The sequence below is a fragment of the Salmo salar genome, chromosome ssa06 (genome assembly GCF_905237065.1).
Source record: "Salmo salar chromosome ssa06, Ssal_v3.1, whole genome shotgun sequence".
Lineage (NCBI taxonomy): Eukaryota > Metazoa > Chordata > Actinopteri > Salmoniformes > Salmonidae > Salmo > Salmo salar.
The window spans coordinates 68,420,054-68,483,298 of record NC_059447.1 but is presented as its reverse complement, the minus strand read 5'-3'; the positions used below and the strand labels follow the sequence as shown (position 1 = coordinate 68,483,298).

Here is a 63,245-nt window from a genome sequence, read left to right as displayed (position 1 = left end):
GTGTTGTTACACGTGGTCTGCCACTGTGAGGACGATCATCTGTCCGTCCTGTCTCCCTTTAGCGCTGTCTTAGGCGTCTCACAGTACGGACATTGCAATTTAGTGCCCTGGACACATCTGCAGTCCTCATGCCTCCTTGCAGCATGCCTAAGGCACGTTCATGCAGATGAGCAGGGACCCTGGGCATCTTTCTTTTGGTGTTTTTCAGAGTCAGTAGAAAGGCCTCTTTAGTGTCCTACGTTTTCCGTTCCACAGGTGCATGTTCATTATTTGTTTATGGTTCATTGAACAAGCATGGGAAACAGTGTTTAAACCCTTTACAATTAAGATCTGTGAAGTTATTTGGATTTTTACAAATTATCTTTGAAAGACAGGGTCCTGAAAAAGGGACGTTTATTTTTTTCTGAGTTTAGTCTAGGCTACAGTAGGCTACAAAATAAACCTTCCAGTGACACTGACTCACCCAGTGTTGAAGATGAAGTATAGGCTGCTCACCGGTGATGGCCGGTGCACTCGTGACAATATCTCAAGATAAGCTACTTTGAAAATCAGTGCTGTTCACTCAGAATCACTCAAAATTGTTAGCTTCTACAGACAGACTAGTGTCCTCTTTTCTGCAGTAGGCATTTGCTTGCCAAACAGTAGGCCTACGTTTTTCTCAAGATTGTATTTTGAAATTTGTGAAAGGCAAACTGACAGCCACAACCAACCATAGAAATATAATCAATCCATAGATGGCATTTCCCATTCAAGTCAGGATTGGCAGCCATTGCTAGTGTACACATTAGTTTAACAGTCAAAGTGCCAGGGTTAGAGGTTCTAAAATTCTATGGATTATATCTCTGGCCACAACGCAACAAGCTGTTCTATATTTGGTGCACGTGCTGCCCAAATTGCAGCCTTCCTAACAGTAAGTGTTTGTGATAAACATAATCCACCTCAATTTTTTTAGAAGCTATTGATCCTCTGTAGCTAAATTAGGCTCTCTGGTGTAGTATTTTATGCTATACATTATGCTCTCTGACGTTCAGACAGGAGTAATATAATATACTGTAGCCTAATTTTGGCCAAATTATTTCATGCAGCACCCCCAGCACCCCTATTTCCCGTGGCTATGCGCCCATGGAATGGAATTGTGTCTGTCTCAGGAGTTAAACTGTTTTAGCGAATAGTGAGTGTTTTGGTAACTGTGAAAGAACCCCAATTGGGAAAAGCATTTGCTGAGGTGTTGTACGGACGTTGTGTGGGAGTACCACTGGGTATATCTTTCATACTCATCTGTAAACAAATGTATCTAGGGGGTTGTAGACCTATTTGAGTGATTTTATGGCACTGCCTTACAAACAGAGTGTGGGTGCTCACAAAACATTTACACGGCTTCCCTAAGGGTTCCAACCATAATTCCAAGCAAAACTATGTCTCCACACACCATTATCCTACCTCAAATGATTCGCTAGGGACATCTCTATGTGCTGATTTACACTCAAATAGACCTTTTTCTTTTTTACTTATTTGACTGAACCTTCCTCTGGTTCTGATTTGCATAGCAGCTGCCGGATGACAGAGCTGAATCAGTATTCACTTCACAGTAAATCAGACTTAGCCTTTATGGAAAGAGGGCAACAGCAGCATACCTATCCTGTACATTTTGTAAATATTTGTAAAAATGAATCCATTTTTATGGCATTTTTCCCTACAAACTTTCTGTTTTAAGAATGAACAATTAATATAGCTAATTAATATCATCAAAATGTACCACAGAGTTTCAAGACTGAGGCTGGCAAGTCGTTTGTTTGGCTAGCTAGCTAATGTTAGCTGGCTGGCAATTGTTTTGATTCGAATGCCAGCCAGTGTCTGGAGGTTGAGGATGGAGAGAAGCTCGAAAGCAAGACAGCTGAGGTGTGCAGTGATGAAGATCGTAGGGAGGACTAAGTTACAAGGCTACTCTGGGACCGAGTAGGGGACCAAAAGACACTTGAACAGCTTCTACCAAGCCATAAGACTGCTGGACAGTTAGTCAAATGGCTACTCAGACTATTTACATTGGCCTCCTTTATTATTTATTTATGTATTTATGTTAATTGTTTTGCACAGACTCCCTTGCACTGGCTCTACGCACACTCACTAGATACTACACTGACACTCCAACACACATACACATACACACACACACACTACATACACTCACACACAAAAAACACACACACATGCATATTGACGCCACACACACACACTCACACAGACATACTTTCACACTCTTCACATACGCTGCTGCTACTCTCTTTATTATATATCCTGATTGCCTAGTCACTTTTACCAATACCCACATGTACATACTGTATTACCTCAATACCTCAACTACCTCGTACCCCTGCACATTGACTCGGTACTGGTATACTCCTTATTGCTTTTAGGCTCTCTGGTCTCTGGCTCTCTTTTTACTTAGCAAATATTTGTCTTACTTTTTTTAGCTCTGCATTGTTGGGAATGGGCTCGTACATAAACATTTCACTGTTAATCTACACCTGTTGTATTCAGCGCACGTGACCAATAACATTTTATTTGAATTTGATCTGTGTACTATTTAATTATTATTGGAATGTGGTGTGCTTTCTGGCACCACGTGACTGCCATAGATTCACCCAAGTGGGTTTTCATTTTGGTAGCAGTGAAGCACTAGCTACGGTATCTAGCTACACCAACTGCGGAGTCCATGAACTGCAACGCCGCCTGGTGTCAGAGGAATACCTAGATGAATTCTCACAAGGCACCCAGATCTGCGCCCCCTGTATCTCCGTCTTTTCTTCATGTGAATGACGGGGATTTGGGCCTGGTCTGGGAGAAACAGTATATCCTTTGCGTCAGACTCATTAAAGAAACAATCTTCATCCAGTTCGAGGTGAGTAGTCACTGTTCTGATATCCAGAAACTAGTTTTAGTTATAAGAGCAGAAACAGAAACATTATGTACAAAATAAGTTACAAACATTGCGAAAAAACACACAAAATAGCAGAATTGGTTAGGAGCCAAAACCATGATTGCTCCGATTGATTGTGCCACTTCAAGTTTCAGCACCAAGTTACTTGAATCTGGCTTATTGTGACGTCAATACCTCTGATAAATACATCATGGGCAAGAAACATATTGTTTTATTAAATTCAATAATAGTGGTAGCAAGCTATCAAAGTTGACCTCCGGTCCTTCTTCTCATCTTCATGCTCTCCTTCTTAAACTGAACAGAACATATAGGCTAGTCCGCGAGTGCAATACTGCATTTTTGAGACTAGGCCTAATCAGAAAGTATTTATTTACACCATCCCAGCAGCGCAAAAGACTCAGGAAGGATGTACATTTTCTTAGAAATATAACTTTGCTCTTGAGCATGCACTTCATATAGGCTATGGATCATTTGATTGAGACCACACTAAATAGACTATAGGCGCACTTCATACTGTGCGCTCAGCGGATAATCAGAGATGAGGGGCAGCATCAGGCACACATCGATACACACACAACATTAAGAAGATCCTTCCTAAGATTGAGTTGCATCTCCCCTTTTGCCCTCAGCACAGCCTCAATTCGTCAGGACATGGACTCCACAAGGAGTCGAAAGCGTTCCACAGGGATGCTGGCCCATGTTGACTCTAATGCTTCTCACAGTTGTGTCAAGTTGGCTGGATGTCCTTTGAGTGATTGACCATTCTTGATACACTTTGGAAACTGTTGAGTGTGAAAAACCCAGCAGCATTGCAGTTCTTGACACAAACCTGTGCACCCTGTTCAAAGGCACTTCAATCTTTTGTCTTGTCCATTCACTCTTTGAATGGCACACATACACAATCCATGTCTCAATTGTTTCAAGGCTTAAGAATCATTCTTTAACCTGTCCCCCCCCCCCCTTTCTACATTGATTTTAAGTGGATTTAACAAGTGACATCAATAAGGGATCATAGCTTTCACCTGGATTCACCTGGTCAGTCTATGTCATGGAAAGATCAGGTGTTCTTAATGTTTTTTCTACACTCAGTGTTTAGCCTAATAAGCAACTAATTCTAAAACACTGAGAAATATTGACATTTCATCAATTACAAATTACATGAACCTCCCCTGGACTAGATTTTAAAAATCTAAACCCTCACCCTGACAGAAATGCAAAAAGCATGACCCTCCCCAATTTTCCTCCAGGTCCCAATGATGTACATTTCAAACCATGCCTTACAGAAGGGAAGAATGCTGTTTTCTTCTTCCTCCTCCTCAAAAGCCTGCCATAACAGAGCTCTACCTCTCTGCGACTTCAATTCAAAATCAGTAGTGGTAGAAAACCTCTAAATCGGATCACATTCATAAGTGCGTTGAAATCCGTAGCACAGTGAGTGAGGAAAGCAGGTTTCCCTGGGGTGAAACAGACTGTCAGTAAGACATATAACAAGGACAGAAATATGCTTATTAAGTCGATTTAAGCCACACGGGATACCTTTATCAGGATGTGAAACAGTCGTTAAAATACTCTTCACAAAAAGTCAGGATCCATACAGATTTATTTTATCTAGCTTATTATTTCTTTAACCTTTATTGAACCAGGCGAGTCAGTTAACAACAAATTCTTATTTACAATGACAGCCTGGCAGATACACACAAAGGAAAAACAATAGTAACAAACACTGAAAGCTGTCGTTGGCAGCTTATCAAAAATATTATTTATCATAATAGTATTATTGTCAATGACAATGTGTACGGCCCTTGGACCAATCATATCAATCATTCAGCGCCTTTTTAATCCAATAGAAAACAGATGTACTTCAGGCCACCATCACAGATTAGGCATAGCCCCAGGAGATTGATTTGTTGTTTTTGTATTTCCTTCCTGATAAGAGTTGTTTGTCGTGAGTGGACTGATGACTTAAAAGAGCTTTAGTCAATCTAACAGACACTGTAATGATGTTTGAATAATACATAGTACATCACGCCATACAAAACCTGCTGTCGGTTCTAAATTACATTACAGGACTCAGACATTGAGGACACACTGTGCTGTGCTGAGAGCAGATAGTGTTCCTTCCTATTCAGCCCCCTAGTGTTGACATGTTGTACTACAACACCTGTTCTCTATGTATATTTAGGGCTCATTATATTTATTTGAAAGTGAAACACATACATTTAGTATTCTTCACAGACAGTATATGCTACAAGGCATAGACACTAACACAGTAAATGCAATGACAATGCCATCCTGAGTTACACAGTACAAGGAGTGTCAAGGGTTGTTTCTTTTGGGCACAACACACACATACAGCTTTCAGTGAGCACATGTCAAGTTAAGATGTCAAGTTAAGACAGCATGAGTGGCTGTTCTTATTCACACATTTGACTTCATACCTCAGTGTTGTACAGTATCTTTTACCAGAGGGTTCTGTGAAGCCAGCATGGTGAAATTAGAGCCTTATTACAAAGTAGTCAGAACCTATCCATGTGTATCTATGGCTCTGGTAACGGGAACATCGAGGTCACCAATAAGTAATCTGGTCTGGATCCACCTATCAGTGAGCCCCGGTGTGACCTCTGAACTCTGACCCTCTTGGACTGTTTCTGGTTCAGGTTCTGGTTCTGGTTGGAGTCAGAAGTTTTTGTCCCAGCCCGAGAACTCCTCGTCGGCCTTAGCCTGGTCGAAGGGGAAGCGGTCAAAGTTGATGTAGCACGGACCCTGGAGGAAACGGGGAAGAGCTCAGATCAGTGGCTGTCTGGGAAGGACGTTGACACTGGATATGACACAGTGACTAATTGGCAACTACTTACCACTCAATCCGTACCTTGCACTTGTATTTGATCTTTATAAAGTGTGAAAAGCTGTTGCACGGAAATTGTGTTCACTAAAAAAGCAACAGCTGTTGCAGAGAAATTTGGTTTGACTCGTTGCGGGGTGGTGTTATGTCGATGCATCAGAACCTCTCGCAGCAGGTTTTATCGCAGTGGTGGGGAACTTCGTTATAGACCACAAACTGTAAACTAATCATTTACCATTTGTAAACTACTTATCAACCCGTTTATAAATCCTTAGAAGTATACCTTAAATGTAAAGAGTTACCTATTGAGCTTCACATAGATTTAAAAAAAAAGATGTGTGCTGAGGCTAGACTGACCTTGTGTATGAGTCTGATTGTAGGAGCCTCCACCTGGCCCACGCGAAGCTTGTGCCAATTCATACTACTAAACCACCTGGAGGGGAATACAGCAAAGGGGGATGAATCCTCATAAAAGAAAGGTGACTGACAGAAAAAGTTACTGTACAGTGTATAGTACAACATTTACAACAGTTCCAACACCAACAAACCCACACCAGACGGTTGGATCCTCATGGTTACCTGTGATGGCGGACATCTTTGATCCCATTCTTGGTGTTTCCCAGCCTCTGACCCGGCCGAGGTCTGTGGGCCACAACACAACACAAACCATCAATAACCAATCAAAACAAGTATGAAAAAGAGTTATAACGTCACACTATATCCTGCACCTAACACATCATCTCTAACCTGCACAGTTTACTGATGAGGGACTTGGCCCCCTCGCCCATGTAAGGGGGGAACTTGAGCAACCCATCCAAAATTTTAGGGTAGATCTTTGCGGGCTCGGAACTGGAAAATGGGGGGCTGAAAGGCAAAACAGTCCTTTGGTAAAACAGTATTTTAGATAATCCGGTGTGTGTTTGTTGGTGTTGGAACTGTTGTAAATGTTGTACTATACACTATACAGTAAATAATTCTGTCAGTCACCTTTCTTGTTGACTGAAATATCAAGCTGCTTTAACCCTTTCCGTGCTGATCTGTACAGTACCTCCCCACCAGCAGCTCATAGACCAGGATGCCCAGGGACCAGAAGTCAGCAGCGAAGTCGTGTCCCTGGTTCTGGATGATCTCTGGGGCCATGTACTCAGGAGTACCACAGAATGAGTAGGTCTTATCACCGTGAACTAACTCCTTAGCAAAACCAAAGTCCACCTACAAGTAAAAACACACACATTCAAACATGCACGAATACACACACAGAGAGTTATCTGAATGCATGAACTCTTTAGCATCGCAAGCGATTGAAGAGTTGAAGCAATGAAAGAGGGAGAGCCTGATATTATTATTAACATATCACCCACCAGTTTGACGTAGCCCTTGGCATCCAGCATCAGATTCTCAGGCTTGAGGTCTCTGTACATGATGTCCTTCTTATGGAGGTAGGCATAGGCCTCTACTACACAGGCAGTGCAGAACACAGCAATTGGCTCATCGAAGCGACCACTGCCAAACACAGAGACAAAGCAGATAAATCTTCAACCTCAGTTGTGTATATCTGAATTTATACCACGGGGGGTTCTAATACTGGATGCTGATTGGTTAAAACCGCATTCCAGACGGTGTCTATTCCACAAGTTACCACCGGCTAAATCTATGACTTTAAAATGCCTATTTACTCTTCCATCTGACTGCGCAATCCACTGTCTCATCAGCTCAGCCAGGCAATTTATAAACTTGATTTCCACTATAAAAAGTGTTTAGACATTATCTCACATTTCTTTTCGACTAACATTTAGTTTTCAACAGCGGAGATTTGTATAAACCTTGCTGTTTGTCTCTCTGACATTTGCAACATTGTTTCCATATTAAAATTCAATCTCCAGCTGTCCCATAGTAATGAACATGTCGGGAGAAGGAACGAGACAGACAGGCAGGCAGCGTTTCTAGGCCAGTGGAAATCATGAATAAGCTGGCATCATATTTATGGATATATACAAAGAAATGTCAATTGAAAAAAGGTAAAACGAAATGAAGGGCAGCTAGTTTGCAGTCTTTCCAGCTTCAGTTTGAAGTGATTGTGTTAGCGGTGTTGTTGGCTAGCTTCTCTGAACAACAGTTTCCTGATGAGAGAGCACATTTTCTATGCCAGGCAAAATCGCGCCTCATTAACTTATTGTTATGTATGTATCCAAATAAATGTCACTAGAAAACTGCTTAAACAAATGCAAAGGCAGCTACTGTTGTTATTCTGGCTGCACTGTTTGACGTTGTAGGCTAGCTAGCAAGCAAGGGATAACAACGTTGCCAGCCAGTATGGCAATGGAACATTTAGAACAAATGACTAGGTCACATCCATAGATATAGAACAAACAGACTGAACGACTGGGTCGCATCCATAGATATAGATCTAAAAGACTGAACTACTGGGTCACGTCTCTGGCAACCGAACCGATAGAACGAACGACGAGCCGGGTTGTGTAGCAACCATAGATTTGTGTCGGGACTATATCTTGTGGAAGGATGAAATAGTATGAATAAATTCATCAAAATAAAGTTTTAATGAAAATATGTCAATCATTATTTGAATACGTTGGTAACCCGCTGTATAAAAGTGATGCCCTTGAAGCCAGTGTTTGGAGGATATATTGGCCGGCCCTCGACTTTGTCTCGGGCCTAACAACACCCATGCCGATAAATCCTCCAAAACTCCAGCTTTTCGGGCATGATCACTTAAAAGTAGACTTAGTCAGCAATGTTTCCTCACACTTCTTTGAGCTTGGTCCAGATCTCCCCTCCTGCACAGAACTCCATAATCATGTAGATGTAGCGAGTGTCTTTGAAGGCATAATGTAGCCTGAACAGTGAGAGAGAGATAACACAGGGTTAAATATGGTACAGCATCCACAGTCCTCCTGGACCTTGAGGGCCACAGCAGTGTCTGATGGTTTTCCCTTCTCCCTTGGTACTTTAGTGATTAATGAATACCATCGATTGATAAGGGGACAAAGAGGGTTAACATGTTAACTTAGATGATGATGGTTGGACATTAAAGGTTAGAGGTCAGGGGTCATCTACCCCCACAGTCTTAATGAATACCATCAATTGACAAGGGGACAAAGAGGGTTAAAGTGTTATTGTAGATGATGATGGTTGAAGGTTAAGGGGATACCTAGTCAGTTGCACAACTGAATGCATTCAACCGAAATGTGTTTTCCACATTTAACCCAACCCCTCTGAATTAAAGAGGTGCAGTGGGCTGCCTTAATCAACATTATCGGTGCAGTTGTTGTTGGGGGTTAACTGCCTTGCTCAACGGCAGAACGGCAGATTTGTCCACGTTGCCGGCTCAGGGATTCGAAAGAGCAATCTTAACCGCTAGGCTACAGTACCTGCCACCTAGCCCCACAGTCACCTGACGATGAAGTCACTCTGGATGGCTTTGAGGATCCTCTTCTCAAACAGGACGTGCTCCTCCTGTTGCTTAGCAACAATGTGCTTCTTACTAACCCGCTTCATGGCAAAGTACTTCCCATGGTGCAGCGTGGTCACCTGGGGAAAACAACAAAAACAACAAAAACAGTTATAAACTTTGGATCTAAAATGAGCCATTTCACTTTGAATTTGGCTTTCAAGCACCTTAAAGGGGACAGTAAACTTTCATCAGTTAGTTTCAGCCACTAACTATCCCTATAAATAGCCAAACACTACAACAACACCAAACACATGTACCAGTTCAACGCGACCAAATCCTCCCACTCCGAGGGTGACAGGTTCTCCCTGGTAGCGCCCCTCCTGGTACAGCACAGGGATCAGGTCCTTCAGCCTCAGAGAGGAACTAGGACTGGACTTCTCTGGAGCATCTGGCTCCTCCAGGAACTCAGAGCTGATGGTGGACCACAGACTACAGTTAGACTGCTTGACTAGAGTGGTAAATATAGAACTAAAAGGACTAGAGTGTCTTTGTACTCACTCATCATGGAGCTCCAGGTGTTCAATGGGGATCGTCTCCTCAAACACCCTGGAGGGGGAACATAACAGACCATCAATCATTCCATAAACTAACCGATCAAGAAATCAAATTTGAATTGCTCAGACTCACTCCTTATCGATGGAGAAGCAGGTAACAGGGCCCAGAGCAGTGCAGGTTGCAGTCCTCTGGATCTCACTGTAGGTTATATACAGATCCACACATAATGAGCAGCCACACTAGCTAATACTGCACACCAAGGCCCTTTTATTGTACAACAGCAAGTTACTTTATAGCTTTACTGTAGGTACTAATGTATCCATGGTTACCGTATGAGGGCCAATTCCCCGAAATGCTCCCCTTTGCCCATCCTGCGAATCTGTTTCTGCTGCCTGTTCACCTTTTTAGTCACCTGGACCTGAGGGCAGACACACGCACACCCACTCGTTTTTGTCCTCAAGGCCAGATTCATTTGATAAGCAATTCAGCACCAGTATGACATTGAAAAGAGAGCTGTGCAAATAAAGTTAAACTGACACAGACGGGTCAAAAGGTTGAGTTTGTCAATAAACAGATCGGTTGGTAAGCACAGGTTTTGTAGACGCCAATCCTCCACTAGCGTAGTTAGTTGTTGTTCCCTATGATCATCAAACAAAGGATGTACAGAGACAGAGTGTTTTGGATCACAGTAGCCACCAAACATGTCCCCGTTACTGTACCTCTCCTTTAAGGATGATGTAGAATGTGTTGCCCTCTGCACCCTCACGCACAATGACGTCATTGTTCTGGTACTTCACCTGAAAGAAACAACACATTTTATATGGGATTTGTATGTTAATGCTCTGGGAAAACGATCTAGCATGGGAGAGGTGTGTAAAATGGCTGAGCACAAACCTCCTCCATGGAGTCAATGATCTTAGAGAGCTGAACGTCATTCAGGGTGTTCAGAGTCCGAGACCTGATAGGTAAGCATATAAGAGCAGAATTAGCAGTGTGCATGTGTGTGTGACCAAGAGAGTGTATGTAAGTCATGAGATTAAGTGTGTAAACTCACGTCTTCAAGAAGCCCATTATCTGCTCACGTTTCTTCTTGGACTTGTTGGTCATGATGGTTCTGTACGTCTGTCTCTCCATACACCACAGACTCACCACTGTCTTAGCTACGATGGGGAGTGAGGCGGACAATTTATTCATAACAACGAGCAATATTAATTTCAGCGCACACGCACAGTACAGACAGTAGGAAGGTACACGTAGTTAGTTATTGTGTACCACTCAATAGCCAAGTTCTATAGCATCTCACCTTTGACTGTGGCAGTGCGTTTGCAGTTATACAGAATAGCCAACTCTCCAAAGACATCCCCACAGGTCAGGGTTCGAAGGTTACGACCTGCTTGACTGACATAGAGCTCACCCTCTGAATGTGGAGAAGGAGGGGAGAAGGGGGACATTGAGGGGTGAGGGGTTTGAGGGGTGAGGGTTATTGTTTAATTGGGAATAATAAGCAGACATACAGTAGCAACACCGAGCAATGTTTTAGAGAAATTCACACATACCTGCAACGATGTACATACTGTCTCCTTCACTACCCTCCTTGATGACATCATTTCCTGGTTTGAAGTCGATAGCCACCAGGAGCTCCACCATCATGGTGATCTGCTCATCATCAAGGCGACTCAGGAAGTCGTTCTTCTGGATGGCCATGACGATCAGACTTGTCTCACTGCGGAAGGAGGCATCACACCACCATACAGTACTGGTGTCACATAACTCATGCATAGCCCTAGCCAATCATGCATAGCCCTAGCCAATCACCTGACGGTCTTCTTGACTTTGGTCTTCATGATCTCCAGCTGCTCCTCTGGGATTGGCTCAGGGGCCATGACAGCTGCTCGGCTCTTCCTGACCTCCGGTTCCCCTTCATTACTGCTCCTCTGAGCAGGGAACTCTGGGATATATAGACACGGCATACAGGAAATTAGGGTTAATATACATGATGTTCTATGGTTAGTGATCTGACACAAAATGGCTGCCATTCGTCACCCAGGGGGTTGCCATAGTTATGTGAATCCCCTTACCCAGGTCATGGTAATGACTGTGAAGGTCCTGCAGCAACTTCTCCTTCTCCTGCAGTCTTCTCTCTGGAGGTGACAGGAGAGCATTGTATTGGTTGGGAAAAATGTGTTTTAAGTCATGGTTGATTTCATGGCTGCAGTCTTTGTTGTGGTCAATCATGTTCATATGGTCTTGATCTAAGTTATGTTTGAGGTCATGGTAGTCATGGTCGTGATCGTACCTAGGTCCTTGTTGTGGTTCTGCAGCTCCTGGTTGATCAGGGTCTGTTTCTCCAGCTGCTGGCTCAGCTCCTCTACCTGGCCCTCCATGGCTGAAGGGAGGGGTGGAGGCATGTGAGAGGAGTCACAGGAAGGTAAACACATGAACATGAAAGCATACACATGAAATATAAGCACATTTGCACATTCATTCACACTCATAAAAGCTGCACAAAACATGCATGCACACACAAACAGTATGCCCAGTATCTGTCATTAAATTGGCACACAGTCAGTTCTTAGCGAGAGGTCTACACTGTGATCATGAATAATGGACACTAATGATGGGCTGCCAGCTAGGGGCACTGTGAATACTGTACCACCCTGGGAAGACATTTCATATAGAACCTGTTACCACTAACCCAAGCCTTGGTGGTTATTTATTGATGGTCACTACCACCTGCCAGTATTTTGTGACTCTATAATATATGTACCTCTGGTAGACTCACAGGTCAGACAATTGTTTTGGGAATCGAAGCTATCTTTAGTGTGTGTGCGCAGGCATGAATTTAAACTGGTGCATGTCTTAAAAACACATCCACTCTCTCATGGTAGCACAAAATGTTTGTGTTTTCTTGAACGTGTGTGTCTGTGCATATACATGTAGCAAACCCCTCCAATGTCAATAATCTCACTGGGCCTGGGGACACAGATCCTTGCATGTGCATGAGCATACAGGCGCGCACACACACGCACACACACACACACACGCACACACACACACACACACACACACACACACACACACACACACACACACACACACACACACACACACACACACACCTGTGAAGAAGAAATACTACCCAACTGATGTTTCCATTGACCAGTTTACAATAGCACTGATTGTGAGGGGCTTCACCATTTTGATTTCGTGGTCATTTAAAAACTGTTTTGGTCTCTGTTGACAGAGCATACATTAACATCCATGCAAACAAAGCACAAGGTTAGCCTAGCAATTAGCCTAGCACACACATCCACATCAATACAAACTGAGCCAGGGTTAGCCTAGCGCTCTCACTTCACGTGACCCCAATTACCTTTCCTTCACCCTGAACATTGGACAGGGCAGAGATTAGGCGTGGTGTTACAGATTGTAAAGTCACCCAGCAAACAACTAACAACAATATAGGAGATAAAGAGAATACATTTTCCACTCTGTAATTAAAGACAAAACTATTTCATTTCTAAATAGAATTGGTTAAATGTAAAATGCATGTCAGTTATGTTGCAACAAACTACTTGCTGATTTTCACTTCAGGCTCTTCTTACCCATGACAATTAAGGTAAGGCAATTGTCAATAATATAGCTTTCTAGGAGTACAGCCATTCTACAAAAACACTCAAATGGGACAGATTGGGATAATGACCTCCAATACCTGGGTTAACCATTGAGAAATGATTACCTCACATAAAAATCTACTGGCCCCCAAGCCAGTCACTACAATCACAACTCGGCCCATTAAAATGAAATGCATGTTACTGCAACTGAGCTCTGATTTAGCTCCTTCAGGTCTCATTTTGTGTCAAAGACATTGATTCTACAAGGGAAAAGACTTCGGTCAGACTCACCTGTAGGCTGTGTAGAGAGGTGGGGTAGGAAGGAGCGTGAGTCTGTGTAGTTGCTACAGTTCCTACATGGATCTTCATATGAGGCTCAGGACCTTCCTCCAGCACTCCGTAAATCCACTGATACGGTAAAGTATTGTAGGTCCTGTATCAGGTTGTCTCCATCTGAAGGGGTAACTTGATCCAAATGCTCCTAGGCCCCATGCAGAGTCCACTCATTTGTACAGACACAAACACACTACATTTACCTAATCCTGTATTTTTCCTCTCCCTCACTCCCCTCTTTCTGACCTCACCTAGGTCCCTCTATGCCTCTACTCTTACTGCTCTCTCTCTCTCTCTCTCTCTCTCTGTCTCTCTCTCTTTCCCTCTCTCTCTCCCGCTCTCTCTCCTTTTCTTCCTCTCCCTCTCTCTCCTTATCCGTCTGCTCGACAGCTCCAGAGTGTTGGATCATTAACCAAACCCCCGAGGCTCCTCCTATTACACCAGGTAGAGGAAGACGGGGGAACTGAGGAAGAGGAGGAAGAGGAGGAGTGATGGGTGGGGGGGTTGTTTGAGAGGGCAGAGACTCAGGAAGGTGGATGTAAAGAGAGCCAGGGAAAAAGAAGAGATGGAGGTGGGAAATTAGGGAGGGCAGAGGAGTGTGGAACAGGGGGATGAAGGAGTGGTAGGAGAAAGGGATACTGCTCATACTCCTTCAAAACACCCATGAATACACAGGTCTTGACACAGGGGAAGGGAGAGCGGTTCCCACATGAAAGAAATACTATAGTATACTATGGAATAAATACTATAGTAATTAGTGTAGTGTTTTTTTGGACTTTACTGTAGTATACTGTAGTATTTACAGGTAACTATAGTATAAATACTGTAGTTAAAGAAAACTGTAGTACTGTATACGATAATCAAATCAAATCAAAGTATATTTGTCACATGCTCCGAATACAACAGGTTTACACCTTAGAGTGAAATGCTTACTTACAGGCCCTAACCAACAGTGTGATTTTTAAGTAAAAATATGCAAATAGTCCGGGTAGCCATTTGATTACTTGTTCAGGAGTCTTATGGCTTGGGAGTAAAAACCGTTGAGAAGCCTTTTGGTCCTAGACTTGGCGCTCTGGTACCGCTTGCCATGCGGTAGTAGCATAGCTCAGTTGGTAGAGCATGGTGTTTGCAATGCCAGGGTTGTGGGTTCAATTCCCACGGGGGGCCAGCACAGGGAGAAAAATTATGAAATGAAATGTATGCATTCACTACTGTAAGTTGCTCTGGATAAGAGCGTATGCTAAATGACTAAAATGTCAAATGTAACATTCTATGGCTGGGTTTTTTTTTTTTAGGGCCTTCCTCTGACACCGCCTGGTGTAGAGGTCCAGGATGACAGGCAGCTTAGCCCCAGTGATGTACTGGGCCGTACGCATTACCCTCTGTAGTGCCTTGCGGTCGGAGGCCGAGCAGTTGCCATACCAGGCAGTGATGCAACCAGTCAGGATGCTCTTGATGTTGCAGCTGTAGAACCTTTTGAGGATCTGAGGACCCATGCCAACTCTTTTTAGTTTTCTGAGGGGGAATAGGCTTTGTCGTGCCCTCTTCACGACTGTCTTGGTGTGTTTGGACCATGATAGTTTGTTGGTGATATGGACACCAAGGATCTTGAAGCTCTCAACATGCTCCATTACAGCCCCGTCGATGAGAATGGGGGCATGCTCGGTCTTCCTTTTCTTGTAGTCCACAATCATCTCCTTTGTCTTGTTTATGTTGAGGCATAGGTTATTATTCTGGCACCCCCGGCCAGGTCTCTGACCTCCTCCCTATAGGCTGTCTCATCGTTGTCGGTGATCAGGCCTACCACTGTTGTGTCGTCGGCAAACATAATGGTGGTGTTGGAGTCGTGCCTGGCCATGCAGTTGTGGGTGAACAGGAAGTACAGGAGGGGACTGAGCATGCACCCCTGAGGGGCTCCAGTGTTGAGGATCAGCGTGGCGGATGTGTTGCTACCTACCCTCACCACGTAGGAACGGCCCGTCAGGAAGTCTACGATCCAATTGCGGAGGGAGGAATTTAGAACCAAGAACCTGAGCTTAGTGATGAGCTTTGAGGGTACTATGGTGTTGAACGCTGAGCTGTAGTCAATGAATAGCATTCTCACAATGGAGTTCCTTTTGTCCAGGTAGGAATGGGCAGTGTGGAGTACAATAGAGATTGCATCATCAGTGGATCTGTTTGGGCGGTATGCAAATTGGAGTGGGTCTAGGGTTTCTGGGATAATGGTGTTAATGTGAGCCATTACCAGCCTTTCAAAGCACTTCATGGCTACGGACGTGAGTGCAACGCGTCTGTAGTCATTTAGGCAGGTTGCCTAGTGTTCTTGGGCACAGGGACTATGGTGGTCTGCTTGAAACATGTTGGTATTATATACTCAATCAGGGACATGTTGAAAATGTCAGTGAAGACAACTGCCAGTTAGTCAGCACATGCCCGGAGCACACGTCATGGTAATCCGTCGGCCTTGTGAATGTTGACCTGTTTAAAGGTCTTACTCACGTCGGCTAGGGAGAGCCTGACTATACAGTCGTCCGGAACAGCTGATGCTCTCATACATACCTCAGTGTTGCTTGCCTTGAAGCGAGCATAGAAGTAGTTTAGCTCGTCTGGTAGGCTCGTGTCGCTGGGCAGCTCGCAGCTGTGCTTCCCTTTGTAGTCTGTAATAGTTTGCAAGCCCTGCCACATAAGACGAGCGACGGAGCCAATGTTGTACGTTTCAAACTTAACCCTGTTTTGGCACTTTGCCTGTTTGATGGTTTGTCGGAGGGCATAGCAGGATTTCTTATAAGCTTCCGGGTTAGAATCCCGCACCTTGAAAGCGGCATCTCTACCCTTTAGCTCAGTGCGAATGTTGCCTGTAATCCATGGCTTCTGGTTGGGGTATGTACGTACAGTCACTCTGGGGACGACGTCCTCGATGCACTTATTGATAAAGCCATTGACTGATGTGGTGCACTCCTCAATGCCATTGGAAGAATCCCAGAACATGTTCCAGTCTGTGCTAGCAAAACTGTCCTGTAGTTTATCATCTGCTTCATCTGACAACTTTTTTATAGAGCGAGTCACTGGTGCTTCCTGCTTTAATTTTAGCTTGTAAGCAGGAATCAGGAGGATAGAATTGTGGTCAGATTTACCAAATGGAGTGCGAGGGAGAGCTTTGTATGCGTCTCTGTTTGTGGAGTACAGGTGATCTAGAATTTTTTCCCCTCTGGTTGCGCATTTAACATGTTGATAGAAATGATGTAAAACTGATTTAAGTTTCCCTGCATTAAAGTCTACGGCCACTAAGAGCGCCACCTCTCCGCCACGGCAACCAGTAAACAGTATTCCGCGTATTGTAGTATACTGTACTATTTACTGTCTGTGTTTTTGCAGACTGTAGTATATTGTAGTACTTACAATAGTGTTTCTGAAAACATTACTGTAGTATTTACTATAGTGTTTTTTTTTATTATCTTTGACATAAAAGTGGAGGGCTTTCCCCTGTAGGTACTGTAGGTAGGACTGGGGTCTGAATGGATAGTTCAGAGCTTCTGCTCTTTTCTATGGATTATATTTGGCATGTAGGTTTCTATCTTATGGGTGGCACCAATTGCGATATGGGGGAGGGGAATAGGCAGGGTACTGTATATGCAAATGAAATGCTGCAGTATTTACTATAGTTAAAAAACTGTAGTGTTAGCCTCCTGAGTGGAGCAGCAGCCTAAGGCACTGAATTGCAGGGCTTGAGGTGTCACTACAGCCACGGGGTTGATCCCAGGATGTGTCATAGTCGGCCGTGACCGGGAGACTCATGAGTCGGCGCACAATTGGCCCAGTTAAGCGAGCAGTGTGTCAAGAAGCAGTGCGGCTTGCAGGGTTGTGTTTCGGAGGAGGCATAGCTCTCAACCTTCGCCTCTCCCCAGTCCGTACAGGAGTTACAGTGATGGGACAAGTCTGTAACTACCAATTGGCAATCATGAAAAGGGGTAAAAAGTACACACACAAAAATAGTGTGTTGTTTTTGCGGACTATAGTGTTTTTGCAGACATTACTGTAGTATTTACTATAATATTCTACAGTACACTACAATATTCAGTAAAACAAGGTTTTACTGCTAACCTACAAAGCATTACATGGGCTTGCTCCTACCTATCTTTCTGATTTGGTCCTGCCGTACATACCTACACGTACGCTACGGTCACAAGACGCAGGCCTCCTAATTGTCCCTAGAATTTCTAAGCAAACAGCTGGAGGCAGGGCTTTCTCCTATAGAGCTCCATTTTTATGGAATGGTCTGCCTACCCATGTGAGAGACGCAGCCTCGGTCTCAACCTTTAAGTCTTTACTGAAGACTCATCTCTTCAGCAGGTCCTATGATTGAGTGTAGTCTGGCCCAGGAGTGTGAAGGTGAACGGAAAGGCACTGGCGCAACGAACCGCCCTTGCTGTCTCTGCCTGGCCGGTTCCCCTCTCTCCACTGGGATTCTCTGCCTCTAACCCTATTACAGGGGCTGAGTCACTGGCTTACTGGTGCTCTTCCATGCCGTCCCTAGGAGGGGTGCGTCACTTGAGTGGGTTGAGTCACTGACGTGGTCTTCCTGTCTGGGTTGGCGCCCCCCCTTGGGTTGTGCCGTGGCGGAGATCTTTGTGGGCTATACTTGGCCTTGTCTCAGGATGGTAAGTTGGTGGTTGAAGATATCCCTCTAGTGGTGTGGGAGCTGTGCTTTGGCAAAGTGGGTGTGGTTATATCCTGCCTGTTTGGCCCTGTCTGGGGGTATCATCGGATGGGGGCACAGTGTCTCCTGATCCCTCCTGTGTCAGCCTTCAGTATTTATGCTGCAGTAGTTTATGGTTCGGGGGGCTAGGGTCAGTCTGTTATATCTGGAATATTTCTCCTGTCTTATCCGGTGTCCTGTGTGAATTTAAGTAAGCTCTCTATAATTCTCTCTTTCTTTCTTTCTTTCTTTCTTTCTTTCTTTCTTTCTTTCTTTCTTTCTTTCTCTCGGAGGACCTGAGCCCTAGGACCATGCCTCAGGACTACCTGGCATGATGACTCCTTGCTGTCCCCAGTCCACCTGGCCGTGCTGCTGCTCCAGTTTCAGCTGTTCTGCCTGCGGCTATAGGACCCTGACCTGTTCACCGGACGTGCTACCTGTCCCAGACCTGCTGTTTTCAACTCTCTAGAGACAGCAGGAGCGGTAGAGATACTCTCAATGATCGGCTATGAAAAGCCAACTGACATTTACTCCTGAGGTGCTGACCTGTTGCACCCTCGACAACTACTGTGATTACTTTTATTTGACCATGCTGGTAATTTATGAACATTTGAACTTCTTGGCCATGTTCTGTTATAATCTCCACCCGGCACAGCCAGAAGAGGACTGGCCACCCCTCAATGCCTGGTTCCTCTCTAGGTTTCTTCCTTGGTTTTTGGCCTTTCTAGGGGGTTTTTCCTAGCCACTGTTATTCTACACCTGCGTTGCTTGCTGTTTGGGGTTTTAGGCTGGGTTTCCGTACAGCACTTTGAGATATCAGCTGATCTAAGAAGGGCTATATAAATACATTTGATTTGATTTGATGTTCTGCAGTAAGTACTACACATGATCGAGGGATACTATAGTATGTAGGAAGGGAGAAATTGGGATGTAGATTTTGGGGGGGACAAACAGTAGATGAGGTTCCAGGTGATCCTCCCCCGAAAATCTTTTTGAACGTTATCCTGCAATTCTACACAGTTTGGCTTTACTTACTATGCCTCTCTTGATGGGTATTTTGAGGGGTACAGTTGAAGTCGTAAGTTTACATACACTTAGATTGGAGTCATTAAAACTCATTTTCAACCACTCCACAAATTTCTTGTTAACAAACTATAGTTTTGGCAAGTAGGTTAGGACATCTACTTTGTGCATGACACAAGTAATTTCTACAACAATTGTTTACAGACAGATTATTTCACTTATATTTCACAGTATAACAATTCCAGTGTGTCAGAAGTTTACATTCACTAAATTGACTGTGCCTTTAAACAGCCTGGAAAATTCCAGAAAATGATGTCATGGCTTTAGAATCTTCTGATAGGCTAATTGACATGAATTTGAGTCAATTGGAGGTGTACCTGTGGATGTATTTCAGGGCCTACCTTCAAACTCAATGCCTCTTTGCTTGACATCATGGGAAAATCAAAAGAAATCAGCCAAGACCTCAATGCCTCTTTGCTTGACATCATGGGAAAATCAAAAGAAATCAGCCAAGACCTCAGAAAAAAAATTGTAGACCTCCACAAGTCTGTTTCATCCTTGGGAGCAATTTCCAAACACCTGAAGGTACCACGTTCATCTGTACAAACAATAGTACACAAGTATAAACACCATGGGACCACGCAGCCGTCATACCGCTCAGGAAGGAGACGCGTTCTGTCTCCGCCATAAAAAAGCCAGACTACGGTTTGCAACTGCACATGGGGACAAAGATGGTACTTTTTGGAGAATTGTCCTCTGGTCTGATGAAACAAAATTAGAACTGATTGGCCATAATGACCATCATTATGTTTGGAGGAAAAAGGGGGAGGCTTGCAAGCCGAAGAACACCATCCCAACCGTGAAGCACGGGGGTGGCAGCATCATGTTGTGGGGGTGCTTTGCTGCAGGAGGGACTGGTGCACTTCACAAAATAGATGGCATCATGAGGATGGAAAACTATGTGGATATATTGAAGCAGCATCTCAAGACATCAGTCAGGAAGTTAAAGCTTGGTCGCAAATGGGTCTTCCAAATGGACAATGACCCCAAGCATACTTCCAAAGTGGTGGCAAAATGGCTTAAGGACAACAAAGTCAGGGTATTGGGGTGGCCATCACAAAGCCCTGACATCAACCCTTTAGAAAATTTGTGGGCAGAACTGAAAAAGTGTGTGCGAGCAAGGAGGCCTACAAACCTGACTCAGTTACACCAGCTCTGTCAGGAGGAATGGGCCAAAATTCACACAACACATTGTGGGAAGCTTGTGGAAGGCTTCCCAAAATGTTTGACCCAAGTTAATCAATTTAAAGGCAATGCTACCAAATACTAATTTAGTGTATATAAACTTCTGACCCACTGGGAATTTGATGAATGAAATAAAAGCTGAAATAAATCATTCTCTCTACTATTATTCTGACATTTCACATTCTTAAAATAAAGTGGTGATCCTAACTGACCTAAGACAGGGAATTTTTACTAGGATTAAATGTCAGGAATTGTGAAAAACTGAGTTTAAATGTATTTGGCTAAGGTGTATGTAAACCTCCGACTTCAACTGTATATGGAGGGGTATTTTGAAAACACAATGTAAGTGGAACGATAAGTGGAACGACCTCCAACCAGTGGTGAAAAAAGTGCACAATTGTCACATTTGAGTAAAATTAAAGATATCTTATTTGAAAATGACTCAAGTAAAATTGAAAGTCACCCAGTAAAATTCTACCTGTGTAACTATAGTTAAAAGTATTTGGTTTAAAAGTAAATGTAATTGCTAAAACTTACTTAAGTATGAAAAGTCAAATTAAAAGTATAAATAATTTAAAATGTCTTATATTAAGAAAACCAGATGGCACTATTCTTGTTTTTTATTTATTTACGGATAGCCATAACTGACAACTGACTGTGTTTAGTGAGTCTGCCAGATCAGGGGCAGTAGGGAGGACCAGGGATGCTCTCTTGATAAGTGTGTGAATTGAACCATTTTCTTGACCTGTTAAGCATTAAAAATGTAACAAATACTTTTGGGTGTTAGGGACAATGTATGGAGTAAAAATTATATTATTTTCTTTAGGAATGTAGTGAAGTAAAGGTAAAAGTTGTAAAGAAGAAAAATAGTAAAGTACAGATACCCAAAAAATTATTTTTCCTTAAGTACTTTACACAAGAAATATACTTGGTGTTTGTTTAATTGGTCCACTGCTGATATAGTTCCACATCTTTTTGGCATGTCAGCAATCAAGTTTTCAAGATATATAACTTTCACAATAGAGAAATAGAGCCGGTATGATGCAAAACGCAGCCTTATGTGATGCAAAATGTATCATACCAGCTGTATTTCTGTATTTTGAAAGTTACACATCTTGAAAATTTTATTGCTGACAAGCAAAACATTTGACTATATCAACAATGGACTAATGAAACAAATATCAAAAAATAGTTTTAACTAAAATGTTTTTGAAGGAAAACTATTTCACTCATATTGTAATTAATTATAGGTAATATTTAAATAAATCTGTAAACACCGGACAGTGCTTACCGTTCTCAGCGTCCATCAAAAACAAATCCGGTGAAATGACGCCAACACATACTTGAGGAGTTACTGGCTAGCTACAAGTGGCTAGTTTAGCTAACGAACTGGCTACTGAGAAAGAGGAATGGAAATATGTTTGTTTCCAAAGTCGACCTTTAAAGCTAATTTCTTGCAATTCTACACATTTTGTCATTGCCTATGACCTGTTCTAAAGCTATCTGGGAGATCCCTGACCTCCAGGGAGTTATTATTTAATTAATAAATGATTGTCCCCCATCCCCCGTGGAAACCTATGGTGTGTAGTATATTATTCTACAGTATACCACTGTACAGTTTACTATACAATTCTATAGTAAGCACTGTAGTATTCTATAGTAAATTGTAGTGTTTTTTCATGTGGGCTAAGACAGATATTAATACCCACATTGTATCAGCACTAAAATGTGCCAGAGCAGGTTTTAAAGATGGGAGTAATAGAAAAGTAAGAGTCAAAGTTACAGCACATTACAAAAAACCCCACAAGTGACTTTCAACCACCAGTTTCAACCAGCAGAAATGTGCGTTTATCGTACAATAAACAGATTAGATTTATGCCGAGAGGAAAACAAGAGGTGGAAAAATCTCCCCCTACTTTATCAGGTGCTGTTTTTCCACACAAAGCCAATGTGCAGCCATTGGATCTTTTCCAGCCCAGCATCATTAAAGTAATCTAAACGAGGCTGAAGGGTTCACATTGTGGGTGGGGATTTTTATTGTCTTAAGTTAATTATTGATACCCATTTGATGTAGATATTGGGGGGGGGGGACGACAAACAGTAGATGAGGTTCCAGGTGGTCCTCAATTTCTACATGGAACTACATTAATGACCGGAGTATGGCGGCAAGATGAGAGGTTTAGACCTGGAGCACCAACAATAACTGTTATTAGTTTTACCACCGAGACCGACACAGTGGTACAATAAAGACAACCAAACAAACTAAGGTGAATTACTGCTCTGATTTGAGATAATTACAGCAGTGTTTAAGATAAAGTCAGATGTCTAGGAAATTAATCATTAACATCCTCTTGACCTGGGAAAGACCCTTATGACTGAATACCGACAGAAACAACAACTGTTTGTGTTTTTATTAGGGAATACAGATCAAATATTTAAATTAGTGGAACGGTAACAACAGAAAAGGACAATGGAAGGTCACAAAAAAGTTACAATAGATTATTATTGCCATCACATTATCGTTGCAGTGCAGCAGGTATAGTGGTCAGTCAGTGTATGTTGGGCCTTCCTCCCAAGGTCCAGGCAGTCTTATGCCAGCGGATGTTATTACTGAGTAATAACACAAGTATGTATAAGAGTTAATAGGGTGGTGATGGGAGAGGCGGGTACTGCTGGTGATCGTCATGGCAGCATCATAAAAACAACATCACATCATCTTCCTGTTTAACCGTAACTGCTTTAGTCAGTGACTCAGTGCAAGATAGACAAACAGACATAGTTTATCCATTGTCATGACACGCATTGTGCAATATTACCGATAACTGTTACATAACCACAAGACATTCTGTATAACATAGTCCATAATCATAAAACAGATTTACTCAAACTTTTACAATTGTGTGCAAATTTCAAACAAGTCAAAGCGGGAGACAATCGTCCAAAACTAAGAAATAAAGTCAAATGTGAGCTTTCCCTAGGTTTAAACCACTGAGTTGTCACAAACCCTGGTACCCACACTGAAATAAATAGTTTAGTCCTTGGGAAAGGTCAGAGCTTACACGGCATCTCAGAGCTTTGCGTTTGCATCCTCCATTGAAAAAAATACTGCAAATCAAATAAACAACCAAAAATCACAATAATTATCAAACATAGGCTGGATTTAAAATAGCATAGCGGTACTGGTCCAAATTAAACAATCAGGGGTTTTACACTTGTATTTGTAAACCAAGAGAGGACAGCCAGCAGACATTTCTGATAGCAATTTGCTCTCCTTTACTTTAGCATGTCTAGCCTAATGTGTACACTACTTTATAGACAAATAAAGATATAGATGTTCTGGGTCATATCATGCACATAAATGTATACAGGACTAAGCTATGTTGTGGAATGTGTGGGAAACCCCAGATTGTTTTGAAATGGAATTGTGAAAAACTTCATCATAGATTTCACAACTTGGGTTTGGATGTTGCAACAAAGTCAAAAACAATCTACAACACTTTTGATGATAAAAATATGACTTTGTCAAACACACTGTCCGGGCTGAGATACGACCAACGCTAAGGCAAGTCTTAGACAGCTTGCATTTTATACATTCTCCGATATAGCCTTTACACAGATACGTAATACATACCGTGTATATATTATAACAACATTCCTTCATGTTCAAAATATTTTATCTGTTCTCTTTGTGGTGGAATCAGATGAGGTCAAAATTCAATTTCAGTTCAGACAAATCTGGATGTGAATCAAAATTCCAATTCAATGAAAAAAATCCTAATTGAAAATAAATTGCACTTCAACTTAACTGGAATTTCAATTATCTCCTACATTGAAATTTACTTGACCAACATCATAAAGAATTATTAACTGCAGTACGTTATACAAAGACATTTCCATGTATTTTCTTGTGTATCTAACCACTATTACAATCACATAACCATATATATGAGAATAAAACCCAAGTAGCTTAAAAACAAGATTAAAAGATTAACTTTCCATTCAAGTTTTTCCAGTATTTGTGTGTTGTGCGATAAGCTAAGTATATTCTTCAAACATAATCAGTTGCTTTAGTCATAATTAAACATCAGTTCAAGGGGAAATATTTTAAATGATCGTTTCCCTTTCTTGTCTTTTTGAAGACTGAATGTGATTGATCTATTCATGTCCTTGTTTACATCGTCTGAGCCAATGTGATTTATTATGACATAGGAAATAGTAAGGGTGAAATTCAAAAAGTCAAATAGGGGGTGCTTATATTTGTCTTGTTTCACACATGTACAAGTGTGTAACCTGTACAGTGTGTGGTGAAATGGATGTGTCATTTTGCATAGCCCACTCACCCTGAGACACCCTCGGAGAGTAGGGTGACGGCTTGTGTGCCAGATTAATTTCAACAGTAAGTAATTTGAAACACTAAACTTATGAAGTGTTACTGGTTTTAAGACCAGATATCCTCATTCTGTGTGTAGTAATATAAGGCATCAGTCTGTAAGTCCCTACCTACATGATGTCAGAGTGTCTATTGCATTAAGCTCTGTCTGATTGGTCGACGGATAAGCACCTGAGATGAAAAAGAAGAGAGGGTGGTTGTGCCGGTGAGGTTAATCGGTCAGTCCCAGAACAATCAGGACCTAATCACATGACCAGGGTGTCTGAGGTCAATCCAGAAGCTCTTCCTTGATGCTGCAGGCCCCTTTCAGGTCCCCAGGGTGATCGAAGGCTGCCTGAATGAACTGTCCGAACAGGCGGTCCATGTAGCCCTCCCCACGCGGGTAAAGGCCCTCCAGGTAGCCTATATGTCCACCGTGGGACGTCACCAACAGCGCTACGTTAGGCAGGCGCTTGGCTAGGGCCACCGGGAGAGCTGAAGAGAGAGAAGAAGAGAGAGAAGAAGAGAAAGGGAGTGAGACAGAAGGAGGAAAATTTCAGTTTGAAGTATTAAGATGAAGACCAACAATTGATCACACACACAGTACCAGTCAAAAGTTTGGACACAGCCTACTCATTCAAGGGTTTTTCTTAATTTGTACTACTTTCTACATTGTAGAATAATAGTGAAGATATCAAAACTATGAAATAACACATATGGAATCATCATGTAGTAACCAAAAAAAAGTGTTAAACAAATCAAAATGTATATTTGAGATTCTTCAAAGTTGCCACACTTTGCATTGATGACAGCTTTGCACTCTTGGCATTCTCTCAACCAGCTTCACCTGGAATGATTTTCCAACAGCCTTGAAGGAGTTGCCACATATGCTGAGGATTGTTGGCACATATGCTTTTCCTTCACTCTGCGGTCCAACTCATCCCAAACCATCTCAATTAGGTTGAGGTTGGGTGATTATTGAGGCCAGGTCATCTGATGCAGCACTCCATCACTCTCCTTCTTGGTGAAATAGCCCTTACACAGCCTGGAGTTGTGTTGGGTCATTGTCCTGTTGGAAAACAAATGATAGTCCCACTGAGCGCAAAGCAGATGGGATGGCGTATCGCTGCAGAATGCCGTGGTAGCCATGATGGTTAAGTGTGCCTTGAATTCTAAATAAATCACAAACAGTGTCACCAGCAAAGCACCCCTACACCTCCTCCTCCATGCTTCACGGTGGGAACCATACATGCAGAGATCATCCGTTCACCTACTCTGCGTCTCACAAAGACACGGTGGTTGGAACCAAAAATCTCAAATTTGGACTCCAGACCAAAGCACAGAATTCCACCGGTCTAATGTCCATTGCTCGTGTTTCTTGGCCCAAGTAAGTTTCTTCTTATTGGTGTCTTTTAGTAGTGGCTTCTTTGCAGCAATTCGACCATGAAGGCCTTATTCACGCAGCCTCCTCTGAACAGTTGATGTTGAGATGTGTCTGTTACTTGAACACTGTGAAGCATTTATTTGGGCTGCAATCTGAGGTGCAGTTAACTCTAATGAACTTATCCTCTGCAGCAGAGGTAATCTGGTCTTCCTTTCCTGTGGCGGTCCTCATGAGAGCCGTTTCATCATAGCACTTTTTGCGACTGCACTTGAAAAAACTTTGAAAGTTCTTGAAATGTTCCAGATTGACTGACCTTCATGTCTTCAAGTAATGATGGGCTGTTTCTCTTTGCTTATTTGAGCTGTTCTTGACATCATTTCTATACCATAAGCCGCCATACATCCAACCGGCCTCACAACCGCAGACCACGTGTATGGCGTTGTGTGGGTGAGCGGTTTGCTGATATCAACGTTGTGAACAGAGTGCCCCATGGTGGAGGGGGGGTTATGGTATGGGCAGACATAAGGTACGGACAACAAACACAATTGCATTTTATCAATGGCAATTTGAATGCACAGAAATACCGTGATGAGATCCTGAGGCCCATTGTGAGGCCCATTTCATTTAAGGTACATTTACATTTAAGTCATTTAGCAGACGCTCTTATCCAGATCGACTTACAAATTATCTGTGACTAACAGATGCATATCTGTAGTCACATGCGAAATCCATCAATTAGGGCCTAATGAATTTCTATCAATTGTCTGATGTCCCCATATGAACTGTAAAATATTATAAATTGTTGAATGTTGTGTTTATATATTTGTTCAGTATATACACTACATGACCAAAAGTATGCGGACACTTGCTCATTCAGTCACAAGAGCATTAGTGAGGTCGGGCACTGGTGTTGGCCGATTAGGCCTGGCTCGCAATCGGAATTCCAATTCATCCCAAAGGTGTTCGATGGGGTTGAGGTCAGGGCTCTGTGCAGGCCAGTCAAGTTCTTTCACACTGATCTTGACAAATCATTTCTGTATGGAACTCGCTTTGTGCACGGGAAAACTCATTTCATGAAGCTCCCAACGAACAGCTCATGCTGACATTGCTTCCAGAGGCAGTTTGAAACTTTGCAGTGAGTGTTGTAACCGAGGACAGATGGTTTTTACAGGCTACACGCTTCAGCACTTGGCGGTCCCGTTCTGTGAAAATAACAGCACTTACAGTTGACCGGGGCAGCTCTAGCAGGGCAGAAATTTGACAAACTGACTTATTGGAAAGGTGGCATCCTATGACAGTGCCACGTTGAAAGTCACTGAGCTCTTCAGTTAGGCCATTCTACTGCCAATGTTTGTCTATGGAGATTGCATGGCTGTGTTCTCGATTTTATACACCCGTCAGCAACGGGTGTGGCTGAAATAGCCAAATCCACTAACTTGAAGGGGTGTCCACATACTTTGTATATATGATAAACGTTGAGGGCTGCTTCCAAAATCTAAATAAGAACCATCTATACCCCAGGCCCTATCCCGTCTTCCTCTGACCCAGGCAGTACCCACCATGTTTGGGGGAGAAGGGGTCATCGGCCGCATTGAGGCAGAGAATGGGCACTGTCGTCCTGGGAAGCTTGTAGTTTGGGCTGGCCTCTTGGTAGTAGTCCAGACAGGACTTATAGCCAAACATGACCGACGTGTAGCGCTCGTCAAACTCCCGGATAGTACGTGCCTGAGAGGGTAAACACACAGGAGCGTAGGGAGAGTTAGATCACAAAAAGGGCACCAGCGCACAACTAATACACTCATTCTACACACAACGATATGGAACCTCAGATAAACCATATGAAACTGGTTCTTACCTTTAGTACATGGTCCACATCCACCACAGTCTCCAACATCTTCCTGTGTCTGAGAGAACGCGAGAGACAGACATATTTGGGTTGCAATCACACCAAGGCTAGTAATGACAGGTCTTGTTCCATTTTGAAAGGCCAATAACCATGGCAACAACATTCACAGCAACACGTACATGGATACCACAACAATTAAACAACAAATCAGTCTTACCTGTTAATGGCTTGGCACAGGTTGCTGGCGAGGTGTCGGTTGAAGATCAGGCGGTTGATTGGTTGTTCCAGCGAGGCACAGGACTCCAGCGTGTCCCAGCTGACAGACATTGTGAGGCCGGCAACAAGCCCTGCCTCACTACCCTTACGAGCCAGGTAGTTCAACAAGAGCATGCTGGGATACAGTCGGGAATAGGAGGGGTGAGGGAGAAGACAGGAGAGGAGCGGTAGAGAAAGACAAGAGAAGGATAGAAGATGGGAGAAAGAAGAGTGTATAGAGAGGGAGAAAAAAATATATTAGCCACAAAATGCACTATGAACAGACTTAAGCAGTTATAACTATGTATTTTTCTTTTTTTCTAAGCACTTACCCTCCCAGAGACACGCCAGTGCCCAGCAGAGGGGCTTGTGGGAAGAGTTCCCTGACATGGAGAACCACCCGCTCCAGGTCCGAGGTGTCTGCCGCACAGAAGGTCACTGGGGTCTGGGGGAGAGGGGTAGGTTACTGGGGCAGGACTGGGATCATCAGAGTTTACTGGGAGAGAAGACACGGGCTGACATGTGGATGAGACTACTAGGCTCAAGCGCTGCACAGACCATATGTTACATTATTGATGTTTGTATGCAATGTAAGCTTTGAACAGTAGTATAATGTCATATCAAACTGCTTGCAAAATTGCATTGTGGCAGACCCTGGTGGAATATGCATGATAGTGCACTTAAAAGTCATTCCCTAAATTTACCAGTAGTTCTTCTCCTCCAAACCCTCTATTGTTGAAGACCACACATCTGGGAAAACAGAGAGAAAGATCTCATCTCAGATTCCAAACCTCAGCACAGTGACAAAGAGCCCCATAAACTCCAGATGACAGTCAAGCTACCATACTGCACTGTAAAACCAATCTAGTCCAATCCAAAACCAACAAGAACCTATTTCAGATTAAACCAACGGATTCCATATAGCATGACAGGTAAAGTGAAAGGTCATGGCCTCAGGCTGACCTGTATCCGCGGCGAGTGGCTTGGCTGACGGCGTGGAGGACGTAGGTCTGACGACTGTTCCCTGTGAGGCCCGGCAGGATGAGCACTGTGGGACGAGAGTAGCATTCTGGGTAGGCAGCGCTGTCCCCGTTATCTACCCAGTCCAGAGAGATCTGACCTCCGTCAGCTGTCCTGATCAACTCACTGAGGATAGTGGAGGAGAACGGAGGGTTAGTCTTTTAACCGAATACCGTTTCAAATGGTATACAGTAGGTTGGCCCAATATGCAGATGACTAGAGAGGCTATAGGTAGAGAGGAGGGAAGAAAGTTGTGGGTTCTGGGTTGTTTTACTTCCTGTAGTCGACCTGGGGGCTGGACTTGATGAGCACTCTGACCAGTGTCTGCAGCCGGCCGCCCCAGCACCAGGGAGTAGGGCTGAAGGGCTCAGCCACCACGGGACAGTGCCTCTGTAGGAACACACGGAATGCATCGCTACACACCAGGACCGGTGTCTGAGGGTGAGAGAGAGAGGACATGGGTATGTGAGCATGTGTGTGTTTAAGCATAAGGGACTAAAAGGTGTGCACAGGCATACGTGTGGGTGTGAGAGAGACAGAGGGAGAATGAAAGAGAAGATGGAATTGGATGAAAACAGAGTGGAATAAGCAGAGGCAACCAAACAGACAATGACACACTGTGGGACATATATTCTGCGAGCTGTAGTTGTTGGGCAATGGAACAAAATCTACATATGAGTAAAAGGTGATAACAATGCTGTGGAACAGTGGATGATAGCATATCTTACAGGGTGCAGGCCTAATTTATATCCCATAGGCCTATCAAGTCCAAGATCTATACAATATTGGGTGCTAACTTATTTGGTTCCTACAACCTGCTCTAAAAACTAAGGTGAGGGATGGACATAATGCAAGTGCCTGCAGATAGAGGTATGAAGCACTCAAGAGTAAAATACTAGAGGTTAAATGAGACGGAGCTCAGAGGCACATGCCCTCAAAGCCAGGAGACAGTACCCCGAAGGCAGCTAGTCTCTGGCCGAGCGACTGACCTGGCCCTCACGGCCCCAGAGGTAGTACAGGGCAGCTGTGATGGTGGCGAGGACCACCGTGCAGGGTCTGTAGATGTTCTCCAAACACACTTTCCATAGGTCGGAGTGAGACAGCAGCATAACAGTGCTGTGATGACACACGGATGCAAACTCACACTCGTCAGGGGGGATTTGCGGAGGCAGGATGTCAACGTACAGAGGTCCGAGGGCGTTTAGAATCTTACTAGCTACAGAGTGCCTATTAATAAAAAGAGTTAAGCCTAGTAAAAAAAATATCAAAGTGAAACGTTGTCACAGCAGTTACAGAACAAAAACGTACTGTTTCTTATCAATGAGATGCCCTTCACGTTACAAAGTAACCGGGTCCGCGTTTTAGCAGCTTGTGACAGAAGGTCAACAATGTTTCAAGCGTCAATCAAAAGTGGGGAAGTTAGGTGGAGATTCTCAAAACACTGATAGTCTACTGACCGCAAAGAAATGTTGAAAAAAAGTAGCAACTCTGGCCTGTTTTGGCAAGATGATCCTGGGGGAAAACCTCGTTGGTATAGCCCACATCCAGAGAAACTCGCTCAAAACGCCCAGTAAACGCAAATCGTGGACGAATACACAAAACAAAAACATTAAACGTTAACAGTAACATACAATCAGTCGGCGTCACTCTAACAGTTACATAGCCTAGCTAGCTAATGTCACTAGGGCACCCTCCAAGTAATATAGCTGTCCGTAAACCTGCCTTGACAAGAAACATCTAAAGATGCGCCTTTCGGGTGTTATCTTCTCCTCTATTCGTGTCAAACGTGGTAATTCTGCAACGAATTCGTTTTTATTTGTATTGAATCAATCCGTCGAATAAAAAGCAACAACTCAGTTCCGGGTCGGCACCGTTATTTTATACCTCTGCCCTAGTCGACTCATCCGTTCTTCTTCTTTGGCATTACGTTGCAGCACAGCAGTTAGCCAGCTAATGCAATATCTCCAACTGTTGGGCTGGGGTGGGATGGGGATTGCGAGACAGACCTTTTCTCAATTAGACTACTCAACTACTGTGCTTTCTTTCCTCAGTCCTCTCTTGCCTCCTTTTGAAAAAGGTCAAAGATAATTGAGGAGAGGAGGCGATTGGGACGAGAGTTTGGAAATGGCAGCGAGTAGTGAGGATGAAATGGAGAAAGAGTTGGTTCTGTGTGCTGGACTGAGAACAATATGGGTGTCTGTTGATGGTATGGAGCGGTAGGATGAGGTTCAAGGACGTGAATGGTCAGTAGTGGAAAGGCAGGAAGAAGAGATCATGACACAGAAAGCAGTGGAGCGTCTAGTAAAGAAAGCATAAGGGCCAAGGTAGGAAGCAGGGGCGAAAATCTGATATCAACTTTGGGGGGGACAATTACATGAAATTTTCTCAAGAGCAATTCCTGAGGGGGACACCAAAAGTAGTGCTGTAACACATAGCCTACTTTGTAATATGGTAAATGTATATTGAGGAACCAAAGAAATAAGGTGTTTGCCGTACTCCTAACTACCGGTACCCAAAACTACACAACTACTCACAACAGCAATACCATTGCCTTTAACAAATCTTAGTTCAGTCACCAGTTTAAGTTGAGAGTGGGGGTATCCATGGCATTTTCCAATTATGTTCCTATTTTACAAGTAAAAAAAATGGAGAACCTTTCATAATGTTGCCAAACAAAGACTCAACAAACTTACCTGAGACTCCCTGTCTCTGCCAGTCTGTCCCTGCATATCTGTCCCCAACTCTGCTGTCTGTGTGCCATCTGTTGCCTGCTCTGCCTAATGACATTATTGTGAAACATTTCCATTAGAATTTCATTTCACACATTATAGCTAACATAGGGACGGGGCCGTGAACCCAGGTCACTGGGTTGCATTGTGTCAATAGGGTTAACCCACTTGGTGGGAATTATAACATGGCTCATTACTGGATCGCAACAATATTAATTCATTTGTTCTGTTTGCTTTTTATGGCAACACAATGACGTTGTCCAACACAATAGTTTCAAAGTGATGTGCCCATCAAAGCTGAGACTTCAGGTTACAGACCTAATCCATCAGTAAATGACCAAATCCATTGTGCGGTGTTTGTTTTGAATGCCTGCCAAGTCATGACCACCAGTGAGGATCTTACAGAGACACTGAGGTCACTTCAAGTAGAAATCTCAGACATAGGTGAGATTTCAGAAACACACACACACACACACACACACACACACACACACACACACACACACACACACACACACACACTGACTCTTGTATACAGATGTAGGATCTTAATTTGAGCCAGTTTGCTACAGCAGGAAATGTTAATTATTATGTGGATTATAATTAATGCACATTTTTGCAGAGGTTGATACATTTTACATAAGGCAAATCAAGTCTGAAATTTCAACATGGAAATTACAAACTTTAGAAGACTTTTTACAACTCAAATACACTACAAGTTTGCATTTCCTGCTGTGCAGGAACATTCTCAGCAGCAAAAGAGTGATAAAATTAAGATCCTACATCTATATGACCCTGTGCCCTCCAGACATCCCCCAGGTGGTTCTGTTGACCCATGTGGACCAGGTGTGTCATGCCGTCCAAGAGGATGTGAAGTTTGTCTACTCCAGCCGGATCCTACAGGAGAAGGTAGGCCTACTTCAAAAGTTGAAGATTAGGTGTAGTTTAATGTGTTGTAAAACCATTATATCTGCAATCCATCTTCTATCTTGTGTTTTGCTGTGCCACAGATGCAGAAGGCAGCCGAGGTGGTGGGTTTGCCAGTGTCCTATGTGCTTCCAGTTAAGAACTACTCCAGTGAACTGTCTGTGAGCTGCAACACTGACATCCTGCTGCTGAGTGTAGTTCATCACATTCTCCAAGCTGTTGATGACACATTTGAGGATTACTGCCCTCCAACCCCTGCAGATGCCAGTCCAGTGACTGTTTAATGTTCGATAAGTAACTGGGTAGGAAGGTGTCATGCTGTAATGCATGTGTCATTAGCAGTGTTGGGAGTAGTTACTTGAAAAAGTAATATTACATAATATTACATGAAAGTAACATGTTATATTACTTGTTATATTACTTTGCAAATAAATCTCAAAACCTCAGTTTGTTTAACTTTCTGAGCCTCAGAGGGAGTGAGGTAAGCCACACACGCTCTACAAAAGATGGGTTCATCTAATTCATTTTTTTTATCCTTCAACCCGATCAGGAACATCTTGGTCACAACTATTTCCTAAGTGGTGTAGTCTGATCTATTCACTGATGTATTTATGTTTGCATTGAAGATTATACCAGAGTATAGGTAGCTTCTCACACAACACTACCTCTTTATGCACTGTGAGATGCACAGGAGGTTGGTGGCACCTTAATTGGGGAGGACGGGCTTGTGGTAATGGCTGGAGCGGAGTAAGTGCAATGGTATCAAACACATGGTTCCATGCGTTTGATGCCATTTCATTCGTTCCGTTCCAGCCATTATAATGAGGAGTCCTCCCCTCCGCAGCCTCCACTGGTGAGATGTAGGCTAAGCACTGTTGTTTTCATCCATTTACAAATCAAGAAAATATCGCCCTACTTTTCTGTAAATTCAACCATCTAAATCAATAATTCCATGTGTCCTCCTTTGGCTTGATAGAAAACAAGTGGTACAAATTGATAATCCCCAAACTGCAGCCATATTCCAGCGCACTGATCATAAAATTGAAGGTCTGTCTAAACAATGCACAATGGTAATTTATAATCTATATGCATAGGCAATAGGCATACATACAAACTACGAGTAGACAAGGCTATTTGCTGAATCATTTCATGAAGATGGATAATTTGGAACAGGGAAATAATTTTAACCTGTTAGGGCTAGGGGGCAGTATTGACACGGCTGGATAAAAAACGTACCCGATTTAATCTGGTTCCTACTCCTACTCCTGCCCAGTAACTAGAATATGCATATAATTATTGGCTTTGGATAGAAAACACTCCAAAGTTTCTAAAACTGTTTGAATGGTGTCTGTGAGTATAACAGAACTCAAATGGCAGGTCAAAACCTGAGAGATTCCTTTACAGGAAGTGGCCTGTCTGACCATTTATTGTCTTTCTTTGACATCTCATTCCATTACAAAGGATCTCTGCGGTAACGTGACACTTCCCACGGCTCCAATAGGCTCTCAGAGCCCGGGAAAAACCTGAATGTCGTCATTCCAGCCCCAGGCTGAAACACATTATCGCCTTTCTCAAGTGGCCGATCAAGGGACTGTGGGCTTAGGCGCGTGCACTGGCCGCCCCCCGTCTTTGTTTTTTCCTCTGTTTACCGAAAAGGAGATTCCCGGTCGGAATATTATCGCTTTTTTACGAGATAAATTGCATAAAAATTGATTTTAAACAGCGGTTGACATGCTTCAAGCACGGTAATGGAATATTTAGAATTTTTTTTGTCGCAATTGCGCCATGCGCACGACCCTGATTTACCATTTCGGATAGTTTCTGGAACGCACTAACAAAACGCCGCTATTTGGATATAACGATGGATTATTTGGGACCAAACCAACATTTGTTATTGAAGTAGAAGTCCTGGGAGTGCATTCTGACGAAGACAACAAAGGTAATAACATTTTTGTTATAGTAAATCTGATTTTGGTGAAGGCTAAACTTGCCGGGTGTCTAAATAGCTAGCCCGTGATGGCTGGGCTATGTACTTAGAATATTGCAAAATGTGCTTTCACCAAAAAGCTATTTTAAAATCGGACATATCGAGTGCATAGAGGAGTTCTGTATCTATAATTCTTAAAATAATTGTTATGCTTTTTGTGAACGTTTATTGTGAGTAATTTAGTAAATTGTTAGTAAATTCCCCGGAAGTTTAGTGTATGCTAGTTCTGAACGTCACATGCTAATGTAAAAAGCTGTTTTTTTATATAAATATGAACTTGATTGAACAAAACATGCATGTATTGTATAACATAATGTCCTAGGGGTGTCATCTGATGAAGATCATCAAAGGTTAGTGCTGCATTTAGCTGTCTTCTGGGTTTTTGTGACATATGCTAGCTTGAAAAATGGGTGTCTGATTATTTCTGGCTGTGTACTCTGCTGACATAATCTAATGTTTTGCTTTCGTTGTAAAGTCTTTTTGAAATCGGACAGTGTGGTTAGATTAACGAGAGTCTTGTCTTTAAATAGCTGTAAAATAGTCATATGTTTGAGAAATTGAAGTAATAGGATTTTTAAGGTATTTGAAAATCGCGCCACTGGATTACACTGGCTGTTGCGTAGGTGGGACGAATTCGTCCCGCCTAGCCCAGAGAGATTTTTAAGAGAGTCTGCTGTCAGATACATTCCCTCGTATTGGGAAAGTTAAACAAATGAAGAAGAAAAAATATAGAAAAATTGGAATTGCCTATTTATGTCATCCATTGAAATGGATGTTGTGCACAACCTAGCCTATTATATAAGCAAAACCTCTATTTCCTTTTCATTCACAATATGCCGCCAGTGCGACCATTGCATAGAGCGCACACTTGCCACGAATCGGTGAAGCCCTCTACTGGCTTTGCTATCACAGAAGCGATCAATGGCAAAGATCAGAGGTGCGCCCTCTATCAATTTTTATGGACAGCTGTCGTGACAATTCTCCAAATAGGTTTCTCCGCTCGCCGGAGGACCCAATGAGGAAACAAGTCCAGATCGGATCATGGGAACGGTGGGGAAATCTTTTCTGGAAAAGTAATGCTTTACTTCCCCAACATCGGTCATTAGAAGATGTTTGTAATGTCTATGTATGTCTTTAAAGATGATTGTAAATGGTACTGTGAGCTTTCTCATGGATTTAAATGGGGTTCATAGGTTGGTTATTTTTCAACATACTGTCTGTCTTTCACTATTGTTATTTTTTTCCGCTCTGTTTCAAATGTCATAAACTCAATTTTTGTCGAAACCTCCTAATGCCTCTTAGGTTATTTTAAACAACTTGCCATTGGAGTACAGTCAACATAATAGTCATTGCATTATACAAATGTAGAACAAACTAGTGTTTTGTACTTAACAGCTAGCCATCAACATGCTTCTGATCATTGACAATATGAAAATGTAAAAAAATATGTATTTCAATAAAATATCTACTTGTTCCAAAGATATTCATAGGTTTTACACACAAGAGTAAAAATTACTGAATGTTTTATTATTTCCACTTCATAAACTGAAGACAATTTTATTTTAAATGGACCACAGTCCTGAGTCGACCCCAGTCCTGGGGATAAGTCTGGACTCCTCTTACGTCGTGGGATCCCAGCCACTATCTCTGATTCGATACCAGACTCGTCCTTTCCCTGCAGGATCTTGCAGAACCCTTCAAAAGAGAACACAGATCAGTAAGAGTAAGCGGGTTGACAGGTTTTTTTTTTTACAGGACTTGTTTTATTGTAGGCTGTGTAGTAACACAGTTGGGGCTACTATACATGGAGCAATACCATTTAACAGTATGACCCTTCAATAAAGTGGCCACTTTGACATTTAGGTTTCCAATGATGGACCACAATGGCGTGTACTATTAGCCCGTACCAGTGGTGATTTTAGCATGTAAATCTTGCTGGGGCAAAAAATAAACGGGTGGAATGCATGCTAGCAAAGCCACAACACAACACCAAACAATACATTAATTGCACTGTAACGGTGACAAACGGTGCCCACAAACTGTTAGGACTGCTTTTTGTAGGCCCTAACATATTACCACTGCTACACCTGGCTATCAGCAGAGCCTTGTCTGGCAGCGAAACAGTTCATTCAGCCTCATTTACTGCCTTTAAAAAAACATAGCTGATATGGCTGACTTGCTTAAACAAATGTGGTTTCTAATGACAATTGAGATGTACTAACTATGGCATAAGTGGACGACAAGTGGATAAGAGGCAATCCGTAAATAGATTAAGACAATGAGTGACCTAGGACGGACGTAAAGTTAGTCAATATAACCATTTCTTTAGCACTTTTGAAATGTACAGCGACAGAATTCAGAACATGGGCCGTTCTTATAGTGCTCTCCCTGTTCACCAAGTTAGAACCGTAGGATAAATAAAGGGGGCATATCAGCAGATAATGAAAGCTCTTACAATATTTGATGATTACATTTCTCTAAAGCAGGTTATAGGCAGTAGAACATTAGGCAAAATTAAGAGGGGTAAATAGACCAAATTATTAGGGTGAGGCACATGGGCTACTAACCTCTTACTACACAACATACACTTAGTATTACTTTCTTAGCTACAGTATACATATCTCCCTGGCATATTACATCATTTATGAAGCAGCATACAATACATTTTTGGACTCACATTGTTGTGCTCGGCTCACTTGAACAGGAAAGTGGCGCGGCTGTCCAAGTTAAGTTGTTTTGAACGCGGCACAAATCATGCTTCATTGACAGCATGGCCAATGTTGAATGTTTATCATTTTAAACTAGGAAAAGAGCCCTTTAATCCCAGATTTGGGACCACACAGCCACTGATTCCTTCCAAACCACTCGTTGAATTTGCCATTTCCAACTTGTTGTGTAATGTTTATGTCCAATGGCCGATGAGCACTGATATGTTTTATCTATAATTTCTCTTCATTATTTCTCTTCATATGACAAGGATTAAAAATAATTTGCCAGTAGATTGTTGACTTGATTCATGATGATGACTGCTAGCTAAGATTGTGAAAGCATGATGTTGAACTGATCAGTCCAATCAAAGCTACTGTAGATATAACGTGATTTGACGTGATTTTATCTGTGGCCAATGAACTTGAGCCTTCTTGGATGGGCACTTCTATGGCAGCAGCCGAAGGGCTCTAATTTTCAAGGTCTGCTCTTACACTTGGCAGTGATGTAAAGTTCCCATGAGTGACAGAATACTGAGACAATCACGGTGCAACGTTCTGTATTTTCTGCTGTCTTGCCCCACCACCACCACAGAAAGCACTGAGCTAGGCTGAAACACCTGCATTTTGGAGCTGCCATACTCAAGAAAACAAAAAAGATATGTTTGTATGTGGCTTTATTAACTCAATGATATATTATTTTTTATATTGTTTCTAAACTAATATGTGACAAGTGTTAATGCCAAAATAACATGCAAAACAGGCAAGCCCCCCCAAAAATGTTTTGCTAAAAATGTGGGGCTCAAACCCCTGACTGACAGATCGCCACTGGCCTACTTACCATTCTCGTCCCAGTCTGTGTTCCATTATTTGGCAACCAGCCAGTAGGGAGTGTTGTTTGCCCAGGATCTTGACGGCATGACTCCCCAGCACCTGTCCTGTGAAATGGTTTATTTACCGTACATTCCTGGGTGTGTTAGTGCAGGACATCCTCATTGGTGGATACATGTGCGCAAAGACGAAACGTTTTTGTAGCTTGTTGTAGAGCAGGCAGTCCTTGTTATATTAGTTGGGTGTGTGCGGCACCTGTATGTCTGTGCATGTCTGAAAAAGAGATAAGATACGGCCTCACCGGTCTTGTAAAGGAGGAAGTCCTCATAGACAGAGAAGGCTGCCTCCACTGGAAATTCCAGACTGTTCATTTCAGAAAATTCGGTTAGGGTTAAGGTAAGGGTCAATTTAAGGTTTTGTCTAGTCGGTTTACGCATCAGCAGTGTCCTAATAGTCTCTCCAGCCTCTACCGCGCCGTTCTATTAGAGGTCAGACATGATCTGCTGTTCCTTGGAGAGAACGCAGTATGTCTACTTTCCTACAGGGGGCGACAGAGTGGTCAGATCCAACACACTGAGGAGGTAAACAGAGGCCAAAAACATAGCGGAAGGCTATTGATCTACTTCATGGGAAATTATGCGAGGTTATGATAATGTGACAGACCAGATTTTGATTGGAAGTCATTTAGATACACTCGTACAACATTGTTTAAGTCTGAGGTGCTATTTAACAGTAGTACACAGTGAGGTCTCTTACCGAAGCTTGTGTCCTTCATGTAGGAGGGGTATCCAGGGTTGCACTGGGTCACACAGTTAGGGGTGTTCCCCTCACATTTACAGGGAGGACGGGTGCTGTTCACATGATGCTCACAGGGAGCGATGCTGTAAGGTCTGCAACCTGTACGAGACAAACACACACAGTAACTAGGATGTAAGGACATAATTTAATCCTATAGAAGCCAAACATAGTCCATTCTATTGCATCCATATTGGAGGCTTCACAATGACAGTGCCAGAGTCATCCAGAACTCACCTACAGTGAGCTCCAAAAGTATTGGGACAGTGGCACATTTTTGTTGTTGTTTTGGCTCTGTACTCCAGCACTTTGGATTTGAAATGATAAAATGACTGAGGTTAAAGTGCACACCGTCAGCTTTAATTTGAGGGTGTTTTCATCCATATCAGGTGAACCGTTTAGAAATTACAGAACATTTTCTACAAAGTCCCCCCCCCCCCCATTTTATGGGACCAAATGTATTGGGACAAATTCACGTATGTTGGAGAAAGTCACAGATGCACAAATATCATAACCCCACTCTCCCCCAATTACTAAACCTGCCCTGTTATTGTAATGGTGAGAGGTTAGCATGTCCTGGGGTATGATATTCGTGCATCTAATTTAGTGCGGATCCCAATTAGTCGACTAGTCAATTGTTTGGTCGTTAGGCTGTTGGTCGACCAGTAACAAATAAATACACACACACACACACACACACACACACACACACACACACACACACACACACTACCGGTCAAAAGTTTTAGAACACCTACTCATTCAAGGGTTTTTCTTTATTTAGACTATTTTCTAATAAATGAAAAAACACATATGGAATCATGTAGTAACCAAAAAAAGGGTTAAACAAATCAAAATATATGCATATTTGAGATTCTTCAAATAGCCACCTTTTGCCTTGATGACAGCTTTGCACACTCTTGGCATTCTCTCAACCAGCTTCACCTGGAATGCTTTTTCAACAGTCTTGAAGGCGTTCCCATGCTTTTCCTTCACTCTGCGGTCCGACTCATCCCAAACCATCTCAATTTGGTTAAGGTCGGGGGATTATGGATGCCAGGTCATCTGATGCAGCACTCCATCACTCTCCTTCTTGGTAAAATAGCCCTTACACAGCCTGGAGGTGTGTTAGGTCATTGTCCTGTTGAAAAACAAATGATAGTCCCACTAAGCCCAAACCAGATGGAATGGCACATCGCTGCAGAATGCTGTGGTAGGCCATGCTGGTTAAGTGTGCCTTGAAATCTAAATAAATCAGACAGTGTCATCAGCAAAGCATCCCTACACCATAACACCTCCTCCTCCATTTTTTACAGTGGGAAATACACATGAGATCATCTGTTCACCCACACCGCGTCTCACACACGCATGGCCGTAGGTACCAATCACTGTCGACTCGGGCTGAACCTGATTTTTAATTCAAATTTTCTTTATGGGGGCGTGTTTGTTAACAATACCACTGAAAATATAAAAAAAGAAGGTTCAAGCGTCTTCGACAGAGGGGATCAAGCTGATTCTATACCATTTTACAGAGGCAAGTTCATGAAGGAAGGCTTGCGCATTAAAGTTTTTAGGAAGCTGGCCTTCTAGGCAGGAACTCTGCCTAGAAGGCCAACTTCCCGGAGTCGCCTCTTCACTGTTGACGTTGAGACTGGTGTTTTGCAGGTAGTATTTAATGAAGCTGCCAGTTGAGGACTTGTGAGGTGTCTGTTTCTCAAACTAGACACTAATATACTTGTCCTGTTGCTCAGTTGTGCACTGGGGCTTCCCACTCCTCTTTCTATTCTGGTTGGAGACAGTTTGCACTGTTCTGTGAAGGGAGTAGTACACAGCGTTGTATGAGATCTTCAGTTTCTTGCCAATTTCTCGCATGGAATAGCCTTAATTTCTCAGAACAAGTATAGACTGACAAGTTTCAGAAGAGAGTTCTTTGTTTCTGGTCATTTTGAGCCTTTAATCAAACCCACAAATGCTGATGCTCCAGATACTCAACTAGTCTAAAGAAGGACAGTTTTATTTCTTCTTTAATCAGCACCACAGTTTTCAGCTGTGCTAACATAATGCAAAAGGGTTTTCTAATGATCAATTAACCTTTTTTAAAATGATAAATTTGGATTAGCTAACACAACATGCCATTGGAATACAGGAGTGGTGGCTGCTGATAATGGGCCTCTGTATGCCTATGTAGATATTCCATAAAAAATCTGCTGTTTCCAGCTAGTCATTTACAACATTAACAATGTCTACACAAAATTTCTGATCAATTTGATGTTATTTTAATGGACATAAGCTAATTTTTTCTTTCATAAACAAGGACATTTCAAATTGACCCCAAACTTTTGAACGGTATTGTTGGTTGCCGTTGTGTCTGTATATGGAAAAATACCAGTTTAAAAATGTTCACCAATCGTTTGGTCGAAAGAACACGCGACTTTCGGTCGACCAAGGTTTATTTTGTCAGGGACGGCCCTAATCGAACTTTCTCACTCATCATTATTCACAATTCATTCAGGACTATCATTAATCATGGTAGCATCCACATGATTGGCTCAAAAATGACAGAATACATAATTTACCATTCATTTCTATTGGGCACGAACAGCAAATGTTTACAAGTTTGTAGAGTCACAAACTTGGTGTAATCATCGCATGCTAGGAATATGGAACCAAAAACTAAACTTTTGACTACTTTAATACAAATATAAGTTCATTTGTTTCAATAGAAAACTAGAGAAATAGAGAAAGTGTAAGGGGCACTTACTTTTTCACACATGGGAATTGGGCGTTGCATAGCTAATTTACCAAATAGTGCTATCTTCTGTATACCAACCCTACCATGTCACAACAACTGATTGGCTCAAATGCATTAAGAAGGAAATACATTTTTAAAAATGTACTTTTAACAAGGTACAGCTGTTAATTGAAATGCATTCCAGGTGACTACCTCATGAAGGTGGTTGAGAGAATGCCAAGAGTGTGCAAAGCTGTCATCAAGGCAAAGGGTGGCTACTTTGAAGAATCTCAAATATAAAATATATTTTGATTTGTTTAACACTGTTTTGGTTACTACATGATTCCATGTGTTATTTCACAGTTTGATGTCTTCACTATTATTCTACGATGTAGAAAATAGTAAAAATAAAGAAAAAACCTTGAATGACTGGTACTGTACATGAAGATTCAACTTGAACTACAGAGTAAGTCTATCTTCAAACCAAAATGAAAACCATTGAGTTGCTTCTTCTTTCCCGTGTGGCTCAGTTGGTAGAGCATGGTGTTTGCAACGCCAGGGTTGTGGGTTGTGGGTTCGATTCCCACGGGGGACCAGTACGGGAAGAAAAATGTATGAAATGTATGCATTCACTACTGTAAGTCGCTCTGGATAAGAGTGTCTGCTAAATGACTAAAATGTAAATGTAAAATGTTTTACGCATCCATTTGTCTGATTGCAAGGCACCCTTATAGTCTTCAATAATCAACAATGTAGATGTTAACTCTCTTGCTCTCTCCCTTTCAAGATCATTCAGTACCTCCATCCATCTCTCTTCAGGCGCTACACTCTAAAAATAAAAGGTTTCTGGAGTATTCTTTAGAGGTTCTCCAAATTGAAACTGTGGGGGAACCCCAATAAGTTCTTTGAAGAATCCTTTAGAAGGGTTGTTCAAAGAACCCCTTTTAATGGATCCTCGAAGTACCTTTTGGTGTACATTTTCTAGCTATCCCCATCCCCGATTTATTGTTATTAAGAATAATACGCCTACCAATACCAACAATAACACAATATTTTAGTTGTCAGTGTTTATTAAGATTTTAGTGGCAAAGCAGATTTTTTTTTTAAAATATGAGGTAAACTCCCAGCAGAGCCCCAATTCCAGTGGGTATATATTCTGGAGTGTTGATGTTCTCCGTAGCCATAGCCAGAATGATTTTGCACTGCAGGGTGATCGAACAGGTTTCCTGTTATATTCAGAGGTGTAGGGAGGGTGAAGTCTCTGAATTAAAAAAAAAAGTAATTATACAGATGATTAACAAAACATACACACGACAGTATTCATACTTGGTTTTTGTGCCAAATGTGAATGACAAAAACATGAGCTGCTCAGTATGTGTAGATAATCCTAACCACAGCTTTTCTGAAAGATATAACGTTAGCCATGGAGAACTGAAATGTTTTTGCTACTGCTCTCAACAACATTGTTGCCCTGAATTATCCAGGCGCTATCGACAAAGATCAGTAGGAAAAAGTTGTGATGGACTAATTTCTGCACACGGTCAGTGTGAACCGGAGTGACTTGACACAACATGGGCCAAACAAGCTGTACAAACAAAATGGAGTAGTTGCATTTCTTCAGCCCCAACCCTCAGCTGTTAACCAAAACAGTGACTGGGGCTGTTTAGTTATTGTTTGAAATGCATATTGCCCCTTTAAAAATGTGTGTGAGCGAGAGAGATTCATTTGATCGACACCAGGGGTCAACAACCGGTAGGTTAACTAGGTCTATGCAGTATGCTGCTGTTGTGTTTTTGCCAATCACACTATTCTAAAACCAAAGCACACTCACATCGAAGACAAATTCAAATCTCACTGGCGATACTAACCTTTGGCCCTGACCACATTTAAGTCCACCCTTATAAATCAGTGAAATAAATAAGTTTAGTTTCCCAGGTGAACAAGTGGGATGCACTGTTGAGTGCTACATCCCGAGGGGTTTGTGCTGAATGTACGGAGATTGTGACAGCCGGTTAAATGGCATCCCTTGAGAGGGCAAGAACAAGATGTATGTCAGGAGAAGTACAGTATTATCATAAGGAGACTTATACCTGAAAACGGAGGCGGAATGGAGGGAAAAAGAGAGGCAGAGGTCTAAGAGAGAGGAACAGGGTGAGCTTGAGTCGGTTAAAAATGGCGGGAAAAAGGGAGATGGTTTGTTAAAGAAGAATGGTAGAAAATGTAAGCAAAGTAAGTTGAAGACAGGAGGAGAAATGGAAGTGAATGAGGGAAAAGTATCGGCGGTGTAGGTGTGGTGAAGTTCTCGGAGCCCGAGGCTCGCACCGAGGGTCAGGATAAAGATGAATCTGTGACAGTAGGAGTGAAGTTTTGGGAAAAAGTGGACCCTTGCCTTTTGGCTGATCCATTTGAGGTTTCAGGGTGGGTGAAACCAGAGTTGGGTGCTGTGGAATCAGTGAGGGTAACCAGAAGTGGTCTTGTGTTAATTGTTTGTTTCTGCTGGTCAGAGGGAGCAGGCGTTCCGTGTTACACAAATGGGTGCAAGAGATGTGAAGGGCACCATTGAAAGGAGTGATTACTGGGGTAGAGGTAAATGTGAAAGTTGACCAACTGAAGGGGAAGATTCCCGGTGTTTGATGCTCGTCATTTGGTGCGACACAAACAGAGTGGCGTGAGTGGAGAAACAGAAGAGTCATTGTCTGTTTTTTTTTGTTTTGATGAGTCTATGCCTGACAAATTGATGTTAGGATATACAAGTTACCCTGTACAAGCTTTTATGCCAAATACATTAAGTTGTTACATGTGTCAAGCTTATGGGCGTGTGGCACCAGTGTGTAGGAGGGAAGTTCCTAGATGTGAGAAGTGTACAGAAGGGCATGAGACAAAGGAATGTGTAGCATTGGGGAAAGTAGTGGTATTCGTTAATTGCAGGGGTGCCCATGGGGCTGGGGATCAGAAATGTCCCGTGCAAGAAAGGCAGGTTGAGGTTTCCAGGGTTAGAGTAGTGCAGAAGTTGTCATATGCTGAGGCAGTGAAGAAAATAGAGGAAGATGGGTCAAGGGGGTGGGATCCTGAGGAGTGGTGTGAGTAGCAGATATGTACCAGTACAGAGGGATAAACCAACAAGTGATATGTTTCAGTAAGATTTGGATTTTTGGCATTTAAGCAATTGTTATCAACTGTACTGCATGGATGGAACGTAAGTCGCAGAAAATAGAGGTTGTGGTGGCAGCTGCAGAGAGGTATTTGGGTGTGCGAGACTTTACATCAGAAGAGGATGGTGGAATCCTCATCTCTCCCAAGTGGACATTCTCTCTTTCTCCCCTGACCCATCTGTCTATCTCCTCATTTGAATTCCATGCTGTCACAGTTACCAGCCCTTTCAAGCTTAACATCCTTATCATCCTTATCATTTATCATTTATCGCCCTCCAGGTTCCCTTGGAGAGTTCATCAATGAGCTTGACGCCTTGATAAGTTCCTTTCCTGAGGATGGCTCACCTCTCACAGTTCTGGGTGACTTTAACCTCCCCACGTCTACCTTTGACTCATTCCTCTCTGCCTCCTTCTTTCCACTCCTCTCCTCTTTTGACCTCACCCTCTCACCTTCCCCCCCTACTCACAAGGCAGGCAATACACTTGACCTCATCTTTACTAGATGCTGTTCTTCCACTAATCTCATTGCAACTCCCCTCCAAATCTCCGACCACTACCTTGTATCCTTTTCCCTCTTGCTCTCATCCAACACTTCTCACTCTGCCCCTACTCGGATGGTATTGTGCCGTCCCAACCTTCGCTCTCTCTCTCCCGCTACTCTCTCCTCTTCCATCCTATCATCTCTTCCCTCTGCTCAAACCTTCTCCAACCTATCTCCTGATTCTGCCTCCTCAACCCTCCTCTCCTCCCTTTCTGCATCCTTTGATTTTCTCTGTCCCCTATCCTCCAGGCCGGCTCGGTCCTCCCCTCCTGCTCCGTGGCTCGACGACTCACTACGAGCTCACAGAACAAGGCTCCGGGCAGCCGAGCGGAAATGGAGGAAAACTCGCCTCCCTGCGGACCTGGCATCCTTTCACTCTCTCCTCTCTACATTCTCCTCTTCTGTCTCTGCTGCTAAAGCCACTTTCTACCACTCTAAATTCCAAGCATCTGCCTCTAACCCTAGGAAGCTCTTTGCTACCTTCTCCTCCCTCCTGAATCCTCCTCCCCCCTCCCCCCTCCTCCCTCTCTGCGGATGACTTCGTCAACCATTTTGAAAAGAAGGTTGACGATATCCGATCCTCGTTGCTAAGTCAAACGACACCGCTGGTCCTGCTCACACTGCCCTACCCTGTGCTTTGACCTCTTTCTCCCCTCTCTCTCCAGATGAAATCTCGCGTCTTGTGACGGCCGGCCGCCCAACAACCTGCCCACTTGACCCTATCCCCTCCTCTCTTCTCCAGACCATTTCCGGAGACCTTCTCCCCTTCCTCACCTCGCTCATCAACTCATCCTTGACCGCTGGCTACGTCCCTTCCGTCTTCAAGAGAGCGAGAGTTGCACCCCTTCTGAAAAAAACCTACACTCGATCCCTCCGATGTCAACAACTACAGACCAGTATCCCTTCTTTCTTTTCTCTCCAAAACTCTTGAACGTGCCGTCCTTGGCCAGCTCTCCTGCTATCTCTCTCAGAATGACCTTCTTGATCCTAATCAGTCAGGTTTCAAGACTGGGCATTCAACTGAGACTGCTCTTCTCTGTGTCACGGAGGCTCTCCGCACTGCTAAAGCTAACTCTCTCTCCTCTGCTCTCATCCTTCTAGACCTATCTGCTGCCTTTGATACTGTGAACCATCAGATCCTCCTCTCCACCCTCTCCGAGTTGGGCATCTCCGGCGCGGCCCACGCTTGGATTGCGTCCTACCTGACAGGTCGCTCCTACCAGGTGGCGTGGCGAGAATCTGTCTCCGCACTATGCGCTCTCACCACTGGTGTCCCCCAGGGCTCTGTTCTAGGCCCTCTCCTATTCTCGCTATACACCAAGTCACTTGGCTCTGTCATATCCTCACATGGTCTCTCCTATCATTGCTATGCAGACAACACACAATTAATCTTCTCCTTTCCCCCTTCTGATAACCAGGTGGCGAATCGCATCTCTGCATGTCTGTCAGACATATCAGTGTGGATGACGGATCACCAGCTCAAGCTGAACCTCGGCAAGACGGAGCTGCTCTTCCTCCTGGGGAAGGACTGCCCGTTCCATGATCTCGCCATCACGGTTGACAACTCCCTTGTGTCCTCCTCCCAGAGTGCTAAGAACCTTGGCGTGATCCTGGACAACACCCTGTCGTTCTCCACTAACATCAAGGCGGTGACCCGATCCTGTAGGTTCATGCTCTACAACATTCGCAGAGTACGACCCTGCCTCACACAGGAAGCGGCGCAGGTCCTAATCCAGGCACTTGTCATCTCCCGTCTGGATTACTGCAACTCGCTGTTGGCTGGGCTCCCTGCCTGTGCCATTAAACCCCTACAACTCATCCAGAACGCCGCAGCCCGTCTGGTGTTCAACCTTCCCAAGTTCTCTCACGTCACCCCGCTCCTCCGCTCTCTCCACTGGCTTCCAGTTGAAGCTCGCATCCGCTACAAGACCATGGTGATTGCCTACGGAGCTGTGAAGGGAACGGCACCTCCATACCTTCAGGCTCTGATCAGGCCCTACACCCAAACAAGGGCACTGCGTTCATCCACCACTGGCCTGCTGGCCCCCCTACCTCTGAGGAAGCACAGTTCCCGCTCAGCCCAGTCAAAACTGTTCGCTGCTCTGGCACCCCAATGGTGGAACAAGCTCCCTCACGACGCCAGGACAGCGGAGTCAATCACCACCTTCCGGAGACACCTGAAACCCCACCTCTTTAAGGAATACCTAGGATAGGATAAAGTAATCCTTCTAACCCCCCCCCCTTAAAAGATTAAGATGCACTATTGTAAAGTGGTTGTTCCACTGGATATCATAAGGTGAATGCACCATTTTGTAAGTCGCTCTGGATAAGAGCGTCTGCTAAATGACTTAAATGTAATGTAAATGTAAGAGTTACAAAGTGTGTTAGGTGGTTGTGTCCCATCCTTTCAGGCTGTTGGCCTGAAGTAGGACAAAATATATTTAAATAGTGGAGTAGGGTATTTATTATTTTTATATATTTTTTTGAGAGTGGTGTATTTGTTGTATTTTTTATTTGATTAATTAATGAAAAGTATAAGGGAAGTATACTCCAGTCTAGTGGGTGGCGGTAATGCAACATTTATTGGATGCCAACTGCCGTTAAACCTCATCAAAGAAGAAAAATAAGTTTCGTTTCATAGCCAGTGCTTTGGGACGGACATTTTCCACAACTATCTTGCGCTCTAGTCTACTTTGAGCCACGAAGGCAACATTTGTGAAGCCAGCCTAAAAGGAATTGGCAACGTTTTTTCGAGATTATTATTCCTCAATGGCCTCCATCGTGCCTTCATTGGATTTGGAAAGAGAAATGCAGCTGATGAAGCTTTTTCCAGAACCTATCCGGCTTCACATGCTCTACAAGGGAACTCACCATGGATTTCAATTGACAACCATATTCTCCAAATTCGACAAAGTTGGAAAATATATACTTTTGGTGTATTTAAAGTCAGGGTCGGTAAGAGGGGGCTACCTAAGCAAACCTCCTAAAGCGAAACAAGAGGATGGAGATGCATTTCTCTTTGCGCTAAAACCGCATAGTGCATCCAAATATTCACCACAGGATTGTTCTAATGCAGTAGTTTGTAGGTCAGACATGTTATCATTTGGTGGGTGCCTAACATTGTATATGATTCATGACACTTCCCTGAAGTTAGACATTGCGTCTAATGAGTATTACACACGAACTGAGTGGGCTGAAGGAAAACATACAGCATTTGTGGAGGTGGAATTGCATCGTGTTCAAGGTGAGTCTGACGCTCAAACTCTAGGGGCATTCTACCTTCTCCATAGAGTTCTCAGCCGATATATTTGGTTCGCCCACGACTGCCTCATGTTAACTGCAATCCCGATGCTGTGTTTGACGTTTCTAAATCATAAATCATTGTTTGCGATATGTCTTTCGTAACATATATTAAAAAAAAGTACACTTACTGTAGCAGTGCCCAAATCCGTACAGATGGGTGCCTCCATCTGACTAAACTACACTTCTGATACACTTCGAGTTAGTTATCAAAGATAAGGTCCTTATGCTTCCAATACCATGCCGCAAACAACGTGTTACACGGAACCCAAACCGGCTGTGCGCCATCGTGCATACATATTTTGTCCCCCCACACCAAACGCGATCACGACAAGCAGGTTAAAATATCAAAACAAACTCTGAACCAATGACATTAATTTGGGGACAGGTCGAAAAGCATTAAACATTTATGGCAATATAGCTAGTTAGCTTGCACTTACTAACTAATTTGTCCTATTTAGCTAGCTTGCTGTTGCTGGCTAATTTGTCCTGGGATATAAACATTAGGTTGTTATTTTACCTGAAATGCACAAGGTCCTCTACTCCGACAATTAATCCACACATAAAAACGGTCAACCGAATCGTTTCTAGTCATCTCTCCTCCTTCCAGGCTTTTTCATCTTTGAACTTATATGGTGATTGGCATCTAAACTTTCATAGTATTACCACGACAGCCAGCAATAGTTGGTCTTTCAATCACCCACCTGGGTATAACCAATGAGATGGCACATGGGTACCTGCTTCTATAAACCAATGAGATGGGAGAGGCAGGACTTGCAGCGCGATCTGCGTCAGAAATAGAAAGGACTTCTATTTTAGCCCTTGGCAACAAGCGAGCAGTGTGGGTGCAATAATTGAATAACGTGGATTTCTAAATTTATTTTGCAACGCTTGCGCACGCTACGTGTCCGGTCTGGTCAGCATGTAAAATAGAAGTCATTCCTATTTCTGACGCAGATCGTGCCGCAAGTCCTGCCTCTCCCATCTCCTCATTGGAAGGAGGAGAGATGACTAGAGGAGAGGTGACTAGAAACGACTCGGTTGACCGTTTTTATGTGTGGATTAATTGTCGGAGTAGAGGACCTTGTGCATTTCAGGTAAAATAACAACCACATTTTTTTATCCCAGGACAAATTAGCCAGCAACAGCAAGCTAGCTAAATAGGACAAATTAGCTAGCAAGTGCAAGCTAACTAGCTAAATTGCCATAAATGTTTAATGCTTTTCGACCTGTCCCCAAATTAATGTCATTGGTTCAGAGTTTGTTTTGATATTTTAACCTGCGTGTCGTGATCGCGTTTGGTGTAGGGGGACAAAATAAATGTATGCACGATGGCGCACGCGCACACCTGGTTTGGGTTCCGTGTTCAGATTGAGCGTCGGGGATCTTAAAAACCACCCCCTACTGAAGATGCCATCCTCCAATGACCCATATGTGTAATGTAATGGAACTTAGTCATGATCAAGGGCTAGGTACGTCGGTGATCACTGTTATTTTGTTCTCAGCCAAATCAAATCAAATTTATTTATATAGCCCTTCGTACATCAGCTGATATCTCAAAGTGCTGTACAGAAACCCAGCCTAAAACCCCAAACAGCAAGCAATGCATGTGAAAGAAGCACGGTGGCTAGGAAAAACTCCCTAGGAAAAACTCCCTAGAAAGGCAAAAACCTAGGAAGAAACCTAGAGAGGAACCAGGCTATGAGGGGTGGCCAGTCCTCTTCTGGCTGTGCCGGGTGGATATTATAACAGAACATGGTCAAGATGTTAAAATGTTCATAAATGACCAGCATGGTCAAATAATAATAATCATAGTAGTTGTCGAGGGTGCAACAAACACGTCCGGTGAACAGGTCAGGGTTCCATAGCCGAGGGCAGAACAGTTGAAACTGGAGCAGCAGCATGGCCAGGTGGACTGGGGACAGCAAGGAGTCATCATGCCAGGTAGTCCTGAGGCATGGTCCTAGGGCTCAGGTCCTCGGAGAGAAAGACAGAAAGAGAGAATCAGAGAGAGCATATTTAAATTCACACAGGACACCGGATAAGACAAGAGAAATACTCCAGATGTAAGAGACTGACCCTAACCCCCCGACACATAAACTACTGCAGCATAAATACTGGAGGCTGAGACAGGAGAGATCAGAAGACACTGTGGCCCCATCCGATGATGCCCCCGGACAGGGCCAAACAGGCAGGATATAACCCCACCCACTTTGCCAAAGCACAGCCCCCACACCACTAGAGGGATGTCTACAACCACCAACTTACCGTCCTAGGACAAGGCTGAGTAAAGCCCACAAAGATCTCCGCCATGGCACAACCCAGGGGGGGGGGGCGCCAACCCAGACAGGAAGACCACGTCAGTGACTCAACCCACTCAAGTGACGCACCCATCCCATGGACGGCATGGAAGAACACCAGTAGGCCAGTGACTCAGCCCCTGTAATAGGGTTAGAGGCAGAGAATCCCAGTGGAAAGAGGGGAACCGGCAAGGCAGAGACAGCAAGGGCGGTTCGTTGCTCCAGCCTTTCCGTTCACCTTCACACTCCTGGGCCAGACTATACTTAATCATAGGACCTACTGAAGAGATAAGTCTTCAGTAAAGACTTAAAGGTTGAGACTGAGTCTGCGTCTCTCACATGGGTAGGCAGACCATTCCATAAAAATGGAGCTCTATAGGAGAAAGCCCTACCTCCAGCCGTTTGCTTAGAAATTCTAGGGACAATTAGGAGGCCTGCGTCTTGTGACCGTAGCGTACGTGTAGGTATGTACGGCAGGACCAAATCGGAAAGATAGGTAGGAGCAAGCCCATGTAATGCTTTGTAGGTTAGCAGTAAAACCTTGAAATCAGCCCTTGCCTTAACAGGAAGCCAGTGTAGGGAGGCTAGCACTGGAGTAATATGATCAAATTTTTTGGTTCTAGTCAGGATTCTAGCAGCCGTATTTAGCACTAACTGAAGTTTGTTTAGTGCTTTATCCGGGTAGCCGGAAAGTAGAGCATTGCAGTAGTCCAGCCTAGAAGTAACAAAAGCATGGATTAATTTTTCTGCGTCACTTTTGGACAGAAAGTTTCTGATTTTTGCAATGTTACGTAGCTGGAAAAAAGCTGTCCTTGAAACAGTCTTGATATGTTCGTCAAAAGAGAGATCAGGGTCCAGAGTAACGCCGAGGTCCTTCACAGTTTTATTTGAGACGACTGTACAACCATCCAGATTAATTGTCAGATTCAACAGAAGATCTCTTTGTTTCTTGGGACCTAGAACAAGCATCTCTGTTTTGTCTGAGTTTAAAAGTAGAAATTTTGCAACCATCCACTTCTTTATGTCTGAAACACAGGCTTCTAGCGAGGGCAATTTTGGGGCTTCACCATGTTTCATTGAAATGTACAGCTGTGTGTCGTCCGCATAGCAGTGAAATTTAACATTATGTTTTCGAATGACATCCCCAAGAGGTAAAATATATAGTGAAAACAATAGTGGTCCTAAAACGGAACCTTGAGGAACACCGAAATTTACAATTGATTTGTCAGAGGACAAACCATTCACAGAGACAAACTGATATCTTTCCGACAGATAAGATCTAAACCAGGCCAGAACTTGTCCATGTAGACCAATTTGGGTTTCCAATCTCTCCAAAAGAATGTGGTGATCGATGGTATCAAAAGCGGCACTAAGATCTAGGAGCACGAGGACAGATGCAGAGCCTCGGTCTGACGTCATTAAAAGGTCATTTACCACCTTCACAAGTGCAGTCTCAGTGCTATGATGGGGTCTAAAACCAGACTGAAGCGTTTCGTATACATTGTTTGTCTTCAGGAAGGCAGTGAGTTGCTGTGCAACAGCTTTTTCTAAAAATTTTTAGAGGAATGGAAGATTCGATATAGGCCGATAGTTTTTTATAATTTCTGGGTCAAGATTCGGCTTTTTCAAGAGAGGCTTTATTACTGCCACTTTTAGTGAGCTTGGTACACATCCGGTGGATAGAGAGCCATTTATTATGTTCAACATAGGAGGGCCAAGTACAGGAAGCAGCTCTTTCAGTAGTTTAGTTGGAATAGGGTCCAGTATGCAGCTTGAGGGTTTGGAGGCCATGATTATTTTCATCATTGTGTCAAGAGATATAGTACTAGCCAGCACTACTTCAATCCCCCTACCCCAATGTTTTTAATTTAATGAGTTTATAAAGGGAATTTTGAAGGTAACCGATGGCTTAATTATTGCCAGTAACTACTGTACTGTACATGGTCTATGATGTCGCTGATGTAGCCTACTGTTCACTGTCCTAAGATGCTGGGAGTGTGCTGCTTACCGGCCCTTGGAGGATCCTGGCATGGACTGAGAAGTAGGCTATGCATATCATTGTTTCTAATATTTTAGAGAACAAGATTGATATGGTCATTTATACACTCAACTTATTAGCAAGGTCACATTTTCAATGACCAAATATTTTCCCACCAAAATCAAGAAATTGGTTGTAGCCTTCTTGCTATAACAAGGCAAACCCATCTGATGACTAAACAATATTTCATGATATTTATAACTTCTCTCAAACTCATGTTACTAGGGACAGGGATGCTCTGAAGGAGAATCTGGTCTCCTTCAAACCAGCCTGCCAGTCTCTGAAGCGGGTCAGGGTTCTGCTGCTGGGTCCTGCTGGGTCAGGAAAATCCAGCTTTATTAACTCTGTCAGATCTGTGATGTATGGGCGAGTTGTTCTGCTGCCCAATATTGGCATTTCTGCTGAGGGCTTTACCAAGAGGGTAGGCCTATTAGTATATCTATCATCCAAGTCCCATTTCTTCATCTGTTTTTGTTATCATGTTATGACAACCTATTTTTACACCTAATGACAGCTTGAGTAACCTACAAATCATTTCAAGCTTTTGTTGATAATGAAAATCTACCTTTTTATACAAGACCAATCCATTTATATTAGGCTACAGGCTGTAGATGTTGTGATCTACTGCACATCTGATTTGACCGTTCCTGCTCCCCTTCCTGCAGCTCAAATGCTATGACATCCGGTCAGAGAGAGGGGAGAAGCCCACAGCACTGACCCTGTGTGATGTGTTGGCTCTGGGGGACGGCGAGACGACTGGCCTGACCCTCCCAGACGCACTGGCTGTCATCAACGGCCACGCCCCCAAGGGACACAAGGTATACATACATACATACATACATACATACATACATACATACATACATACATACATACATACATACATATATATATGGCCCAATACACATGTTATATTCACACTCCAGACATCGTTATCTTGGAAATGTGTATTTTCATTCATTTTTGTTGATCCGTCTGCCTTTTATGTGCAAGTGATCATAGCAATAGAATGAATAGAACAGGCTTGGAACCTCTGACCCTGGCAATTGAATGGGGACGCCCATTCTATTCATTATATTTCTATGCACGTGATTCCCAGTTTCAAAGTGAAGCCCCCATTGATGCCAAGTGTGCCGGCTACAGACCTGAGCCATCGATGAATGATAAAATCCATTGTGCGGTGTTTGTGCTGGATGCCTGCCAAGTGTTAGCCTACAGTGAGGGCCAGCAAACTACAATGAGGAGATTCCATTCTGAGCTGTCAGACCTTGGTGAGAAGTCAATTATAAAACTAGGTCATTTTTCAATGGCTTAAATATGGAATACAGGGTTTGGTTACAATTGATTGAGTTTGTTAGAAGTTTACAGACCTCATACATTAACCTAAAATGATTTAGCGGTGTCTATCATTCCTATTCATTTGGGATTGAGACACATTTCTGCCTCTACCATAGAGGTAGATGGAGATCACATCTGTGTATCTGTGCCATTATGGCATCTGTGACCGCATGGGCAGAGCCATTGAGGCCCTCTCCATTTTAAAGTAGTCAATTTCCTTTTTCTTTTGTGTTTGAAAAAAGCGTAAAGCTAATTTGGTGATTTACCGCTACCTGCAGTGCTGGAGACCCAAACCAAATCTTGTCATTTAATTTATTGTGGCCACTGGATGGCAATGATATAGCTTGAAATCATTTTCAAGAAAAATACAATGCTCTGATCATTGGCTGCTCGCTCCCAACCAAAGGATTCCCCACCCAGTGGACTACTTTAAAATGGTGGAAGCCATCGATGGCAATGTCTATGCTAAAATGTGTAATGTCCTTCATATATCTATGGGCTCTACACAAAATAGTTTTGATGCCCATAGAACGGCAACTCTCTCTGTCTCTCTCTGTCCCCACCAGACATCCCCCAGGTGGTTCTGTTGACCCATGTGGACCAAGTGTGCCATGCCGTCCAAGAGGATGTGAAGTTTGTTTACACCGGCCGCATCCTATTGGAGAAGGTTGTGTGTGTGTGTGTGTGTGTGTGTGTGTGTGTGTGTGTGTGTGTGTGTGTGTGTGTGTGTGTGTGTGTGTGTGTGTGTGTGTGTGTGTGTGTGTGTGTGTGTTCTAAAGGTTAGAACTGGTCTAGCAATTTCTGCTTCTTCCAACAGATGCAGAAAGCAGCAGAGGTGGTGGGGTTGTCTGTGTCCCATGTGTTTCCGGTGAAGAACTACTCCAGCGAGTTGTCTGTGAGCTGCAACACTGACATCCTGCTGCTGAATGCAGTTCATCACATTCTTCAAGCCGTGGATGACACGTTTGAAGATTACTGCCCACCATCTCCCTCTCCTTTATCTACTGGTCCCCAGCATTCCACCTCAACTCCAGTCACTGTTTAGAATGTGTTCCAAGTAGGCTAGTGTGTGTGGCCAGTCAATGTCAAAAATGAGTAACACCTTTTTCACATTTTTACCTCACTGACATGGTGCAAATGCATCACTCAACACCATATGTATTTGGAGTGTGAAGCGAACATTTAAAATGTGGCTCTATATTCAAACATTTTAATTTGAGATCAAATGTTTCATGTGTCCTCTTTTATTTGAGGGTATTTTCATATCTCTTTTACCATTTATAAATGAAAGCACTTTTATGTATATCGTCCCTCCATTTTGAAGTCCTATGTATTTGACCAAATTCACTTAATTAAGAAATGTTAAGAAACACTCAAAAAATGCCTCCAGTCATCATTCACCATTCAGTTCCTATTGGACAAAACGTTTGCATCGAAGGAATTTGTAGCATCACAAGCTTGATGTCATTTCGTGCTAGGAATATGGGACCAAATACTGAACTTTTGACTATTTTAATGCATTATTATTGAAATCGTCACAATGCTTATGACTTCTAATAATTTGACAAAGGAGAGTGATGGAGTGCTGCGTCAGATGACCTGACCTCAACCCAATTGAGATGATTTAAAATGAGTTGGACTGCAGAGTGAAGGAAATGCAGGCAACACGTGCTCAGCATATGTGGGATCTCATTCAAGACTGTTGGAAAAGCATTCCAGGTCAAGCTGGTTGAGAGAACGCAAAGCTGTCATCAAGGCAAAGGGCGGCTACTTTGAAAAATATCAAATATATATTTTTTGTTACATTATTTCATAGTTGTGATGTCTTCTATTATTCTACAATGTAAAAAAAAAAAAAAAAAACCTGGAACGAATAGGTGTCTAAACTTTTGACTGGTACTGTATGTATGAAAATATCTTAAAATAAAAGGTGACATTCTGTACTGTCACCTCATATGAAACATTTTTATTTCAAATACAAAATGCTGGAGCAGAGACAAATTTAAAAATGTAGCTTCTCTGTCCAAATACATATGGTGTTGAGTGTACAAAACATTTGGAACTCCTTCCTAATATTGAGTTGCACCTCCCCTTTTGCTCTCAGAACAGCCTCAATTCGTCGGGGCATGGACTCTACAAGTTGTCAAAAGCGTTCCACGTGGATGCTGGTCCATGTTGACTCCAATGCTTCCCACAGTTGTGTCAAGTTGGCTGGATGTCCTTTGGCTGGTGGACCATTCTTAAAAACACACAGGAAACTGTTGAGCATGAAAACTCAGCAGCGTTGCTGTTCTTGATAGAAACCGGTGCGCCTGGCATCTAATATTTTATCTTGCCCATTCACCCTCAATGGCACACATACACAATCCTTCTTTAACCCGTCTCCTCCCATTCATCTACACTGATTGAAGTGGATTTAGCAAGTGACATCAATAAGGGATCTTAGCTTTCACCTGGATTCCTAATGTTTTGTATACTGTCTGCTTAATCTTACATTTTTCCCTTTTCAAAATGTAAACATTATATTATGATAATTGCTTTATCTAATTAGTGCAATATAATGCTGGGTTTTTCTTCCTCAGTCATACTGTAATTGGTAGTGGGATCAATTGGGTGAGGACAGGTAATAGCTCCACCAACTGTTTGGGTTAAGGGTCAAATCAGGATTTGATGCCCTAATTTGTATTTCCTGTGTTAATAACATGAACAACATTAAATTGTTGTGTTTTCTATACTTTTTGTGACTGCTTATCAATGAAGAAATACCCAAGTTGAATATTGCACCAGTCAATATAGAGAAAGTAGAGAAAATGACGACTAAAGCAGAATTCAACAACAAGCAGTTTATGAGTAGCTTTTAAATATTACAATCATAAAAGGCCGGTTTCACATACACAGATTAAGCCTAGTAAAAAGCATGGTAAATCTAGAATCTCCATTGCAATAGCCTTTAGTCCAGGACTAGGCTTAAACTGAGTCTGGGAAACCAACCCTAAGAGCATAGAATGAATCTAAAACGGATCAGTTATGAAACCCAAACATCCATACTGAGGATTATGCAGGACACCCTCGCTTTGAATTAGGAGGCAGGGTGGTGGATAGGCCATCGAGAGCAGCCTCTGAACACATCCTTAAAATATTTCTCTAAAGCCGGGGTATCCCCGCCACTATCTCTGATTCGATGCCACACTCATCCTTTCCCCGCAGGATCTTGAAGAACCCTTCAAAGAGAATCAATACAGACGAGTCAAACATTAGGCCGACGGTATCAGAGCACACCATTATACAGCATGTCACACCAACAGTATTACACATGAAGATATTGAAATGTCCATCTATGCAAAGCAAAATAAGAATATTGAGTCACAATGGCTTCTGCTGTTAGCCACCCTCACCATTGTCACCCCAGTCTGTGTTCCAGGAGTTGGCAACCAGCCAGTAGGGGGTGTCATTCTCCTTTCCCCAGCCCAGGATCTTGATGGCATGACCCCCCAGCATCTGTCCAGTCACATGCTGGTACACACCTGGCAACATAGGACAGGGATAAAGTGACCCCTTGGGAGTGTACAATCTGTCAGAGCATGTCAGATCTGTGAGTGCATGCATAGTCTATGGAGTGGGTGTTTGTGCTTGCGCCTCTGTGTGGATTTGTGTGAGAGAAAAAGAGTCTCACCTGTCTTGTAAAGGAGGAAGTCCTCATAGACAGAGAAGGCTGCCTCCACTGGGCCGTTCTTATAGAGCTCAGACATGATCTGCTGTTCCTTCGAGGGAACGCTGTACGTCTGCTTTCCTACAGGGGGCGACAGAGTGGTCAACACGCTGAGGAGGTACACAGTTGAGAAGTGGTGTAAAGTACTTAAGTAAAAATACTTTAAAGTACTACTTAAGTAGTTTTTTAGCGGGTATATATATGCATTACTATTTATATTTTTGGCAACTTTTACTTTACTACATTCCTAAAGAAAGCAATGTACTTTTTACTCCATACATTTTCCCTGACACCCAAAAGTACTTTGTTACATTTTTAATGCTTATCAGGACATGAAAATGGTCCAATTCACACACTTGTTAAGATACCATCCTTGGTCATCCCTACTGCCTCTGATCTGGCAGACTCACTAAACCCAAACGCTTCATTTGTAAATAATGTCTGAGTGTTGGACTGTGCCCCAGGTGATCTGTAAATTTAAAAAACAAAATAATGCTGCCATCTGGTTTGCTTAATATAAGGAACATGAAATTATTTATACTTATATTTTTGAAACTTAAGTATATTTCAGCAATTACATTTTCTTTTGATACTTAAGTATATTTAAGACAAAATACTTTAAAACTTTTACTCAAGTAATATTTTACTGGGTGACTCACTTATTTGAGTCATTTTCTATTAAGGTATCTTTACTTTTACTCAAGTATGACAATTGGTTACTTTTTCCACCACTGCAGTTGAGGCCAAGAACATAGCTGAAGGTAAGGTTATGATAATGTGACAGATCAGATTTAGCTACACTCGAACAACATTGTTTAAGTCTGAGGTGCTATTTAACAGTAGTACACAGTGAGGTCTCTTACCGAAGCGTTTGTCCTTCACGTAGGAGGGGGTGTATCCAGCGTTGCACTCAGACACACACTTAGGGGTGTCCCCCTCACCTATGCAGGGGGGGCGGGTTCCGTTCACGTGATGCTCACACGGAGCGATGCTATAAGGTCTGCAGCCTGTACGAGATACACACAGTCACTAAGGATGTCATTTTATCCTCTAGAAAGACAAAAATAGTCCACTGCTGACATTTATATTGCATCCATATTGTAGGTGTCACAATGCCAGTGCCATCCAGAACTCACCTATATTGGAGCCGTAAAGCCCCCCTGTAACCAGCCCAGAGTCAGCCCAGTAGTCCCAGGCAGCTGATGGGAAGCCCCCCATACACCTACACACACACCTCAGTCAGGCCATGTGAGCTTGCTTACAATGTCATGAGCTATCACATACACTGCTATTGGCTGTAATATACACTGTGTGTACAAAACATTAAGAACACGTACTCTTTCCATGACAGACTGAACAGGTCAATTCAGGTGAAAGCTATGATCCCTTATTGATGTCACTTGTTAAATCCACTTCAATCAGTGTAGATGAAGGGGAGGAGACACGTTAAAGAAGGATTTTTAAGCTTTGAGACAATTGACACATGGATTGTGTATGTATTCCATTCAGAGGGTGAATGGGCAAGAGAAGATTTAAGTGCCTTTGAACAAACGGTATGGTAGTAGGTGCCAGGCGCACCAGATTGAGCGTGTCAAGAACTGCAACGCTGCAGTTTCCTGTGTGTATCAAGAATGGTCCACCACCCAAAGGCCATTCGACCAAATTGACACAACTTTGGGAAGCACTGCAGTCAACATGGGCCAGCATCTCAGTGGAATGCTTGCGACACCTTGTAGAGTACATGCCCCAACGAATTGAGGCTGAGGGCAAAAGGAGAGGCTGCAACTCAATTTTAGAAATGTTTCCTTAATGTTTTGTACACTCAGTATATAATAAGCATAGGCTAAACCTGCTATACTTAAAGCCAAACACACACTCACCCCATGCCACAGGCATCACAGCATGACAACAGGTCCTCAGCTGAGATCTCCACGGAGACCTTGCCATTGCTATGGATACAATACCTGTCGGAGATGGCCTCAGCTGCCCCAAAGGCCTGTGGGTCGAAAATGCATGGGAGAGAAAGTTTAGGAGGCACAGCTACTCAGTCATAGCTACTAGGCTTTCAAATGAGTTATTCTCCTCTATCGCCGTCTCCTATCGCACTAACACAGCGGTTAGGCCCCTTTTAAAGGCTACTATTCTCCTCCTTACTCCTCTTTTTCCCTAATATCTTCCTCCATTCCTCTCTCCATCCATCCACCGTCTTACCCAGCAGGAGCCACAGGATCCCTGGTCTCTGATCTCTTTGATGGTGGGACAGTTGGGCCACTGCAGCCGTGCGTCAAAGCTGTCTGGCAGACTCATGTCCTCATCAGACTGCACCCTGTGGAGGGAGAAGAGGAACAAGCTTGGGCTTTGATAACTTATGTTGGCCTGCATGTGTAGGGTGGCATTAATTGGGTCCATTTCGGTCCATCCATACAGACAAACACACACTCACAGCTCTGGCAGCCTGGGTCCCTTCAGCAGGGTTCCACACAAACTCTTCACATAACTGATGTCAACGTTGTGGAAGTTCTGGCCAGCCTGGGGAGATGTAAAAAGAAAAAAAAAGAGGAAAGGAAAAGGAAAGAGTCAAGAGGGAGATAGAGGAGTGAGAGAATATGGAGAGATGAAGATCGGTGGAAAGATTTCAAAGAGAACATTTACATAGACTGGGTTGATTCATTATATTTGAATGAGTTAGATTATTATCTTTTATAACATTCTCATCTGCTATAACAGGAAGACCTGGTAGGACTTACCGCCCATGTGGTGTCTGCGTTGTTGATGTACTGAACCATCTCAGGAGACAGTAGAGGAAGGCGGGGCTTAGCCCAGCTAACAGACAGGGCCGAGAGAAGACACAGGAGGGCCAGACGACACATTCTGGAGGTGGACAGGAGACAACATGACTTAACTTTTGTATTTCAAACCATGATGTAGGCTACTTTCTGTCTACTGAGTGTAAGAATAGAGTTTGAGGTTGCAGCTCAGCACCTGTCACAAGGCAGCCTCCTCCCAGTAGACCACTAGAGCTGCAGAGGTGGAAGTGAGAATGAAAATGTACCTTGAGTTACATGGTTACTTATTAACAAGAGCTTTAAATCAGTGGCCTTACTGCAGGCTATTTAAGCAATAAGGACTGAAGGAGCAGCTGCATTTGGGGCCCTTTTTTTATATTTCGAGGAGGGGGAATTAAAAAAAATATGTATATATATATATTTTTTAATCAGCTTACTGCATTTCACCACATTTTGCCATGGTGCACAGAGAAAAATGCTGTTTTCTAGCTCATCTCATGCTTTTGTTCACCCATGAGGGTGAGAGAAAATGTTGCAGTTTTAGAGCAAATGTCCTTCAATTCTAAACATTTTGCTAGATACAGCCCTTAGTGTCACGTATACTCCCTCTCCGACCTCTACGTCATCAGGCTGCTGATTATCCCGCACACCTGTCACCATCGTCTCGCGCTCCTGCGCCTTATGATGCTCACCTGGGCTCCATCACCTCCTTGATTATCTTCCCTATATCTGTCACTCCCCTTGGTTCATTCCTCAGGTGTTATTGACTCTGTTTCATGTAAGTGTGTTTGTGGTTCGTGTTGATTGTTTATTTTATTAAAAACACTCACTCCATGAACTAGCTTCCCGATTGTCAGCGCACATCGTTACACTTAGCCTTGATATATTGGCCATATACCACAAACCCCTGAGGAGCCTTATTGCTATTATACACTGGTTACCAACGTCAATAGAACAGTAAACAAGTTTTTTTGCTTCATACCCAAGGTAGATTGTTTGATATACACACACGGCTAAAATGCTGTTTCAGCCAATCAGCATCCAGGACCCAAACCCAAAAGTTGCTGGTTCGAATATACACAGTATTTATTAGTAATAATACACTTGACAAATACTACAGTATAAACTGTATTATTCCTCTGACGTAAAATGAACACTCTTTAAAACATTAACATGTCACTATTGCAAACACTAAAGTTGATAATAGCACAATCAATTCAATTCAGAAACCCTCCCTCTTCTTTCAGTGATAGGCTCTGGCAAATAAACTATGGCTCGTTCTTTCATACCAAGACAAGTCTACCTCACAAATACTGGCACCTAGAGAGAAATACGCAGTTAAAATAACAAACCAGAACAAAACCTTATAGCTACCTGTATGGTTTGTGTGGTAGATGATCCTCAAACAGTTAATCAGTCAGTCTGTCAGTTCTTCTCTTATTCTGAATCTCTGCAGACTCTCCTGTTTTAAAGGAGCCTAGATTACTGTCACATGATCAGTCCAGTCTTTTGCCCTGGCATAAATGTCACATGATTGTGGCGAAGGCTATTTCCAAATGTTGATAACAAGTGCCCTGAAAGTTATTGTAAAATGTTTTCCTTGGATTGATACCATTTATGAAAGTCAAAGTTAATGAGCAACAGGTACTCTTATGTCTGCAACAATGTTACAAAACTGTAAGAAAAAAGCATTCCCTTTCTTCCATTCAGTTTGAGTTATGAAATGTTTGAAATAGAATGTACAGTCTTACATAAATGAAAATCACTGTTTTAGCGGTCTTTTCCCTCAGGACTTTGAACTAGCATGACTTGAGCTCGTCTTAAATAAGTGTACCATTTTACTG

General features: G+C 43.0%; 5 protein-coding genes and 1 long non-coding RNA gene across 12 annotated transcripts; 2 read left to right on the top strand and 4 right to left on the bottom strand.

Moving 5' to 3' along the window:
• Window positions 1–4,520: 4,520 nt before the first annotated feature.
• On the bottom strand, window positions 4,521–14,059 carry LOC106607930 (cGMP-dependent protein kinase 1). Its single transcript, XM_014205412.2, has 21 exons — window positions 13,653–14,059; window positions 12,044–12,133; window positions 11,826–11,888; window positions 11,563–11,695; window positions 11,304–11,470; window positions 11,051–11,164; window positions 10,802–10,907; window positions 10,642–10,705; window positions 10,467–10,544; window positions 10,077–10,165; window positions 9,880–9,945; window positions 9,751–9,798; window positions 9,510–9,663; window positions 9,193–9,329; window positions 8,545–8,634; window positions 7,142–7,283; window positions 6,829–6,992; window positions 6,528–6,644; window positions 6,360–6,422; window positions 6,138–6,213; window positions 4,521–5,701 (listed from the first exon to the last, which is right to left on the bottom strand). The coding sequence occupies exons 2-21, from the start codon at window positions 12,129–12,131 to the stop codon at window positions 5,615–5,617; spliced, it is 2,046 nt and encodes a 681-aa protein (XP_014060887.1). The 5' UTR covers window positions 12,132–12,133; window positions 13,653–14,059; the 3' UTR covers window positions 4,521–5,614.
• An 8,995-nt stretch (window positions 14,060–23,054) lies between these two features.
• LOC106607931 (phospholipase ABHD3) lies at window positions 23,055–31,453 on the bottom strand. Of its 3 annotated transcripts, XM_045720927.1 has the most exons (10): window positions 30,990–31,453; window positions 30,522–30,759; window positions 29,807–29,967; window positions 29,476–29,658; window positions 29,217–29,262; window positions 28,845–28,957; window positions 28,475–28,648; window positions 28,267–28,315; window positions 27,971–28,136; window positions 23,055–25,522 (listed from the first exon to the last, which is right to left on the bottom strand). In XM_045720927.1, the coding sequence occupies exons 2-10, from the start codon at window positions 30,639–30,641 to the stop codon at window positions 25,317–25,319; spliced, it is 1,218 nt and encodes a 405-aa protein (XP_045576883.1). In that variant the 5' UTR covers window positions 30,642–30,759; window positions 30,990–31,453; the 3' UTR covers window positions 23,055–25,316. The 3 variants fall into 3 exon arrangements, with proteins under 3 accessions (XP_045576883.1, XP_045576882.1, XP_014060889.1); XM_045720926.1 differs by lacking the exon at window positions 30,522–30,759; XM_014205414.2 differs by lacking the exon at window positions 30,522–30,759 and having other exon boundaries at window positions 31,255–31,453.
• Window positions 31,454–32,890: 1,437 nt separating this feature from the next.
• On the top strand, window positions 32,891–33,634 carry LOC106607951 (interferon-induced protein 44-like). Its single transcript, XM_014205469.2, has 2 exons — window positions 32,891–33,170; window positions 33,272–33,634. The coding sequence occupies exons 1-2, from the start codon at window positions 33,051–33,053 to the stop codon at window positions 33,470–33,472; spliced, it is 321 nt and encodes a 106-aa protein (XP_014060944.2). The 5' UTR covers window positions 32,891–33,050; the 3' UTR covers window positions 33,473–33,634.
• A 3,047-nt stretch (window positions 33,635–36,681) lies between these two features.
• Window positions 36,682–49,564, bottom strand: LOC106607933 (uncharacterized). 2 transcript variants are annotated; one of them, XR_001329340.2, is made up of 4 exons: window positions 49,362–49,564; window positions 39,468–39,608; window positions 38,722–38,984; window positions 36,682–36,870 (listed from the first exon to the last, which is right to left on the bottom strand). It is a non-coding gene; the product is annotated as an uncharacterized lncRNA (long non-coding RNA). The 2 variants fall into 2 exon arrangements; XR_001329341.2 differs by lacking the exon at window positions 49,362–49,564 and adding an exon at window positions 40,397–40,452.
• Window positions 48,540–57,640, top strand: LOC106607932 (interferon-induced protein 44). Of its 3 annotated transcripts, XM_014205415.2 has the most exons (7): window positions 48,540–49,174; window positions 53,517–53,571; window positions 53,794–53,989; window positions 54,234–54,386; window positions 54,668–54,839; window positions 55,473–55,573; window positions 55,724–57,640. In XM_014205415.2, exons 1-7 carry the CDS (start codon window positions 48,700–48,702, stop codon window positions 55,949–55,951), a joined length of 1,380 nt encoding a protein of 459 aa, XP_014060890.2. In that variant the 5' UTR covers window positions 48,540–48,699; the 3' UTR covers window positions 55,952–57,640. The 3 variants fall into 3 exon arrangements, with proteins under 3 accessions (XP_014060890.2, XP_014060891.1, XP_045576881.1); XM_014205416.2 differs by lacking the exons at window positions 53,517–53,571; window positions 53,794–53,989 and having other exon boundaries at window positions 48,545–49,174; XM_045720925.1 differs by lacking the exons at window positions 48,540–49,174; window positions 53,517–53,571 and having other exon boundaries at window positions 53,578–53,989.
• Window positions 57,641–57,734: 94 nt separating this feature from the next.
• ctsbb (cathepsin Bb) lies at window positions 57,735–62,924 on the bottom strand. Of its 2 annotated transcripts, XM_014205417.2 has the most exons (11): window positions 62,776–62,885; window positions 61,598–61,635; window positions 61,363–61,486; window positions 61,059–61,144; window positions 60,827–60,941; window positions 60,496–60,611; window positions 59,752–59,837; window positions 59,479–59,622; window positions 58,580–58,696; window positions 58,302–58,430; window positions 57,735–58,127 (listed from the first exon to the last, which is right to left on the bottom strand). In XM_014205417.2, exons 3-11 carry the CDS (start codon window positions 61,483–61,485, stop codon window positions 58,051–58,053), a joined length of 993 nt encoding a protein of 330 aa, XP_014060892.1. In that variant the 5' UTR covers window position 61,486; window positions 61,598–61,635; window positions 62,776–62,885; the 3' UTR covers window positions 57,735–58,050. The 2 variants fall into 2 exon arrangements, with proteins under 2 accessions (XP_014060892.1, XP_014060893.1); XM_014205418.2 differs by lacking the exon at window positions 61,598–61,635 and having other exon boundaries at window positions 62,776–62,924.
• Between the last annotated feature and the right edge of the window lie 321 nt (window positions 62,925–63,245).

What these genes read in the sequence shown, in the direction of transcription:
- LOC106607931 (XM_045720926.1), bottom strand. Translation starts at nt 31,142, where the DNA reads ATGTTTTTGTTTTGTGTATTCGTCCACGATTTGCGTTTACTGGGCGTT. An exon ending in GCCACTCGCCGCGGATACAG is followed by an intron (nt 29,263 to 29,475) that starts GTCAGCCTGAGG and finishes CTGTTTTCCCAG; the next exon opens with ATGTGTGGTCTTCAACAATA. An exon ending in CTGTGCCAAGCCATTAACAG is followed by an intron (nt 28,316 to 28,474) that starts GTAAGACTGATT and finishes GCGTTCTCTCAG; the next exon opens with ACACAGGAAGATGTTGGAGA.
- ctsbb (XM_014205418.2), bottom strand. Translation starts at nt 61,485, where the DNA reads ATGTGTCGTCTGGCCCTCCTGTGTCTTCTCTCGGCCCTGTCTGTTAGC. An exon ending in GCTTTACGGCTCCAATATAG is followed by an intron (nt 59,623 to 59,751) that starts GTGAGTTCTGGA and finishes TATCTCGTACAG; the next exon opens with GCTGCAGACCTTATAGCATC. An exon ending in CTTCCTCCTTTACAAGACAG is followed by an intron (nt 58,431 to 58,579) that starts GTGAGACTCTTT and finishes CTATGTTGCCAG; the next exon opens with GTGTGTACCAGCATGTGACT.
- LOC106607932 (XM_014205415.2), top strand. Translation starts at nt 48,700, where the DNA reads ATGGCCTCCATCGTGCCTTCATTGGATTTGGAAAGAGAAATGCAGCTG. An exon ending in ACGCCCCCAAGGGACACAAG is followed by an intron (nt 54,387 to 54,667) that starts GTATACATACAT and finishes CGTGATTCCCAG; the next exon opens with TTTCAAAGTGAAGCCCCCAT. An exon ending in TTCTGAGCTGTCAGACCTTG is followed by an intron (nt 54,840 to 55,472) that starts GTGAGAAGTCAA and finishes TGTCCCCACCAG; the next exon opens with ACATCCCCCAGGTGGTTCTG.
- LOC106607930 (XM_014205412.2), bottom strand. Translation starts at nt 12,131, where the DNA reads ATGGAGGGCCAGGTAGAGGAGCTGAGCCAGCAGCTGGAGAAACAGACC. An exon ending in CAGTATGTACATCGTTGCAG is followed by an intron (nt 11,165 to 11,303) that starts GTATGTGTGAAT and finishes CTCCACATTCAG; the next exon opens with AGGGTGAGCTCTATGTCAGT. An exon ending in GATTTGGTCGCGTTGAACTG is followed by an intron (nt 9,330 to 9,509) that starts GTACATGTGTTT and finishes TGTTTTCCCCAG; the next exon opens with GTGACCACGCTGCACCATGG.
- LOC106607951 (XM_014205469.2), top strand. Translation starts at nt 33,051, where the DNA reads ATGACCCTGTGCCCTCCAGACATCCCCCAGGTGGTTCTGTTGACCCAT. An exon ending in GCCGGATCCTACAGGAGAAG is followed by an intron (nt 33,171 to 33,271) that starts GTAGGCCTACTT and finishes GCTGTGCCACAG; the next exon opens with ATGCAGAAGGCAGCCGAGGT.